Source organism: Jaculus jaculus, chromosome 3 (genome assembly GCF_020740685.1).
Source record: "Jaculus jaculus isolate mJacJac1 chromosome 3, mJacJac1.mat.Y.cur, whole genome shotgun sequence".
NCBI classification, from domain to species: domain Eukaryota; kingdom Metazoa; phylum Chordata; class Mammalia; order Rodentia; family Dipodidae; genus Jaculus; species Jaculus jaculus.
Window position 1 is genome coordinate 2,481,264 of NC_059104.1, and position 63,262 is coordinate 2,544,525.

Here is a 63,262-nt window from a genome sequence, read left to right on the forward strand (position 1 = left end):
AAAGTACTGCTCCCATAGTCTGTGGCCTCATAGGAAGGGAGAGCGTCCATCCCAGGAGGACAGCAAGAAGACAGCCATCACGGGCCAGGAAGAACTCTTCCCAGGAGCCAAACTGACCTTGGACTTGCCACCTCCTGGGGTGTGAGGGACTTGCTGAAGACTGCGCAAGTCTAGGTGTGTGGAGTTTCCTTGTAGACCGAGATGTGGAGGGAGGACGAGTAGAGGCGAGTACTCCTGACCAGCTGATCAGGGCTAGCCAGACACCTGCTGCTGGTCAAAGGGGCCCCAGAGATGGAACAGGGACCAGAGCATCCACAATGCTGAAAGGACTCGGGGAGATGCATGGGGAGCCTGGGAGTGGTGGGCGAAACACGTGGACCTCAGCTTATGGGAGCTCGAGAGGAGGAGCCTTGCTGAAGGAGGTGTGTCACTGGGCCAGACCTTGAGGTTGATTAACTCCCAAGATTGCCAGTGCTAGTTCATCTAAGTCTTGCTGATTTTTGCCAGCTGCTATGGCAAGACATGATGTTCAGCCTCTGCTCTACCATCCTTTCCTTTCCCTTCCCTGAAACTTCCCCTTGCGACTAAAAGCCAAAATAAACCCTTTCCTCCCATCAGCTGATTTTGGATGAGCATTTCATCCCAGCAAGGCAAAGGTTAATGACACCACCAGGGAAAGGCATGTGTTCAGGAGGCGGTGATGCACTGGGTTGTGTAAAGTCAGTGGCTCCAACAAAAGGAAGAGCACAGGGCCAGGCTAGGGAACAGGGCCCCTTGGAAGGCGGGGACACAGGGCTGCCAGGGAAAATGGCTAGGAAATGGCCTGGATCCATATACAGGGGCTGCTTCTCAAGATGTGGCCTGAGGCCCTGACTCCACAGCCCCTTGCAGGACACACAGAAGAGTCTCTGGGTCTGTCCCATAGCGGGACTGAGATCTTGTTTAGGGACCTCGGATGGTCTGTGAATGTCATTCTTCAAATTCATAAGACAAAAACCTGGAGGCCACTAACTCAGTGGAAGCTTTGTGTGATCATGAATGTCTGACCTTAGCTCCTGAGTTATTGCCCACCCAAGAGCTAAGAAAGGTTCGAGCACTCTCAAGGACACCCCAAATGCCCTTTTCAAACCTGCCATCACACCTGCCCCCTGTAGCTTAGGAAGACCTGGGACCAGACTGGCTGACATCAGTTGGTTTGCTGTTCATTGTGCAGCTCTTCTTATGCCACTGTGTGGTTCAAAACCGGCGCACACCACACGCTGCACGTGCACTCTTCTGTGCTAGCCTGTCCCATGCGCTTTTTCCTCCTTCACTGACAGGACTTGGAGGCTCAGCCCATCTTGGGGCAGATGAAGTCGGCTCTCAAAGATATGCATCTAGATGAGCACCTCAGGTACAGTAATGCCAGCCTCTGTCCCCACCTGGATAGCTCACTCCACAGCCCTCCTGCTGGGGGTCAGGGGCCGGGGCTGCCAGGTACACCTTGCTTCGTGGTGAAGAACGCGAGTTCTTCCTCACCTCTGGGCAGGGGCTGTGGGCCCACATGCAAGGCCTGTTCCAGCACTGACTCTCAGAGCCGCCTCGCAATATGAACCACGCTCAGGTGGCAGCCTCAAGTTCCACGCCTCTGACCACCGCACTGCTCTCTGCTACAGTTTTAGTGATTTCCACGACTCCGCCCCTTCCGGTTGGGTAAGGTCCTGGAAGGACTCAGAGTTCTGCTTGGTGCCCACAATGTTACCACAGAGCACAAGTGGACGTGGGAGCGGGCGGGGCGGGCGAGGGCACGGCCGCAGGGTGGGCAGCAGCAGGTGTTGGGGCACGCTCTTTGAACCTGCAAGCACGCCCACTGCTTCAGGTTGTGTGTGGACCTCCCACACGAGACCAGCCCTCTGGGCTACTTCTGCTCCTCTCACAGCTGCAGGTGGGCACCTGTGCTTGGCTCAGGCACACCTCACTGACATACACTCCGGTGGGTCCAATTCTGCTCTCTAGGATAAGGAAGGACACCTATCACACAGGAAACTCCAAGGACTTTGAGCGCTCTGAGCCTGTGTGAGGATGTACCTGGCCCCTATGACACTTGATGTTCAGAATCTTTTTGTCCCCAAATTTCCACCAACTGACAAGGATAAGTTATAACATCCCTTTCTATTACCGAGGGGAAAATAAGGCCAGAAAGGGTATCTAGAGGTGATTTTTAAAAACACATAGGAAGAGCCAGGTATGGTGGTACACGCCTTTAATCCCAGCACTTAGGAGGCAGAGGTAGGAGGATCAACATGAGTTTGAAGCCACCCTGAGACTACATAGAGAATTCCAGGTCAGCCTGAGCCATAAAGTGAGACCCTACCTCGAAAAACCAAACAAAAAAACCACATGGGAAGGCTGGGGAGAACTCACTAGTAAGCCACTTGTGGCACAAGCATGGGGAGCTGAGTTCAGGTCCCCAGAGTCCATGTGCTTTCAATCCCGACCAGAGGGGTCCGTGAAGTTCTGCTTACAGCTCCGCAAGGCACCTCTTAGTTTAAAATTCCAGTCCTTCCTATTTCTCCTGCAAATCAGTTCCTAAACACCAAAAAACACATAGTCAGGCTTATCTTCTAAACACATAGTCAGGCTTATCTTCCAAGCACACAGTCAGGCTTATCTCGCAAATTGCCAGCAGCTAGAGATTGAATATGAAGCTTATCACCAGCACATGAGGCCAGGGGGAACGCTTCACATTCAAGCTACTATAAACCACGTGAAGCCAGATGCCACGGTACTTGTCTATAGTCCTAGCAAGACCACAGCGAGGTGGGAGGTGGAGACAGGAGAATCCCTAGAAGCCTGTGGGCCACCAAGCCTGGTGTACAAAGCAGTGAACAAGAGACCCTGCCTTGGGCTGGAGAGATGGCTTAGTGATTAAGGCGCTTGCCTGTGAAGCCCAAGGACCCAGGATCGATTCCCCAGATCTCACATAAGCCAGATGCACATGGCGGTGTATGCATCTGGAGCTTGTTTGCAGTAGCTGGAGGCCCTGGTTCCCCCTCTAAATAAATAAATAAACAAAATGTTTTATAAAAAAAAAAAAAAGAGGCCCTGCCTTAAACAAGGTGGAAGGCAAGCCCTGACACCAAAGGGTGTTTTCTGACCCCCCCCATGGACTCAGTGGAATAGCATGTCTCCCCCAGGCCCCTCCGCACACAAGAAAGCAGATGAGGGAAGAATTTGGAAAGAGACCGGAAGGAAATAAAGACCGAGGGGCAGGAGCTGCTGGCATGTGGAGAAGGGGAATGAAGGATTCAAGCAAAGCGGGAAGAAGAGGGCACCGAGTGCAACACTTTAATACACGCAGGGCGCAGGCAGTGCAGCCCCCCCCCCCCCAGCATCAGGAGGATCCACGCCCACAGAGGTCTGGTTTACCTTCTGGAAGTGAAAATCTCACCCCAGAGCCAGGCTCACAGTTGGCCCACCACAAGGAAATCGCAGGTCGATGTTAGTGAGCACAGAAATAGCCGTGACAATGTGCTGGTGCCAAGTTCATTGCCAGTGCACACATGTAATACCAAGCCACATAAACACACACACACACACACTGTTTACAAAGAAAGTACCGGAACTGCTTCTGTGCATCCAGGTCAAAGCCAGGGAGCAAATACTGCTGGCAGCATATTAATGGGAAGGTCTGCATGGAGAGTTAAATTACAGAAGGCAAAGTCTCTTCACAATGCAGAGAAAGAGTGGCTGTCACGGGACAGAATATTCTAAAGACAAAAGAGGAATGAATGGGCAGGGGAGGAGAAGGTCTGCTCAATGGAGGTCAAGGTAAGTGATTGTCGTGCTGGTGAGCATGGTGGGAAAGGGCTGTGTGAAGATGGCATATGGACGGGTACCCTCCCTTCTGCAGAGACCTCAGTGCGGGGCCAGGGAGGGGCCTGCAGGGCCCTCCTGCCCTGGGGCTCAGATCCTACCCAGAAAAAAGTTGTCGCTGCAGCCAGGTGCCCAGCACACGCTGGAGGAAATGACAAGGCTGACTCACTCTGCTCAGGAGTCGGTGAACTGAGCATGGCGGTGTGGGGCAAGGGGTGGTGTGGGGAGAGAGGGGAGCTGAGGGCATATCTACAGTCCCCAGGGACCCCAACAGGGCCTCCTGGCTCACCCTAAGGTCAGTCACCACAGCTAGGATCATGGACAGCAAGACACAGAATTAACAGCCACCTAGTCTTGGTACTGGTTAACCAGAAGCAAGATATTGTGCCACACTGGGTCCCAAGAGCTTTGTCCCATGAGATTGTCCCCTACAGCCACCGACACTGTGGCCCCAGGTGGTGTGGAAACAGAGGAAGAAAACAATGTGGTCTGGGAAAGTGTCTGCTAACTAACCTGGGCAGGAATGTTGAGATTTTTTAAAAAATATTTTGATTTACTTATTTGAGAGAGCAAGACAGTCACAGACAGAGAGAGAGTGGGCACACTGGGTCTCCAGCCACTACAAATGAACTAACTACAGACACATGCACCACTTTGTGCATCTGGCTTGTATATGGGTGCTGGGGAATCGAACCCAGGCCATCAGGCTTTGCAAGCAAGTGCCTTTAACCATTGCGCCATCTGCTCAGCCCACACTGGGATACTCTAACATCCTGGTTCTGCTGGCTGACCTCCACTGTGCTGGGCTGGGATGAGTCATGAAGACTTCGACACAGCTCACTGGCCACCACAGGCAGCCATTCCCAAGACCAAGAGGCTCGGGTGGCAGGCTCGGATGCCACTCAGGTGCTGGGAGTCAGCGGCGTGCACACGCTCGGCACTCTGGGCCCCTTCACTTAGGCAGGCGTGGCCAGGCCGGCGGCAGTCAGTGGTTGGTGCTCAGCAGTCAGGAGACTTATTCTAAGGGGAGTTTGGCTGGTGACAGAGAAAGCAGGGCCCAGCTGGCTCAGCCTCGGCCGCAGGCAAGTCCCACATTCCGTGGTGAGCAGCAGGCAAGACGAAGGTCTGCACTAGACTGGGCCACCTTCGATTCTGCCAGTTCCAGCCACAGTGGTCCATGAGGCCAGAGGGGCGAGCCAGCCTTGGGTGGGTGTGCACCACCTGGTCACAGGATCTGAGGCCACACCGCAGCTCCCCCGGAAACACGGATGCCAGGGTAAGGCCTCTCCCTCAGTGGGACCAGGTAAAAGGCAGGGGTGGGCCTCCATTTGGAGGGCTTCCAGATTCTCAACTTAAAACATCAGTCGGAGCTGGGATTTGAGGCTCTTTCTTCACACTGTTGCCTGGAGACCAAGAATTAAACCTTAGGCCAGTGGAGCACATTCTTAGCACACAAGTTGCTTTTCATTCCTGTTTCTCAAAGACCTCAAAAGGCCGAATGCCGAGACTGCCGTCCCTCCAGTCCCTCACTGGCCACTGAGCACAGCTTATGTTCGTGGACAATCCAGCCAGGAGGTGTTTCTGCTTCATGCCGTCCTGTTTGACGGGCATCTGGCTGACGGTGTCTTGCTTTGTTTTGTTTTGTCTTCCTAGAATGAAAGGACTGAGCATGTCAAGATCAGAAAAGGCTGGGGGGCAGCAGATGGAGGAGGGAGGCAAAGGGTGTTTGGGACTTCACTTTCCTGTGTCCAGAGCAAGGGGACCCTTGGGACAAAGGTGTTGTCTTCAAGGCCTCAGGAAAGCCCAAGCTCTTAACTGTGGGCCAAGCTATTTTATGCCTCAGATAAAACCATAGTTTTCCATTCATTTCCATTGCACTGCATTTGAAGAAACTGGACGTTATGCGCACTTGGCCTAAGAGCCTCTCCATTTCGCTGAGAGAGAGAAAAGAGGGCTGTTGGCGTGTCAGGAAGGCGTCCACTCTGGGTATGTTAATGACCCCAAACTAACCACCAAATTGCTCTCTAAATACTTATGTTTACACTTCTGATTATAGAAGTTTCTCTGTTCAGATGGGAGTGACCACTGGGGAGACTCAAAATTCACCCAAGTGCTGAGAAGAAGTGACAGTTGAGTGTTCCTTACTAAATGAGGCATCTCTATCACACCCTCCAATGGCTCAGGAACTATAACAGAAGAGGTAGTGGGAAGAATGTAAGAGTCAAGGGATGGAGAAGAGCCCTTTGAAACACTGTCTCCCAGACACAAAGTGGCTATTATCTGCACGAGACCTACTAATCCTGAGCCCATCCAGTAGGTTGTTGAAAATGATGGAGTGGGGCAAAAAAAAAAAGACAGCAATATAGGAGAAATATAGTAAGAAAGAGGAGGGGGCTCAGTGGAGAGGATTATGACGGGGGACATAAGAGGGTGGTGGGAAGGGAGAAAAAATGAAAAATGACCCCCAACTAAAGATGTGGCCCTCCATATTCCACAGTATAATGTTATAAGGTAGAGAAACACCAAGTGTTTCAAGAAATGCACCTGTGGGCCCTGGGCAAGGGTAACAAGCTGCCTTCCTCTGTCCCAGAGGCCACTATGCTCTTGGGCCAGGGCCTCAGCAGGCCACTGAGGGAAACTGTCCCTCCTCCCCCGACAATGCCCACTCTCCCATCCAGTTTTGTTCAATGAGGTGATGACCAGAAAAATGCTGTCTGGGCTGGCCGTATAGGCAGGGGGTCTCACACAGCCCAGGATTCCCACGTCTCATTGAGCATCTGCCCCTGGACCTGCACCCAGCACCAGCAAGTTCACGGTACCGAGTTACTCAGCACCACACTTCACAAACTCAGCCTTGCAGAGCCGAGTCACCTGTGATGCCCAGTTCCTGACTGAGAGGAGGGACAGCCAGGGCCTCTCCAGGGCTTTCTCGCTGTGGCTTTCTCCTAAGATGCCCTGGACATGTTGTTGAATGTGGAAGCTCGGTCAATCCTTCTGTTTCTCAAGAGTGTATAAAGGCCCCAGAGTCCAAAGACTCACAGAGACACCACTCAGCACCCTTCCCTTCTATGTGGTTACGCTGAGACTCGGAAGGTAGAAATGATACTGAAGTCCGGTTTCTCAGAGCTTGGGATCATCTGTGGGGGCTGTCCCGCCACACCAGCCCCTCCGCACTCCTACAGTGGGGGGCCAGCAGAGTTCCCAGTCTAGCCTTTGAGGCTTTTTATCCACCTGGGCCCACATGCTCACAGAGAGCAGAGCAACGTGGGCATGAAGAGTATCGGCCAGACCTACGTGCTGCGGGAGGGAGAGGCTGGAGCTAAGATGATACGAGGCACTGCCTTTTAAAATGTGTTTTTAGGAGGTGGAGAGCTGGCTTAGTGGTTAATGCACTTGCCTGTGAAGCCAAAGGACCCAGGTTCAGTTCTCCAGGTCCCACGTAAGCCAGATACATATGGTGGCGCATGCGTCTGGACGTCGTTTGTAGTGGCTAGAGGCCCCAGTGTGCCCATTCTTTCCCCCGCTCTCTGTCTCTCATAAGTAACTAAAACTAAAATCTTTGAAATTTTGTTTTTAGTTCAATGGACACGAAGTGACTTGTGTACACGTAGGATGTGTCCATAGCATGCATGATCGAATCAGGGTCACTGACATGTCTATCCCCTCAGGCCTCTGTTCTCCATGTTGAACACCCAGCCTCCTCTCTGCTACCTACTTTACAAGTACTGTTGCGGGCTGGAGAGATGGCTTAGCGGTTAAGCGCTTGCCTATGAAGCCTAAGGACCCCGGTTTGAGGCTCAGTTCCCCAGGTCCCACGTTAGCCAGATGCACAAGGGGGCGCACGCATCTGGAGTTCGCTTGCAGTGGCCGGAAGCCCTGGCGCACCCATTCTCTCTCTCTCTCCCTCTATCTGTCTTTCGCTCTGTGTCTGTCACTCTCAAATAAATAAATAAATAATGGATAAAAAATATTAAAAAAAAAAAAAACTACTGTTGCTTGTGACCCTGGTCACCTCTGAGCTGTGTGGAACGTGCGCACTTCCTCCTGCTCTACCTGACCCCACACCAACTTGTCCCTCCCTCCCTCCCCTGCACTGCTCAGGCTCGGTCACCTCTCTTCTGATCTGTCTCAGTTTCCACATCCACATGAGAAGATGCAAAACTCACCTCTCTGTGCCTGAATCTCCAGTTCCATCCAGGTGAGTGTAAATGTCAAAATTTCATTCTTCAGGCGCTGGTCCTGGTTCCTGCGCTGGACTGTGTGCGGGCGGGCGGGCGCAGAACAGGAGCGGCTTCAGGACAGACACGACCCAGCACACTCCAGCCCGGCCCAGCTGAAACCACAGAGGAACAGGGGATTGAGCAAGAGTGCCACTTTCTCAGTGAATCTGATCTCAGCGCAAGGGTGATGAAGGAAGATACTCAGGACACTCAACACCTACCAAAGCAGAGATCCAGAGGCTCCTAAGAGCCCATCACTGAATAGACTTAAAATGCACTCAAGCCGGGTGTGGTGGCGCACGCCTTTAATCCCAGCACTCAGGAGGCAGAGGTAGAAGGATTGCCATGAGTTCAAGGCCACCCTGAGATGACAGAGTTAATTCCAGGTCAGCCTGGACCAGAGTGAGACATTACCTCGAAAAAACCAAAAAAAAAAAAGCACTCAACATCTCAACATGGCTCAGGGAATTTTGTGGAAGAGGGGACAGAAAGATTGCTGGAGCCACAAGTTGGGACATTATGCACAGAGACACTGCCTCTCCCCCATAACTGACTGCTGCCCCCAGGATGCATGACCCACAATCCCTATGGGGTTGACCTGCATCCCCAACAAGGAGGGGCTCTTTGGAAAAGGGGCAGGGAGGAGGGAAAGGATGGTACCAACATGTGTTGTTTACGTACTAAGTATGGCCATATCTAACAAAAATAATTTTTTTAAATTTCATTCTTTCATGGCTGGATGATGCCCCACTGTGCATATATAAACCACGTGTGCTTTATTCATTCGTAGGTGGACATCCAGGTGGAGCCCATACCTGGCTACGGACAGTCCTGCTGTAAGCACGCAAGAGCCACACCTCTTTGACGAACTGATCTCACTTCCTCTGGATCCACACCGGGGAGTGGAGCAGCGCAGTGTAGCTGGATCATGGGATACTTCTGGGCCTGGGGGTTTCGTTATTGTTGTTGTTGTTTTCTTTTGTTTTTCAAGGTAGGGTCTCATTCTCACCCAGGCTGACCAGGAACTCCCAGCAATCCTCCTACCTCTGCCTCCCCAGTGCTGGGATTAAAGGTGTGAGCTTGGGTCTAGGTTTTTGAGGAAGCTCCGTATTGTTTGCTGTAATGGCTTTACTGATTCACATCCCACCCGCCAACAGTGTGTGAATTCCCCTTTCCACCCATCATTGCCAGCTTTTTTTTTTTTTTTTTTTGGTCTTTTGAATAACAGCCATGTTACCTACAGTGAGATGACATATCATGGTTTAATTCGCACCCCCAATTATTAGTAACATGGGGACTTTCTTCATGTGCTTTTGGCCATTATGTATTTTCTTTGATAAGCTCTCTAGTCAGGCCATCCACCCATTTTTTAACTATTTTTATTTAGTTATCTATTTATTTGAGATAGAGAACAAGAGCCAGGAAGAGAGAGAGAGAGAGAATGGGCACATGAGGGTCTTAAGCCATTGCAAACAAACTCCAAACACATGTGCCACCTTCTGTATCTGGCTTACACGGGTCCTGAGGAATCAAACCTGGGTCCTTTGACTTTGAAGGCAAGCACTTTAACCACTAAGCCATCTCTCTAGCCCCCATTTTTTTTTAAATGCTGATTATTTGGTCTTTTGCTGTTGACTTGTCTCTGCTGCTTTAGTATTCTAGAAGTCAGGCCCTTGTCATGTGAACAGTGTTCAGGACTTGCTCTCCTCTCCAGGGACTACTGCCCTGGCTGGCCAGGGGCTTTCTAGTTTATAATCCTTTATGTCAGTCCTGTTTTGGTTCCCAGTACTCTATTTTCCCTGACCAAACGTCTCTTTATTTTCTTCTAGTAGTTTCCTGGTTGGTTGTCTTACATTTAAGTCTTTGCTCCGTTTTGAGTTGATTGCTTTTTTCTCTTTAATATGGTGACAGATAAAGGCCCAGTTTGTTCTGTACTCACGTGACAAGTTTCCCAGCCATTGACAAGAAGGACTCGCCCTTTCCAACCCATGCTTTTGCCTCCGTGTTGGGAATCCAGCTGTCCATAGCACGTGGATTTGTGCCCTGGGCTCTACGCCTCCACTGGCTCGGCTCCTTTCTTACGCAGCACCATGCTTTCCCTCGCCTGTGAAGCAGAGCACCACAGTGGCCTGCTCATGAGTGTTCCAGCTGTTCAGGGTCTTCTGGGGGTCCACACACGTTTCTACTCACACGGTGGACGTTATTGGCATCTTGGTAGACATCGTATCTGACGATTGCTTTCAGTATTGATATTTCACATTAACTTTTTCAACCCATGAACATAGACTGTCTTTCCATTTTGAGTGCATGTTTATATTCTTGGATTTCTTCCACTGGTGTTTTTGTGGTAGAGATTGTTCACATCTTTGCTTAATGTTACTAAGAATTTCTTTTATGTACCTATTGTGAATGACAGTCCCTTTCTCATTTCTTTCTCAGCAATCTATCATCGGTATGTTAAAAAGCTACTAGATTTATGGGCTGGAAGGATGGCTTAGCAGTTAAGGTGTTTACTATAAAGCCAAAGGACCCCGGTTCGATTACCCAAGATCTACATAAGCCAGATGCACATGCGTCTGGAGTTCATTTGCAGTGGCAAATAAATAATTTAAAAAATTTTTTTAGAAGCCGGGCATGGTGGCACATGCCTTTAATCCCAGCACTTGGGAAGCAGAGGTAGGAGGGGATCACCATGAGTTCAAGGCCACCCTGAGATTACATAGTGAATTCCAGGTCAGCCTTGGCTAGAGTGAGACCCTACCTCAAAAAACAAACAAATATATATACACACACATTTTATATATATATACACACACACACATTTTAAAGCTACTAGATTTAGCCAAGTGTTATAGCACATACCTTTATTCCCAGCACTTGGGAGGCAGAGGTAGGAGGATTGCCAAGGCCACCCTGAGACTATGTAGTGAATTCCAGGTCAGTCTGGGTTAGAGTGAGACCCTATCTCATAAACAAAAAAAGCTACTAGATTTTTTTTAATTTTTTTTTGTTCATTTTTTATTTATTTATTTGAGAGCGACAGACATAGGAGAAAGACAGATAGAGGGAGAGAGAGAGAATGGGCGTGCCAGGGCTTCCAGCCTCTGCAAACGAACTCCAGATGCATGCACCCCCTTGTGCATCTGGCTAACGTGGGACCTGGGGAACAGAGCCTTGAGCCGGGGTCCTTAGGCTTCACAGGCAAGCGCTTAACCGCTAAGCCATCTCTCCAGCCCAGCTACTAGATTTATACATTGCTTTTCTATCCTGAAACCTTACTGAGTTAGTTGATCACATCTAACAGTGTGAGGGGGAGTCTACATTTTCTATTTATAAAGCGTGCATTCTGCAAACAGGTCACTAGGCCTCGTCCTGACCCAAGTATATCTTCCTTCTTCCTCCTTTCCTCTCCTCCTCCTCCTTTCTGTCTCTCTCTCTTCCTCCCCCCGCCCCTGTGTTCCCCTTCTCTTCTCCTCCTATCTCAATGCACAATAACTCCCAAACTGATGCTGGGTAGGAGTGATGGAAGAGGCAATCCGTCCATTTCTCAGAGAAGCCAGTTGCAGCTTTTCTCCACTCAGAGCGAGGAAGGCTGTGGATTTGCTGTTGCGTGGCCATTAGTGTGTCGAGGGACTTTCCTCCTTCACCTAATTTTTAAAGTTGCTGGTCATAAAGTGATGCCTGATTTTACTGGCTGTTTTGCTACATCTATGAGCTGGTTATATGGTTTCCTTCTTCAGTCTACTGATATGTTGCACTGCATTTATTGATTTGTATATGGTGAGCCATCCTTGCATCACTGGGACAAAACCTATTTGATGCTGGTATGTGATTTTTTTTTTTTTTTGTCCTGTTAGGTTTAATTTGCTGGTGAGTTTTTGGTTTTGTTTTTGTTTTTTGAGATTTATAAGTTCTGTACATCAGGGATGTGAATATTTATATTTTTATCTCTCTCTCTCTCATTGCTCTCTCTCTCTCTCTCTGTGTGTGTGTGTGTGTGTGTGTGTGTGTGTGTGTGTGTTGAGTCCTTCTCTGGTTTATGTATCAGGCTAATGCCTCCCCTTTAACAGTTTAAAAAGATTTGAGAATAATAACATTGGTTCTTCTTAAAACCTTGGTAAAATACAATAGTGAAATTGTCCAGTCCTTTTTCACTGGAAGACTTGTTACTGCTGAATCAATTTCATTGCTTATTATTGATTTGCTAGCATTTTCTATGTTCTCAGAGTTCCCTGTTTCCCCATTTCTTGGCACATAGCGTTCCTAACAGACTCATATGATTCTTCATACTTCTCAGTATCAATTGTAATGTCTGCTGCTGTTCTGTGTACATACATGTATGTGGTACATGTTCACACATGTGTGCATGTGTATGAGTGTATGTGTGAGCACATGCACGTAGAAGCCAAAAGTTGATGGCAGGTGTCTTTCTTTTATTTTTCTTTTCACAAGTTTTGTTAACATTTTCCATGATGATAAAAAATATCCCATGCTAACACCCTCCCAGGTGTCTCTTAATCACGTTCCACCTTATCTTTGATGCAGGGTCTCTCGCGGAGCCTGGAGCTCACCGGTTCCTCGACACAAGCTAGCCGCGTGATCCTCCCATCTTCACTTCAATATTTATTTGAAAAAGAGAAGGACAAATGAGAATGGGCGCACCAGGGCTTCCTGCCACTACAGACGAACTCCAGATGCATGCACCCACTTTGTGCATCTGGCTTTCTGTGAGCACTAGGGACTCACACCCAGGCCACCAGGCCTTGCAAACAAGCACCTGTAGCTACTAAGCCATCTCTCCAGCCAGCACTCCTATCCATCTATTCCACTGAAAGGGATGCCCACTCTGGGCAAGGGTTTCCCCTTCAGCTAATCCTTCCGGAAATGCCTTTATAGATCCAACTAACGGGATCCACTGAGGTTGACAACAGAGATTAGCCGAGGTTAATCATAGATTGGAGGGCACGCCTCTCCCACCCCCACACAGACAGCCTGAGCAGCCCATGGAGGCTGGCCTCTCCGTTTCTCCCCCAAACCTGCCTTCCCTGTGTCAGCATACTGTGCTCGTCTTCCTGCGCTGACCTCCTCCATCCTCCCCCTCTCAGATCGGGGTGGCACCCTGGTCTGGCATGGTCCAGGACCTCTGCTTGACGTAGAAGGGGTTCGCTGCAGTTCCATGCCCTTGGCACAGGGGCCGTGAACTCAGAAGCAGGGACCAGTAGTCTCAATCTGAATGGCGTCACCATCGGGGAACTTTTGGAACCGTACCTGGCTGTTCTTACCAGGAGAGGGTTGGTGGCGCCATGGGCCCCATGCTTGTCACCAAGATGGTGCTTGTGAGGAGAAGGGACGCCTCACACCCTGCTCCTCACCTCCACACCTCTCGCCCAGCTTCTAGCCAGCAGTCGAGGCGGCCCTGCCCGGGCCTCCTGTCGTCTTTGCGTTCTCTGGGACCCAGCGTCGTGTCGTGCTCGGTCTCTCCCAAGGGGCTGCTGCTGACAGCTTCTGTCCACTCAGATTCTGGATACCCCACTTCCAACTTTGATCCTCCGTGGAGGTGAACTGGCTCTGTCCTTGTTTCCTGACGTCCTGAGTGATGTGTCTGTGGAAGAGGCATCCTGCCAAGACCGTTTTCCCATGGCTGAGCAGGGTGGAGCCTGTTTACTAAGCAGTTTGCCACTTGGGAGCAAAAAGGAGCCATGGGGGCAGACAGCATCGTTTCTCTGTAGTGGGTACGGGCCCTTTGTTTGTGACAGATGGCTGTGACCTGCGGGTCACTGTTTTCTCATCCCTGAGGGACGCTCAGCCTGACCCTAGCCCCTCTCCTCACCAATCTTCTCCCAGTTCAACGCTGGCCGGCCTTGGGAAGACGTGATGATGCTGAGGTGGGTGTGGCCTGAACACATGTCCCCACAGTGTGGTACATTCAGAGGCACAAGTGTCCACCTCTCCTTCACAGAAAGAGCTGTCCCAGGCACTGGCAAACTCTGAAACCATCAGACTCTTCCAATTTGTCCTTGGAGCAACTCCCACCAAGGCTCCTGTCAGACATCTAAGATGTAGACCCCAGTGCTGGAATTTTCTGCCCTCTGAGGTCAGTGAGGAACCACCCCAAACACCTGGCTTTGCCATATGGCATTGGCCACATCCACTAATGGTTGCCCTAACCTCATCTCCTCTCTCAAACGTTGATCCATTTTTGCAGGCTGTATCTCATAATTAAAAAAAGAAAGAAAGAGGGCTGCAGAGATGGCTTAGTGGTTAAGGCATTTGCCTAAGAGGCCAAAGGGCCCAGGTTTGATTCCCCAGGACCCACGTAAGCCATATGCACAAGGGGGTACATGTTTCTGGAGTTCATTTGCAGTGGCTGGAGGCCCTGGTGTGCCCATTCTCTCTCTGTCTGTCTCTCTTCTAGCTTTCTCTCAGCTTGAAAATAAATAAATAAATTTTTTTAAGAAAGAAAGAAAGAGAGAGGGAGAGAAAGGTAGGAAGGAAGGAAGGAAGGAAGGAAGGAAGGAAGGAAGGAAGGAAGGAAGGAAGGAAGAAAGAAAGAAAGAAAGAAAGAAAGAAAGAAAGAAAGAAAGAAAGAAAAGGCAGGGCCCTTAAGTGATTCAATAACAGCTTTTCATGATTTTAAGGTGCAGATGCAGTGAATGTAAAGCAAGCAACTGACAATAACAGAAACAGCCAGGGGAGCCGGCTGCACTGCCAGCCGCCGCCGTGGAGCGCACCCAGGGCCACTCAGCAACAGGCCGGGCGCCCAGAGCTGATCCTCGGCACAGGCGGGAGCCGCAGCCGCAGCCACAGCCTTGCCCTCCACAGGGAGTCATCGAGCCCGGGGCCTCATAAACCTTCTCCCTCACAAGCCATTGTTGCCCAAGAAATGCTTATGCAATCCCAGGTATATAGGTATATAAGATCCATGTACAAATCAAACATTTACCGATAATAAATCACAAAGAGGTTTATTTTAAAACAGCCGTATGGTACACATATAATTTTACCATTTGTTAAAGACAAAAACAAACTTGCATGCTAGTGAGAGGGACGTACTTCTCTGTCTCGCACAGTGCAATGCAAAGATGCATTCACCTGATTCTGACATGCTGAGGAATGGTTGTAGTAAAATATTAAAAGAAGACTTTGCCCAGGTGTGGTGGCACATGCCTTTAATCTCAGCACTCAGGAGGCTGAGGTAGGATGATCACTGTGAGTTCAAGGCCAGCCTGAGACTGTATAGTGAATTCCAGGTCTTTCTGGGCTAAAGCGAGACCCTATCTTGAAAAACCAAAGAAAAAAATGAAAACAAAAGACGAAGACTGTACATACAGCAAAAACAATGGTAGTTCATGACAAGGTCTTAAATCTGAGCCAGTGTGTTTCAGGAAACCGTTCTGTGGGCAGCATGTCGTGTGCCGGCACGTGTGACGTGAAGCGCATGCGTGCTCAGGACCAAGGCTGTGGTGAAGTCACGTGACGCAACCCAGGCAAGTGCTGCCCGAAGCGCTTTGGATTCATTATATGTTCAGTTTTGAGATCATTTCTGTGGGTTGTACATTCAGAAACCTTTCACCGTGGTCAATTTTTTCACAGCCTCACACTCAACTGTGGGGTTGTAACCCACAGTGTAAGAAGCTTTGATATAGGCCACAAGAGCACTGGTTTCAGTGAGGGGCAGGTGTTCAGGGTGGTGATTCTGGAAGCACGTGGAAGCACCACAACAGCCCATGAGCAAAGCAGTGGGAGGGTCTGCTCAGAGCACACTGCCAGTGGCTGCATCTGAGCCATTGTTCTTGGTCCCCTAAGTCCTGCCTCAATCTACAGATGCCCTGTGTGATGGTTTCCAACAGATGTGCCCCAAAGACTCATGTGTTTGAATTCCTTGTCCCCAGTTTATGGCAAGTTGGAAGGTGGAGCCTTGCTGGAGGAGATGTGTTGTTGGGCGTAGGCTTAGGGGTGTTATCACCGGCTCCCCCTTGCCCAAGTTTGGCATACTCCACGTGGTTGTTCTCCACCTGCTGTGGCAGAGGCGATGCCTAGCCTCTGCTCTTGCCATGTCTTTTCCTGCCATCGTGAAGCTTCCCCTCAAGACTATAAGCCAAAATAAAAGCTTTCCTGCCATCAGCTACTCTAGGTCGGGTGCCCAGTCCCAACAATGACAAGGTACCTACAATGCCCTGTGTGTGGAACTCAGACAAGTGCCCCGTTGTTGACTGCATGAAACGCCAGCTACACAGAACCAGCAGGAGGTCGATTGATTAGAACTCAGATGATCATGAGGAGTTGGAATAAATACAGTTGACTGAAGGGACACCAAAATCTGCAGAGGTTTGAGTCCCTAATATAACCAGAATATATTCATGTTACATTCCCCTTCCCTCTAGGAAGCTTATGACACCTAAAGCAATATAAATCGTTACCTGCTGTATTGTTCAGGGGAAATAACAAGAAAAACTCTGTTGTGTTGAGACAGACATAGTGCGTTGATATTTTCAGTCCCTGTCTGGTTGAATTTGTGGCTGCAGAAGCCACTGTCTTATGTTTTAGTGTACCTGGCCTCAGTCCAGAGTAAGAAACATTTAGTGGCAATGCAGAAGCAATGAGAAGATACAAATACAGAAGAGAAATCAGGGCTGGAAGGATGGCTTAGCAGTTAAAGCATTTGCCTGCAAAGCCAAAGGACCTTGGTTCAATTCCCCAGTGCTCACGTAAGCCAAATGCACAAGGTGGTGCATGCATCTGGAGTTCATTTGCAGTGGCTGGAAGCCTTGGCACACCCATTCTCTTTCTCTCTCTCTCTCTGCCTCCTTCCCTCTCTCAAATAAATAAATAAATAAATAAATAAATAAATAAATAAATAAATAAAAAAGAAGAGAAATCACTAAAGATCAGCAATGTTATATTTTGGTGTATTTTCTTAAATTCCTTTATGGCCTAGTCCCCCAGACAAGTGGCTTTGTTCACCATGAGAGTTAGTGGTGGTCAACCATGGTCTGAAATAACCTATAGTACATCACCAAAAGTGTTCTGTTTTGTTAATATACTTGTCAATCTCTTATATTGCCTAATTTATAAATTGGACTCTATCATTGACATAGTATTTATATAGATTGTGTAGAAAAAAGTACATTATAGACAGATGTGGTTTGAATGTGAAATGTCCCCTATAGGCTTATGTATTTGAACACTTTGTCCCCAGCTGATGGCATTGTTTGGGAAGGTTGTGGAAACTTTAGGAGGTGGAGCCCTGCTTGAGGAGGTAGATCACTAGGGGTGGGCCTTGAGGTTTTATACCCCAGCCCTACTTCCTGTTTGCTTTCTCTACTTCCTCCTTGCTAATGTACAGTGGCACGTCCCAGCTGTCTGTTCCTTCTGTGCTTTCCCTGCTAGGACAGACTTCCCCTTGAAACTGTAAGCCAAAAACAAGCTGCTTCTGCTTGGGTATTTGCTCATAGTAACAAGAAAGTAACTGCAGCACTCGGGAGGCAGAGGTCGGAGGATCACCGTGAGTTCAAGGCCACCCTGAGACTACAGAGTGAATTCCAGGTCAGCCTGGGATAAAGTAAAACCCTACCTTGAAAAAAAAATATATAAGTCCTAGGGTTGGAAGGATGGCTTAGTGGTTAAGGCGTTTGTCTGGAAAGCCAAAGGACCTCGGTTCCCCAGAACACATGTTAACCAGATGCACAAGGGGGCGCACGCGTCTGGAGTTTGTTTGCAGTGGCTAGAGGCTCTGGCGTGCCCATTCTCTCTCTCTCTCTCTCTCTCTCTCTCTCTCTCTCTCTCTCTCTCTCTCTCTCTCTCTCTCCCTTTCTCTGTCAAATAAATAAATAAAAAAGAAAGTAACTGATGCAACCGGGTTTGTAGCCCACAGGACTACCCAGATCTCCTCCCCCAGGGGTCTGTCCCCATGGATAAAGGCAGAAGAACTGACCACAAACACATACAGTGGAAGCTGTTTTATGTGTCCGCTTGGCCAGACCTGGGTGCCCAGACATTTGTATGAACTCCAGTCTGGATGGTGCTGTGAGCCATTGTGAAATGAGACCAACATCAGAGCCATGAGCCTCTAGTGCCACAGATGAGATCTGTAAGATGGCTGAGCTGTGTCCCAGCCATTCAGTCAGTCAGACTGACCCCTCTGAGAGGGTCAGAAAGAGGGGATTTGCCTCCAGACCACACATGGACTCAAGACCCCTCTATCCATTGCTTCCTGTCGCTCAGAGTTGAGACTTGCCAGTCTCCAGTCAGGTGAGCTCCTTCCTTGAGGTGAATCTCTCCATAATGCCCACATATGTACACGTGCGTGAACACACACACACACATGCACATTCACATTCTGTTCACACTGGGGCCTGAGGAGCTTCACTGAAGGAAGTAACATGGAGGCAGCCAGCCCCCATCACCCAGCACCCTCCTCACCGTCCCCCTTGCACTAGCCACCCAACGTCCAGTTCTGTGGATGGCCTGAGTCACCTCACTGAGGAGGAGCTGACTTTTCTGATCGAGCTGCTTCCGTTATCACCTGTGTTTCCAAGGATATCCCTTCTTAAGGGAAAGCAGACCACGGTCCCAGGCCCGGTGGCCCTCCTACCGATGGCGGGCACAGCAAGCACCATGCAGTACTTCCAGGAGCCCAGCCAGGGTCTGCATGCTGTGAGGGGTCCGGGGAGAGCAGGGTGCTGTCTTAGACTGAGAGCCCTTCTCCAGGAGCCCTGAGCCTTCCATAGGCAGATGCACACCCAAAGAGCGGGTGTGCACCCCAACTCTGCCTGCACCCGGCTGCCCCCTCATTGATAACGTAATTATCAGGAAAGGCATATTGCTGCACACAGCACTTCCAACCATTTATCACAATGTTGATCTTTATTTTAAATATAAATCAGGCAATCATTTATGTCTTTTATGTTCTTTGTATTTATTCAAGAATATTTAACTGTAGACAAAAGGTGACTTATTCATTATTCATCCTGAACAAGGCGAGTGTGGCAATTTGAAAAGGCTGACATTTGAGCTTTTTGCCAACACTAGCAAAATTATATCCTTCCCATTGTAAATCAATGAAGTAGAATCATCGTGCACAAAGGAATTAAATTGCCTTGTCACTTTAATAAGGCCACCTTATATACAACCGTCAACCAACGCCATTGTGCCGGGAAGCAGAGGACCCACAGGCATGGCCATCTCAGAGCTCAGCTGGCTTCCTGATTCAATGAGCACCCTCCGGCTCCCCAGTGCCACCCTCTTCTTCCTAAGAGACAGTGCCAGAATGTCACCGCCGAGCTCGCTATCAGTGGCAGGCACATGTGGCGGTGACTTGGCCTCCACAACACGCCTGGCTGGGCCCCTTCCCCAGCCTGCTCCTCTGAGCACCACAGCACCTCCCTCAATGCTGCTTCATGCACACCAGACCACGCACACAAGTGCCCCCCCCACCGACAATTGAGTCCATGGATTCAATCTCACTCCCATTGAGAAAAGCCCAGCCTAGGCAGGAGTATTTCTATAGCAAGGAATGAGGGCTTAAGAATTCAAACACAGGCTGGAGAGATTTCTTAGCAGTTAAAGCACTTGCCTGCAAAGCCTAAGGACCCATGTTTGACTGTCCAGATGCCACATAAGCCAGACACACAAAGGTGAGGCAAGCGCACAAGGTCACACATGTGCACAAGAGGGTCCACGCATCTGGAATAGTGGCTGGAGGCCTTGGCTTGCCAATTCTCTCTATCTCTCTCTTTCAAAAATTAAAAAATAAATGAAGAAGCAAATAAAAGAATTCAAACACCTCAGGTATACAGGCTAAAGGAACAAAACAAGGATGGGAAAGAGGCCCAAATGTGCCACTGTGGTCCCAAGACAGTGACACAGAAAGCAGCTGTCCTTAGCACCAATGGGTGGGAAGGCCCGAGCTCCTGCTCCCTCCAAACCGAGTAATCATGATAGTGGGAGGGGGTGGGAGCCACCAGAAAGGGAGCAGTGCATCTTGGGACATGCTCACAAATGACATGTTCCATAACGGAAGGGGTGATATGAACTTTGGTGGTCACAGAACAAACGACAGTCATAAGTCAAGAAGGCACTCTGGTGGGCACATCCACTGGGCTGGTTACAGCCCAAGGGCTGGCAGATGACATTCATGGTTTTGGGTCGGTGGTCTCTCAGCACATGTCAGAGGTTCTGCCTGACAGTCACACAGTGTCAGGTCAGCACAGAGATGGGCAGTAAGTGCCTATGAAGGGGACAAGAGAGAATCTGGCTCTGAGTTTGCAACGTCCCATGGAGCGGGCACCTACCGTGTGCACAGGGTTTGGACACAGCCAGAAGCATGTTGGCTGCCCCCCATGCCCGCAGCCATAGCAGAAAGCTCTGTGGCTCACTTCACAGGACCTTCGGGACCTCAGTCACTGGACAGTAAAGGCAGGCGGCAGAAGTAAAGGGAGCAGCTGCCATTGGTGGCTGGGGATCCCCACAGTGCGCCCCTCCTGCCTGCTCACTACACTCGGAGAAACAAGGATGCAGCGGTACTCCCCTGCCTGGAGGAACCAGTGAGGCCCTAGAGACTTCAGATCTCCTTGCGGAAGGAGCATGAGTTGAATAAAAGTTTATCAAAAGAATGTCAACCAACCTCAGTAGATTCAAGAAGATCCCCACATCCTCCCTAGCACCCTAAAGCTGGAACAAAGTGATCCATGTGTCTGTGATACCAAAACACCTACTGGTGCATGCAAGAGAGACCCTGTCTCAAAGAAGGCAGAAGGAGGGCCTGAAGAGATGGCTAAGTTGTTAAAGGCTTTTATTTGCAAAGGCTGAAGGCTTGGGTTCAATTCCCCAGTACCCGTGTAAAGCCAGAAGTAAAAAGTGGCACATGTGTCTGGAGTTCATTTGCAGTACCAAGAAGCCCTGATGCCTCCGTTTTCTCTCCCTCTCCCAAAATAAATAAATGAAATATCTTTTTAAAGAAGGTGGGAGAAGATGGATACTATGAAGTTGTCCTCTGACATCCATACACACACCACAGCAGCACATGCCCACACACACATGAAGAAAGAAAGAAAGAAAGAGAGAGAGAGAGAAGGAAGGAAGAAAGAGGGGAGGGAGGGAGGAAGGAAGAAAGGAAAGAAAGAAAGAAAAAGAAATAGTATATATATATTATATATGATATATATTATTATATACATATACACACACACACACACACACACACACACACACACACACACACACACCAGGGGATACTTTATAGCTTTAGATTATTACATGAATAGAACAAGAGAATAAAAATGAATGGATTACATTTTTTTCAGCTCAAAACAACTAGAAAATAACTATCAGGTAAATCAGAAAAAAAGAGAAATAAGGATAAAAGCAGAAACTACTATGACACAAAATGGAAAAGGAGTCAAATGATTACATAAAACAGACCCTGTTTCTCCCAAAGCAGTGAGTGGATGACCTGCCTGTAACTTGCTCAGTCAAGAAAATAAAAGAAAGAAGAAATAGCAAAGAGGGCACATCTGTGGAAAACAGAAACATAAAACCTCACAAGACGGGCTGGGAGACTCACTGGCAGAGCACCTGCCTAGCTCTGCACAAGGCCCTGGGTTCAATCACCACAAAATAATAAACAAATAAATAAGCAAGTAAAACTGTACACCTCTATGCAACCACAAGCTCAATAAAGTGAATAATTCCCTAAGAAAATATAATTTGCTAAGATTGACCCAAATAAAGGTAGAAAGCATAATCAGACCTACTTCCATAGATAAATATGTCTCACAGAAAAAGACAAGACCTACTAGATGTCTTTTCAGGGACACACACTGGAAGCACCGTGGCGATAAAGGTGACATTTCACATCTTGGAAAAAATGATTTTTTTAAATAAAAAATATAATGAGGGCTGGAGAGATGGCTTAGCAGTTAAGCGCTTGGCCTGTGAAGCCTAAGGACCCCGGTTCGAGGCTCGGTTCCCCAGGTCCCACGTTAGCCAGATGCACAAGGGGGCGCACGCGTCTGGAGTTCGTTTGCAGTGGCTGGAAGCCCTGGCGCGCCCATTCTCTCTCTCTTTCTCTCTGCCTCTTTCTGTCTGTCTCTCTCTAATAAATAAATAAATAAATTTAATTATAATGATAACTAGATATCCGCTTAGAAAGAGGCAGACATGGATCTACACCTCACACCAGGATAAATATCAGATGGTTAATGATTTGAATGTAGAAAGTTCTATGGCAAACTCCCAGAACCTGGATATGAATGATATGGAGGAAGTGCTGTATAATTGATAACTGTCATCTGATTGTAAAAGACAATGCCGCCTCTCACTCACCAGCTTAGCAAGAATTCAAAACCCAAGCACACACCTTGTTAGTAAGATTCTGTCATGTGGTATTGGTGGGAGTCAAAAATGATTCAGTATCTTGCAGAAGAAATTTGATGGTAGCCAAGAAAACTATGTATTTACCCTCAGTTATGGTTTGGATATGGAACAGCCTCCACAGGCTCCTGTGGGGACTGCTTGTTTTTCAGCTAGTAGTGCTGTTTGGGAGGCTGCATGTGCAGTCTTTAGGAGTGGGGTCTGACTGGCAGAAGTTGATCTCCAGGGGTGCACCTTTGAAGGGTGGTCTGGTTCCTGGTTCTGTTCTCTGCTTCCTGGCCAGCACCATTGGCTCCCATCAGCACACACTACCACCAGACATGCTCCCCCAGGCAGGCACTCCCACAGGCACATGATCTCCCACAGGCACACACTTCCACGAACACATGCTCCCACCAGAAAAGGTCTCCCCCCTCCCCCAGCATGCCTTCCCTGCTGTGATGAACTGAAAACTCTTAAAAGCTGTGAACCAAACTAAACCTTTCCTCCCTTATGTGATTTCTGTCAGGTATTTTGGGCATAGTGACTGAAAGGTTAATGACTTTCCCTGAAAACCAGAGGGAGCTAAAGAGCTAATGACTGTTACTAAGACTAGAAGGCCCTGAAGCAACATCAGAGGCATTCAGTCCCAGACAGGCCTGACAACACCCCTGACTGGTAAACTTCCCTTAACTCAGAAGGCATTGAAGCTACAGAAACCATCTGGGGCATTCTCCCTGGACAATCTTGCTGGAAAAGCTTATTCTGAACAAGGACATAAATAACTCCAGTTCCTTATCTACTTTCCTTGGACCTGTACCTGGTCCAGTCTGTTTTTCTTAGGACCCTCCTTAAGAGCTTGAACCCCAGACTAGCTCAGTGCTTTAGCCTCCATCCTGCAGGAAGGCTGCAGCCCCTCACTGTGCTTCCATAAACAGTCTCTCTCTGTTGAGATGAAGTCTGCTGTTTTCCTTTGCTTTTTCTCTTTAGCTTTCTTTTGTTGTTGTTGTTTTTGTTTGTTTTGTTTTTCAAGGTAGGGTCTCACTCTAGCTCAGGCTGACCTGGAACTCAGTATGAAGTCTCAGGGTGGCCTTGAACTCACGGAGATCCACCCACCTCTGCCTCCCGAGCATTGGGATTAAAGGTGTGCACCACCGCACCTGGCTTCTTTAGCTTCCTTTACATTTGGTGCCGTGACTCAGATCAGAGTTCTCCAGGGCTTTCCAGCTATGAGTCCTTTCCTCTTTTCCTCTCCTCCTTGCTACCTCCCTGCCAATGTTTCACTCCATCGGGAGAACAAAAACTGGCTGTGCTCACTGCTCTGAACTACCTGAGACCTCCTGTCTTTCCAGCTTGATACCTGGGGCTTCTTCCTTTCTTCTCCTTTTCATCCTTACCCACCAGACATTTGAACTCCAAGTGAGAGGCCATCACCATATGATGACCTCCATCTACATCCTCATCAAATTATAGCCCTCAGGGCAAGGTAATCACTCTCAATCTGTGGCAGAGGCACCTCTTCAGAGACCTTAGAAGCTCCAGGAGTTTCTCACTTTTCAGTCCATGAATGATTGGAGGCTCTGGGAGCCCCCCATGTATCGCTCCACTAGATGCCCCAAGCATTATGAGTGCAAGGACACTCCCTCCTAATCCTTGGGTTTTGTTTGCCCTCCCTGAGGCTGGTAGACTTCCCTGATAACGGGATCAGCCACTGAATTTTTCCTTGTCCTCCAAAATGGACTGTAAATTATCTATTCCAAAAGGCATTCCATTGGTGTTTTCCTTTGTTTTTCTTTTTCAGGTTCCTTACAGTGACACATAAGTAACTGTACCCCCTTGTGACACAAGAATTCTGTTTCTAAGAGCTAGCCCTGAAAAATACATGTCCACAAATGTATATACAAGGTTTCCACTATGGCATCACTTGTGATGGCAAGCAGTCATAACTGCCCAACAATCTGCCTCAGACAATTAGCTATATAAGTAACAAGATACCCATATAATGGAGATATATGTGGCTATATAAAATGATACAGAGTGACAATGTTTGTTTATAAATGTAGGGTTAAACAAGAAATATATACATATAGTATATTATCTAAAATTATAATTACATGTAAATACATACTGAGAGAGCGAGAACAAGTCAGAAACAAAAGTTATTATCCTAAGGTCTAGGTAGAAAATGGATGGCATTATGAATTCTCTGGCTAGACTGGCTTTCCTATAATTTGGTTTTGAGCATTTGATATGCAGTGGCATAAGGTCCTGGTGCACTCATATTTATTCTCATTCTCTCTCTCTCAAATAAGTAAATAGAAATCTTTGGGGGGCTGGATAGATTGCTTAGAGGTTAGAGGTACTTGCTTGTAAGGCCTGGTGGCCTAGTTCAATTCCCAGCACCCACATGAGCCATAAAATAGCTTGTGTCTGGTGTCCATGTGTAGTCCTGGAGAGCCTGTACAATATACAGGCACATATTCACACATACACACACAGGTCAGTATTCTCTAAAAATGAAATCATAGTGTGCACGTTGTTGTAAGGAAAACAAGTAAAACATATTAATTCTATAATCCAAGACTCTCCCTATAAGGAAGTAGGGGAGCCCCACGCAGTGAAGAGCTGTCAGTGTGAGCAAGGACACAGAAATCCCACGTGTGTTGGTAAATAGACCAGCAGCAACACCCCAGCAGACCCTGGCAGGGCCTGGATCTTTGAATAAGCACACTCCACACTAAGAAGCTGTCCCTTGGAAAACTACTTCCATCCAGGTCTCAGATGGGACGGGTACAGGGAGCCTAGGCCAGGTTTACACAGGAAAGTGCAGCTGTGCTGGGCCTGGGATGGTCAGAGCAGACGCTGATTAGAGATGCAAACACTGGAGACACTTCCCTGAGAACAATGCGGGGAGTGGAGCGGAACACTGGATTCGTGAAACCACTGACTCCATGATGAATTGTTTGTTTGTTTTTTTAATATTTTTTGTCATTTTTATTTCTTTATTTGAGAGTGACAGAGAGAGAGGGAGAAAAAGAGACAGATAGAGAGGTAATGGGTGCGCCAGGGCTTCAGCCACTGCAAACGAACTCCAGATGCGTGCGCCCCCTTGTGTATGTGGCTAACGTGGGTCCTGGGGAATCGAGCCTCGAACCGGGGTCCTTTAGGCTTCACAGGCAAGCGCTTAACCGCTAAGCCATCTCTCCAGCCCTTGTTTTGTTTTTAAAGAGGTGAAAGAGGAAGTTTTTTTTTTTCTTCTGTTTTTATTCTTTTCTTTTCTCTCCCCCCACCCCTTCTCTCACTCCTTGGGATGACCCAGGTTTTGCTGTGCAGCCCAATCTGGCCTCAAACTCATCACCCTCCTGTCCTAGCTTCCCAAGTGCTAAGACTGTGGGCTTGTGCCACCAGCCCAATGGCAAAGTTATTCCTTAAAGAAAAAGCCAGCTAGCAAAAGTAAATGTAGGACAACCACACTCCAGCAGTGATAGAGACAGCCAGAAAGCACTGGTCAGGGTGCTCACACAGCACCCCCCGGGACCCCACAAAACCCTCACTGCTCCACAAGGAAGAGGGTATTTCTGCCAAGTGGACTCTGATACCCATCCTACCCACATGATCACTTTTAACAAGGGCCACCTGTCCCTAACCCAGTGAAACATAATACACAGTCTCACCTGTGAAGCGCCCTAAGACCTTCACTCCAAATCTACAGAGGGGAAGTGAGGAGGGCCAGGCCCACCTGACTCCACGCTGCTGACGTCTTAGAAAAGGTAGCATGCAATCTCTACATTGAAGGGATTAAGAGACAGGTATATCATAAGTATGTTCTAACATAAATGTGCCATAATGTGTGGCCTGCGGTGGCTTCCAGATGGAATAAAATGAGTAGAAGACATCAGGGGACAGTTGGTGAAATGGGATACCAAGTATGGGTGATAGGTTGAGGATGGCATGTTTTTAGGAGATGCATGCTCAGATGTGTGTGATTGATTAAAAACCCATGCGTAAGAGAGAGAAGAAGAGGGAGGAAGTTGGGAAGAGACTGAGAGACAAATATACACAAAGAGGTAGAGATAGAGAGACTCAGAGAGAGAGTGGCATAAAGCTCACTGCTACAACAGTGGCAAGGTGCTGATGAAGTGACTGTGGGACTCAAGGCATAGAGAAGAGTCACCACATGACACAGTCAAAAACGAAGCACAAACCTAGCAACACAGACCATAGGAGCCTGAGGCAAATCCCACCGCACCTCTCACCGGCTGTGTTGTGGGGTGTCCAATGACCTCTCACTGGCCGTGTTGTGGGGTGTCCACTTGACCACTCACTGACTGTATTGTGGGGTGTCCACTTGACCTCTCACTGGCTGTGTTGTGGGGTGTCTACTTGACCTCTCACTGGCTGTGTTGTGGGGTGTCCACTTGACCACTCACTGGCTGTGTTGTGGGGTGTCTACTTGACCTCTCACTGGCTGTGTTGTGGGGTGTCCACTTGACCTCTCACAGGTTGTGTTGTGGGGTGTCCACTTGACCACTCACTGACTATGTTGTGGGGTGTCCACTTGACCTCTCACTGGCTGTGTTGTGGGGTGTCCACTTGACCTCTCACTGGCTGTGTTGTGGGGTGTCTACTTGACCACTCACTGACTATGTTGTGAGGTGTCCACTTGACCTCTCACTGGCTGTGTTGTGGGGTGTCCACTTGACCTCTCACAGGTTGTGTTGTGGGGTGTCCACTTGACCTCTCACTGGCTGTGTTGTTGTGGGGTATCCACTAGACCTCTCACAGGTTGTTTTGTGGGGTGTCCACTTGACCTCTCACTGGCTGTGTTGTGGGGTGTCTACTTGACCTCTCACTGGCTGTGTTGTGGGGTGTCCACTTGACCTCTCACTGGCTGTGTTGTGGGGTGTCCACTTGACTTCTCTGGGCCCTGATTTCCTTCTGGGCTTCACAATTGCCTCACTGACCTGAAATTATTAAGAGTTAGACCTGGGCTGGAGAGATAGCTTAGTGGTTGAAGTGCTTGCTTGCAAAGCAAAACGACCCAGGTTCAATTCCCCAGTAGTCACGTATAACCAGATGCACAAAGTGCCACATGCATCTGGAGTTTATTTACAGTAGCTAGAGGCCCTGGCATGCCCATTCTCTCCCTCTCTCTCTCCTTTCTCATAGATAATAAATAAATTTTTAAAAAGAGACCTACAAAGCGCTCAGTGTAGTAGACATGCTCCTGTGGATCCAACTACCAGAGAGACTGAGGCAGGAACTCTAGACCAGCCTAAGAAACACAAGGAGACTTCATCTCAAATACATAAATGATATAAATGATAAATAGATGGAAAGAGAGTGTGTGGTAGTTTGAATGGATGCCCCCCAATCAACACAGGAGTTTATTAAAGTTTGTCATTTAGCTCTTCAGCCACCTGGCTGGAGGAGGTGTCACTGTTTGGATCCTAGGGTCCAGCCTAAAGTGTGGGGTGGATTTGGAATTCCAATCTACAGATATGCCAAGTGCCTAAGCTTTGCCTGGGGTTCCTGGAGTACTCTTGCCTGCCTTTTGGTAGTGGCCTTTTCATCTTGGTATGGAAGAAGCAAGCCAGCTTCTTCTGCCACTATGGAACTTCCCCTGGATCTGTAAACCCCAAATAAACCCCTTCTTCCTCCTATAACTGTGTCCGGTCTGGAGGTTCATCCCAGCAACTGAAGTTGACTACTACAGTGAGACAGAGAGAGATGATAGATAGATAGATAGATAGATAGATAGATAGATAGATAGATAGATAGATAGATACATGCATGCACACACATGTCTGCACAATATACATAGAATCCTATAAAGTACTTTGACACAAAGAGCAAGCTGAAGAGTCCCAAGGGGCCATTTGGGGAGAGTTCAGCAATAAAGAGGAACATCACAAAGTGTCAACGCCATGAGGTGGCACTTCTGGAAGCAGATGGGGGACAGGGTGGCACCAGTCACAGTCACGGTGAACTGCATGGGACTGTGCGCTTCACACTGTGCTGGGGTCAAAGAGGACCGAGGGGAGGGATGTGAGGCAAGGCATCTCAGGATGAGGAGCTTTCTGGAGCCAACTGGACAGAGACAGCTGTGAGACCCCAGGACCCCGCATCCTGTCTCCACCTGCTCCCCAGGAGAGAAAGGGGCAAAGAGTCAAGCAACTAAGGGGAAACAAAGCCCCACCACCAAGGAGGGGGTCACATGAGACCCTGAGGGTCACAGGAGAGCAACAACAAACCCATTCCGTTGTCAGACCTCGTGAGGGCCAGAGCAGGCCAGGCACCCACTGTTGGCCACTCGGTCCTCTTGATGCATGTGAAGGCCTTGTGTGAGCAGGGTTCCTGCAGCCTCCCTGTCCACCGGGGTCAGCCTCTGGGCCCAGTGAGAGTGGAGCGCCTTTCGTCCTAACCTACTCAGGGGACAGGACAAGAGCCAACAAAACCAGGAGCCAAAAACAGCTCTCACTGCTTCTCACAACAGCCAGAGGAGCCCTTTCCTGTCAATCACAAGTGCACACACAGGTTGCAACACTTGCCGTCTTTCTGTTTTCAATACATCACCCTGTTTTGAGAGTTTCTTGAAATGGCATGACTAAAAACACAGAATAGCGGGGTGACAGAGGCTCACCGCCACCCACACCACTGGCTTCCACTGGGAGATGGTGATACCAGGTGACCTTTTCTGAAGGGTATTTTAAGGAGACAAAGCAATTCTCTGTAAGGTGGTTACCATAGTGATGGGCCTTTAAGAAGACCAGGAGGAAGCATGTACATCTGCCACCAACGAGCAGAGCAGTGAGCAGTTTGATGAAGCAACATTTGGGGGTTGATTTGAAGAACTGTGTGTGTGTGTGTGTGTGTGTGTGTGTGTGTGTGTGTGTGTGTGTATGCATGTATATACATTACACATACATATATACACACACACACATTACACATACATACATATATATATACACACACATACATGTATATATATATATACATACATACACATACATACATTACACATATATACATATATATATATATATACACACACACATACATATGGAGAACTGAAGAACTGCCTATCAGGACTGTGGCACAGGACAGGGGCCTCCTGTCACAGCAGCAGGGTGACACCAAGGCAGGCTGGCAGGACGGTCTGGGTTCCCAGGATGCTGGACACAAATGTCCTCTGTGGTGGGAAATGATAGTGCTCTCCCCAGAGAGCTTCCTACATATTCCCACTCATTACAGCCAGGCTCCAACTTAACAATAAAGGGGCATGGGAGCTGGGGAGATGGCAAAGTGGTTAAGGTGTTTGCTCGCAAAGTCTGTCAGTCCCAGGTTCGATTCCCCAGTACCCACATAGACTCAGATACACAAAATGATGCATGCATCTGGAGTTTGTAGCCAAAAGGCCCTGGTGTTCCCATTCTCTCTCTCTCTCTCTCTGCTCACAAATAAATTTTTAAATATATTTAAAGTGTTCACCAGTAACTGGAGCAGAGCCAACTCCAGAGGAGATGCCCACAGAGAAAACCAGGGAGGTCTCAGACAAGGACAGCCATGAGCCCAAACTGCTCAGGAACTGGCTTGCAGAGCTGAGAGACTGGAGCAGCAGAAAAACCAACTGGGAATCAGAAGGAATTCCTACCTAGGCAATGTAGCACAGGTACTGACCACTGCATTCGGACACTAAGGAGCAGGGACAAGGAATAAGGTCCTTGTCAGAGAACCGCTTTTCTCCCTGAGACACCCTGAAGAGGTCGCACGCTGACATCTTCTGAAGGCAAGCTGTGAGTGGTGTTCTGTGACATCACCATGGGCTCTTCTTCGAGTGTCTTTTTAGTCATTTCAGGAAACTCTCAAAACAGTGCGAAATATCAAGAGAAGAAAGACTCAGAGTGCTATACCACATGTGTGTTTGTACATTGAAAACATGCATGCGTCTTCTGTGCAAGGCTTGCGGATGTCACCTCAGTGTGCCCCACACCTGACACAGCCATGGTGTGACCTTCATTCCTCAGGTGGGTGGCCAAGATCTACAGAAGTCCTCCAGCCCCACCCAGGAGCTGCTCTGTCACCCTCGGCAGTGACAGCTCCAGGCAGTTGGGAGAAGTCAAGGAGCATCCCTGACTGGAGAAGACAGAGGACATGACTCCCTAAGGCAAGGTTTCCCTCTGACCTTGTGCTTTGTGGGAAGCTGGAGGTCAGGGTGAGCTTGGCCAAGTCTGCAAGACTGCCCTGGTGCTGCAGCTGGCTGTGGCTCTGTTAGCCCGCTGGGAACACCACAGGGGTGTTTGGGGGAGCATGTTATTTAGTTCTCAGGAGAGACTGGGCACTCTTACCTGAGTCTTATTGTGGCTCCTAGCTTCAGAAGGCTTCAGTCCACACTAGCAAGGAAGGTGCCTCAGGGCAGCTCAGTTCATGGCAGTGGCAGTGGGTGGGAGTGGCTGTTTGCATCACAGTGGACCAGGAAGCAGCAAGTGTGGCAGGAACCAGGGTCTACAGATAACCTCCTCCAGGCCTCACCTCCTCAGGGTTTCCTCAGCCTCACTAAATAATGCCACCAGCCGGGGAACAGGTATTACAAATACAATCCTATGTTCAGAATGAAACCATAACATTTCACCTCTGTCCCCAAAGGCTCATGGCCATCTCACAATGCAAAACGCATTTTGTTCAACTTCAAGAATCCCAACAGTCTCCACATTGCTGAAGAGTCCAAAGTTCAAACTCTCTTCCAAAAGTTACATCAGTCTCTTAGCTGTGAGCCTCTGTGAAATCCGAATGAAAGTTACACACTGGTAATATGCAATGGCACAGGGGAAACATTCCCGTTCCAAAAGGAAGGGTAAGCAAAGAGAGGCTGGACCAAAGCAAGACTGGTATTCAACAAGGCAGACGTTAAGTCCCTCAGCTCTGTGTTCAGAGTTAGTCATGTAGTGGTGTGGTGTGAGCTCCAGCAGCTTGGGGCAGCTCCACTCCTAGGGCCTTGCTGTTTTCAAGACAAATGTCCTCTGTCTTGTGCTGGCCCCACTCTGGGCCATGAGCTATTCTCAGACGACATCCTACATTACTGGCATCTGCGACATTCTGGAACCTTGGGCCCTTGTGGTTTAGACTCTACCCACATAGCTGCTACACATAGGATCATGTCAGGGGTTCCTCATAGGGAATCCAGCCCGTGAGATCTTTATTTATTCCATTACCTGGATGCCTAGGCTTTCCCCTGAAGTCTTTGCAGAAGCCTGCATGACCCTCTAACTTTTACTTTCTGCAAGCTGGCAAAATCGGCACCATGTGGGAACCCCCAAGCTTCCTTGCAGCTTGGGCAATAGCTGGGACCCCTTGGACCATACCTGCAGTGGCCTCTAAGTGCCTGGGTGGCTGAGCCCAGAAAAATACTTCCCTGTATGGACTTGTATAAGCACGGTGCCCTGGAGTCATCCTTGTTTTAAAGGAAAGTCTTTCAAATGGGTTTGGAGTTTTACACCCTGGACCCTGTAGTAAGTAATTACTACCCAAGCTGCATGTTTTCCTCATTGTTATGCTCCACTTTCTGTTCCCAAGTCTCACTGCAAACCTCACTAAAAGCAGCTGCCAATAATCATTTCATAAGCTGAATGCTATCCTTTCTTAATGTTTCTTCAGCCAGATCAATTAATCTGTTACTTTGGAACTCAGTCTCACAAAACTCCAGAAAGTAAACAAAAGATATAAATTCTTTGCCAGAATATAACACAAACAGCCCCTCATGCCTTCCCTGATATGAGCAGTTTCAGAATTGTTCATTAAGCTCTGCTTACAGCAGACTTCCCTATGGAGCACATGGTAAGGGAGGGCAGGGTATTGCTAAATCCCTAGGAATTCTCTAGTCCACATCCCCAAACTCTTCCAAATTCCCCCCTCAAATCAGCTCCAAAAGCTTAACCACTTTGTCAGAGTTATCACAATAACAAACCCACCTAGCTGCTGCCCATTTGCTATATTAGTTCCTTTGTAACACTGTGACCACAATACCTGACAGAAACAATCTGAAACGTAAAGATTTGTTTTGGCTCACTGTTTCAGAGGGTTTGGGTCCATCATGGCAGAAAGGGCATAGTGGAACTGCTCCGTTTGTGCCCGTGGAAGTAGGTAGCACATCATGGTGGAATAGGAAGCGAGAGTTCAACAAGGACAAGGGGCTGGATATAACCTTCAAAGCTATGCTCCTCCTAGAGCTCTCACAGGAACCCCTGCCCTCACACGGCACCACCAGCTGGGGAGCAAGTGTGGACAACATACACCTGTGGGGCACATTTCAGATTCAGGCTATAACAGACCTACTGTGTGACAGGGAGCCAATTTCTTTATTTTGTATATGCATGGTCAGTAGCCCCAGTGCTCTTTGATAAAAATAAATAAATAGACTATTTTCCCCATATTTGTATTTCTACTACTGAGTTTCAGAAAGAAGGGTGCATGGGCTGGAGAGATGGCTTAGAGGTTAAGCGCTTGCCTGTGAAGCCTAAGGACCCCGGTTCGAGGCTCGATTCCCCAGGACCCACATTAGCCAGATGCACAAGGGGGTACATGCATCTGGAGTTCGTTTGCAGTGGCTGGAGGCCCTGGTGCACCCATTCTTTCTCTCTCTCTCTCTCTCTGTCTCTTTCTCTGTCTGTCGCTATCAAATAAATAAATAAATATAAACAAAAAAATTATTAAAAAAAAAAAAGAAAGAAGGGTACATGCATCAGACTTTTCTGATCACAGTAACAAAATACCTGACAGGAACAACTTAAGGCAGCCATCAAACTACCTTTCCTTTATAGCAGATGGAGGCCCTGGCGTGCCAGCTCACTCTCTCTTGCTCACTTTCACTCTTGTTCTCACTCTCTCACATAAAAAAAAGCCAATCTATTGAGCTTGCCTTTAAAAAAAAAAGAATGAGGTTTTTTTAAAAAATGTGAGCTTCCAAAGAGATGAAAAAGTAAAAAGAGTAATAAAAAGTGTCCCTTCCCTGGCTGGTGGCCCAGCGGGAAGACCCAGGCATGCAGCTCAAGGGCCAGACAGGACAAGAAACCTCTCTGTGAGCCCAAGTGAGATATAGAGTGCACGTTTCGAGAGGGGTGGCACACACGTGCCAGATATCCTAATCGGCCTGGGCTCAGAGGAGGAGTCCACCCACACCTGGGCAGGGTGTGCCCTCAAGAGAGATCTGGTTAGGTGAGACTGGCAAATATTGAACCCCACACCTGAAGCAGGCAGGGTGAGCTGGGATAGGCCTGGCAAGGAGGGTCTGGTCAGTGGTAGGCCAGTTCCTGTCTGACTGCTTAAAACAAACTGTCTAGCCTGACCCCTCACACCTAACACTCAGAAACTGCCCAGGTGGTATCCCCTGTCTGGAGTGCCCCTCTCCTCTCAGCACAAAAAAAGCCTGAGCTATGTCCTCCGCTCCCCAGAGCATCCTGGCTCTATCATAGCTACTGCCTTCTCCACTCTGCCTTCCCGCCATCCACAAGGAAGGGTACGGCTCTCCACACCCATCACTCCTCTGCCCTTATTATACAAACCTCCTCACACAGCATACAAAGTCCTTCACCTCCGTCTTTGCTAAAACTTTTGTCCATATGGTCCACTTGATGGGCTGATTGTTGTAGTTTAGATCTGAAATGTCTCCCACAGGCTCATGTTTAGACACTTGGTTCCAAACTGGTGACACTGTTTTAGGAGGATGCGGAAGCTTTGGGATGAGAGAGAGACCTGGCTGGCAGAGGAGGGTTCCTGGGAGCAAGCCTTTGAGAGATATGGCCAGGCCCTACTTCTAGACAAAGTACTCTGCTTGCTGGTCTTCTTCTGAAGTGTGACCAGCCACTTCAAGCTCTTGGCACTGAGTCTCCTCACCATCATGGATGTAATCACTTGAATTGTAGCCAAAGTAAACCTTTCCTCCCTTAAGTTACTTCTGACAGGGTTCTACTCACGGCAACAAGAAAAGTTAAACAGGGCTGGAGAGATGGCTTGGTGTTTAAGCACTTGCCTGTGAAGCCTCAGGACCCCAATTCAAGGCTCGATTCCCCAGGCCCACTTAAGCCAGATGCATAAGGTGGTGCATGGACCTGGACTTCATTTGCAGTGGCTAGAGGCCCTGGTGTGCCTATTCTCTCGCTCTACCTTTTTCTCTCTCTGTCTGTTGCTCTCAAATAAGTAAAAACAAACAAAAACTTTTAAAAAAAACAGAGTCAATACACTTTATTTTTTAAATATATTTTATTTATTTATTTATTTGAGAGAGAAAGAAACACACAGAGAGAGAGAGAGAGAGAGGGAGGGAGGGAGGGAGAGGGAGAAAATAGGCACACCAGGGCCTCCAGCCACTGCAAATGAACTCCTGACACATGCGCTCCCTTGTGCATCTGGCTTATGTGGGTCTTGGAGAATCGAACCAGGATCCTTTGGCTTTACAGGCAAATGCCTTAATCACTAAGCCATCTCTCCAGCCCCACTTTATTTTTTTAATGAAAGTTTTTTGAGGCTCTCATGCTATAAAATTCTTAAGCCAATTGCTTTACAGGCAACTTATCCTGAATTTTCTGAGAATAATTTTGGAGCAGTGATGAATGCCATCTGAGTGGGGCTGAGAATGAGTGTAATGAAACTGGCAGATGAGGCAGGGGCGTTTCAGAGTTCACAACCCAAGAAGGGAAAAGGACAGGGACAGGAGAGCACCCCACAGAGTCTGTTATTTTAATCACAAATTTGGTGACAATAGACTCAAGATAGAGACAAAAATGTTCATTGTCCCAGAGGCAATGTGGAAGGGAATAAAAAGAACTTGGAGAAAAGATTCTTCCCTCCTTGGGAAGGAAGATTCAGCCTGAGCCAATGAGCACATGGAAGAGAAAAGGCCACGGGACAAAAGAATTCTTGCAAAAAGGAGCCTCTGATCTTTGATAGGAGAGTCCCAAATTTTTCTATTTTTACCAGCCTCATCAATATGAAAAGATAGCTCACATGTAATTGGTACAGTAGTCATAAATGCAAAGCTTTTGTGTAAAATTGGATCATACTGAAAAAAAAAAAAAAACCACAAAGAAGATGCAGTCTAATTAAAGACCTGAACTATTGAAGGAGCCCAGTATCTTCTCAAAGATCTCATTGTTGATTTAAAGAAAAGAGGATCGTGTGGGGTGGGTGAAAAAAGGGAGCCTGGCCACAGTGCATAAGAGGCATGTGCTAGGCCAGGCGTGGTGGCGCAAGCCGTTAATCCCAGCACTCAGGAGGCAGACATAGGAGGATTGCTGCGAGTTCAAGGCCACCCTGAGACTACATAGTGACCTGGTCAGCCTGAGCTAGAGTGAGACCCTATCTCACAAAACCAAAAAAATAAAGAGGCATGTGCTAACTGCCTCACATTTGGGTCACTTCCTGAACCCTCAGGGCAGACCAACATTGTTACGGCACTTCAATGCTCCCCAGATCACATGGGAACTGGCACTTTCCTTTTGCTGTGAAGACCAACCTGACACACACGCACACACACACACTCAAGATCGTGAAACGCCTAGGTTAAACCTTCTGGCTTTTAGCCTTTTGTTTGAAAGGATCACAGTCTGCAGGAAGTTTCAGATGAAGGACAGAAGGACCAGTTTCCTTCCCTTCACAGGACAGCAGGACAGAGCCAGCGAACAGGCGCATGGGTGTCATCCTGTCCCCTTCTCCACGTGACCGCCACTGTCCTCACCCACCACAGGACCATCTTCATGTGACTCCCTTGGTGGTCAACACTGCCCTGCCTTACCACGTCAACATGGGAACATAATTCCTGCCTCAGAGGCCCAGGGGAGAGCAGCATGGGGGAGCCAAGTGCTGGTGGATCACAGAGTCTGTTGGGCACCATTACAGGGGGGACTTGAACTTGGAGCTCTATAGAAATGACTAGTTGTTTGTGAAGTCCTCAGAAACAGATGTATGCCACTCAGGGGCTGCTTAGCATGGATGGAGGTGCTCTAAGTCTCAGGTGAGGGGGAGACTCTCAGACCACTGTGATGGAGGCCAGACCCTGTTACACATGCCCCAGATGGGCAGAGCCTCGTAGACCAGTGGCCCCAGAAACCTGAGGGCAAGAGAATTCCTCAAACCTCTTCATGCTTCTCAGAAGCATCTGCCACCAAGGATCAGTGAATGTGTACCAAGGAAAGGAGCAGGGACAGGAGAGCTGGCTCGGAAGCCTCACATCCTCAGAAGAACTAAGATCCCTGTGGCTTGCCAGGCGAAGCCACCACAGCAGAAAGGAGCCACTGAGAGCCCCAGAGCAGCCTTTCCCAGCCTCGATGTGGAAGAGAAGAGGAGCCTGGGAAGATCTAGCAGCCAGCACCCCACAAAGAAACTGAACAAAATACAGGCATGATGAGTTCCATGGTCTCTAGTACGACTCATCTCCTGGCAGGTCACAGGCCAAGAAGGTCACAGAAGATAACCTTAGATAATTGTTGTCCATGTGATGGAGAAGTGATGGCCTTGCACCTACTCGTGATGAGGCCTTTTTAAAAGCGTTTTCCATTCACACGTGTTAATGGCAGCTATTCTCAGGGTCTGTGTGAGGCTTCCATACATGCACACAGTGTGTGCCCCTTCAATTCAATCAACCCTTTCTCCGCCCTGCTATGTGGCATTTTCACTGGAAAGAATTAACTAGTAGACACTCAGTGACAGCTTTAAAACTACATAAAACATAGACTGGAAAGAACGGTTTTAAACGCCCATGGTATTGGGCTGGGGAGATGGCTCTGTGCTTAATGGCATTGGCTTCCAAACCCAGACAGCCCAGGTTCAATTTCCCTTCATCTTTGCAAAATGGTTTACAATGTGGCATCTGTGACCCCAACACACCTGCAGCAATGGGAGGTGGAGCTGGAAGCATCCGAAGCTCCGAGGCCAGCTAGGCTGATGTACATTTCTGGTCTGGCAAATCATTTGCAGCAGCAAGAGGCCCTGTCTCAAAGAATGTTGGACACAAAGAACTCAAAAAAAACTAAATAAGAAATCAAACAATCCAATTTTAAAAATGGGCTATGGAACTAAATAGAGAGTTCTCAAAAGAAGAAAATACAGATGGCATATAAACATCTAAAAAAGTGTTCTACATCCTTAGCCATTAGGGAAATGCAAATTAAAACTACTTTGAGATTCCATCCCCCTCCTATCAGAATGGCTACCATCAAGAAAATAAATGACAATAAATTCTGGTGAAGATTCAGAAAAAGAGAAACACTTCTACACTCTTGGTGGGGATATAATCTGGTACAGCCATTGTGGAAATCAGTGTGGAGGTTCCTGAGACAGCTAAAAATAGATCTACCACACGACCCAGCTATAGCACTCCTAGGCATAGATCCTAAGGACTCGTCTCACTACACTAGAGACACTTGTACATCCATGTTTATTGTCACTCTATTCACAATAGCTAGGAAATGAAACCTGCCTAGATGTCCCTCAACTGATGAGTGGATAATGAAGATGTGGTACATTTAAGTGATAAAGAAAATTTAAATTATGAAATTTGCAGGGAAATGGATGGATCTAGGAAGGATTATACTTAGTGATGTAATTCAGACCTAGAAAACCAATTGTCACATGTTTTTCTCTCATACAGATCCTAGCTACAAATGTTTGGACTTGTATTTAAGTTGGAATAAAACTCAGTAGCAGAGGTCAGTAAGCTAGAAAGGGGATGGAAAGGGAGGGAAGGGGGACTTAAGAGGATTGTATTGTATATATGTAAGTAGAAGAACAGATTAGTGAGGGTGAAAAGACCTAAGTGAGATCAGGGGACGAGATTAGGTAAAGGAAGGGTGGGGGGGGGTAATCAAAAACCCTGAGATGAATCAAAAGGCACCATACTACTGAGAAGAAATGATAAAGGAGTGCTCAGCACTGAGACATCTCTATCACACCTTCCAAGGCTCAGGGTCCATTATGGAAGAGGTGGCAGAAAGAATGTAAGAGCCAAAGGAAGGGTAGGACTCCTTACAACGTGCTCCTCCAGACACAAAATGGCCTGGATATCCATGACTTCACAGTGCCTGACACTACCTACACAAGATCATCATAACAGGAGGAAAAGAATATGACATCAAAATAAGAGACTGACTGAGAGGGGGAGGGGATATGATGGAGAGTGGAGTTGCAAAGAAGAAGGGAAGAGGGAATTACTATAGTTTATTGTCTATAATTATAGAAGTTGTCAATAAAAAGAGAAAGCCAGGGCTGAAGGGATGGCTTAGCTGTTAAGGCACTTGCCTGTGAAGCCTAAGGGCTCAGGTTCATTTACTCACTACCCACATAATCCAGATGCACAAGGTGGTACATGCATCTGAAATTCTAGAGTCTAGAGGCCCTAGTACTTCCATTCTCTCTGTTTTTCTGTTTCTCTCTTTCCTATCTCTCCCCGCTTTCTCTCTCAAATAAATAAAGAAAATATTGTTTAAAAGCCAAATTAAGCTCCAAATAAGAAAAAATCAAAGAGCATAGTGGTTAATGGGGGTGAAAAGGTCTAAGTGAGGTTGGGGAAGAGATTGAGTAAGGAAAGGTGGAGGGAGGGCTAATCAAAATCTAAAAGGCTATAAATAAGTCATATGGAAACCTACATTTTTTGGACAATAGAACACACAGGAGCCATAGATTATTACTAGAAAATTTTCAGTGCCAGGGATTGGACACCTTTCCGTGAGTTGTTGGCCAGGGAGGCCCCTGATATCTCAAAACATTATAGGCCATTGCCAAGGCCCTTGGTTTCCCACCAGGAATGGATGGTAAGACCCTATTGATGAAGACTCCACATACTTGGGCTGCAAGGTCACTAAGAAATCCTGATGGGGCTGAGCTGAAAACCTCCTCCATGTAGACCAGCTGACAGAAAGCTGGAAAAAGCCATGATGCACACAGTTCAATGGGAGAGAGAGAAATCACCAGTGAAGATGCCCAACAGTAGACACTGCAAGCCTTATATTTTGCCAGCCAGGCCAAATGAGCCAACAGGTGCACTAGTGGCATATCTGTTATGGGGAAATTTAATAGCCCTCTAATTTGACTGGAGGCCTGCTCCATGGGAGGTAATACATCCCTGATACTGAAAACCTACAACAGGGGTAGTCATGAGCCCTAGAGGTGTAACTTCTGCTGATGTCTGGCTAAATGTATATACTATGCTTATCAAACTGCCCAGTAAGCACTTCTCTTAATGTTCATACCCATATATTAATGCTACTCTCACTTTTGGCTAGAGAACCTTCTCTTTTCAGATGTCAGTGACCTTGGGATGACTCAGGAGGCATCATGATGCTGAGAAGTGACAGAGGAGTGCTCAGCACTGAAATATCTCAATCACACCTTCCAAGACTCAGGGTCCATTGCAAAGGAGGTGGCAGAAAGAATATAAGAGCCAAAGGAAGGGTAGGACTACTTACAATGTGCTCCTGCAGACACAAAATGGCCTGGATATCCATGACCTCAGTACCTGACACTACCTGCACAAGACCATCATAATAGGGAGAAAAGATCATGACATCAAATTAAAAGAGAGACTGAGTTGGGGGGGAGGGGATATGATGGAGAGTAGAGTTTCAATGGGGAAAGTGGGGGAAAGGAGGGAATTACTATGGGATATTGTTTATAATTATGGAAGTTGTCAATTAAAAAATTATTTTAAAAAAAGAGCATAGTGGAACTCAATATAGTAGATAAAATAAAAACAATAGAAAAAAATGAGACTGGAATCTGATCCTTGGTGAAGATCAATAAATTCAACAAATCTCTGTCCCTGCTGATCAGAGACTGAGAAAGTAACACGGTCAGGCAATGACTCCAGTAGAGACTCCACCCACTGAGATCATAAAGGAAACTGAGGAATCATTTGATGTCATGCATTCACTCTTTAAAAGTTGCCAAGATCAGGCCAGAGGGATGACTTAGCGGTTTAAGGCACTTGCCTGCAAAGCCAAAGGACCCAGATTCAATTCCCCAGGACCCATTGAAGCCAGATGCACAGGTGGTACATGCATCTGGAGTTTGTTTGCAGTGGCTGGAGACCCTGGTGTGCCCATTCTTTCTTGCCCTCTCTCTCTTTCTCTGTGTCTCTCTATCTTTCTCTTAAATAAATAAATATTAGAATGAATTGTCAATTTTTCAAAAAAGTTCCCAAGACCACTCACAAAGAAGTTGAGAGCCTAAAGACCATGTATCTGGTTTTAGAAATTAACATTTGTAGTTTAAAGTCTTTCTACAAGCAAGTCTTTAAACTCACATAGCTTCTTTGGTGAACTTTACTAGATATTGAGGAGGAAATTATACTGAGAGCCAAACTACGTCAGAAGACTGAAGGCGAGAAAATGCTGTGTGACGCCAGTGTCACTCCGACGTGAAAATCAGATGGAGGCTTCACGGGAAGCGACAGCTACAGGCCTTTGTCCTGCAGGAAGGAATGCCAGTCTGCAGGTGGCAGAAGGCCAGAGAAGCAGAAATCCTCTGTGAGCCTCTTATAACAGCTCTAGTCTTCATTCGAGCAGAATCCTCAGGCCCAAAACATTTCCCATTAGGCCCTACCTCCACACTGCCGAAATGGGGATCAGGTTTCCAAAACATGAGTTTCTTGAGGACACTCAAATCACATAATTCCAACAACTCTTTTATTTTATTTTATTTGAGAGAGGGAGAGAGAGAAAATGGGTGTGTGAGGGCCTTCAGCCACTGTAAACAAACTCTAGATGCACTCCCCACCTTGTACATCTGGCTTACATGAGTCCTGGGGGATTGAACCTGGATCCTTTGACTTCACAGGCAAATGCCTTAACTGCTAAGCCATCACTCCAGCCGGATTCCAACAATTATTAAAAAGAATGGTGCATTATTATCCAGTGAGACTTACTCCCAGGAATGCAAGGTCAACTTAACATTTAGAAATCAAAGTAACTCACCCTGCTAGTGAACTGAGAAGTGGAAAACCATCTAGTCACCTTAGATGAAGTAGAGAAGCATTGATAAATGTCCAATATTTATGTATTAAAGCAAAATATGAAAAAGAAGGCTCCTGGCCCTTATAAGAAGCAGCCAGTGGAACCCTGAACCAAACCCCGGCATTCCCTTATGTATCCTGATTCACTCAGAGGGGAACGAGTTCTGCTGCCACAGCTGTCAGCCACACCAGCTGTCACAGGTTTTTAAAATTTATTTTCATATTTTTGTTTATTTGCAAGGCAAGAGAAAGAGAGAGAATGGGTGCATCAGGGCGTCTAGCTACTGCAAATGAATTCCAGAAGCATGTACCACTTTGTGCATCTGGCTTTATGTGGGTACTAGGGAATCAAGTCCCGGTCATTAGACATTACAGGCAAGCTCCTTGACCACTGAGCCATTTCTTCAGCCCCGGAGCAGGTTTTGAAAGAGACAGAGCCTGTCTGCACTCTAGGTAGGCGTAGCCTGGGGATTAGAGTGCCAGAGATTCAACAGTCACTAAAAGTCCCCAAGACAGGGCTAGAAGGATAGCTTAGCGGTTAAGGCATTTGCCTGCAAAGCCAAAGGATCCAGGTTCGATTCCCCAGGACCCACATTAGCCAGCTGCACAAGGTGGCGCATGCATCTGGAGTTCGTTTGCAGAGGCTGAAGGCCCTAGTGTACCCATTCTCTCTCTCTCTCTCTCTCTCTCTCTCTCTCTCTCTCTCTCTCTCTCTCTCTCTCACTCACTTTCTCTCTCTCTCTTTCTCTGTCAAATAAATAAATAAAGTTGAAAAAAATGTTTAAAATAATTTTTTTAAGTCCCCCAAACAGAGACACTTGAGTTCTTGTCTCCCTTCGCATGGAACACTGGACAAAACCAAGGGCAGGGCACACACTGGAGGGCGCGCAGGCAAGGGTCCTCAGTCCTAGAAGAAAGCTCCCCATAAGTGGGGAGGGAACCTGAGAAGTCAGCAGCGGGCTCTTAGGACTGCATGGGCTTTGGCAGGCTTGCAGTGAGTCTGAGTGTGACTCACGTAGAATTGGACATGTCCAGGGAATGAAGCACACCCAGAAGCCTCTGACGGATAAAGAGGCAAGGAGAGGTCGTCGGGCTCACAGCGAGCCTGCCAAAACTGTAAGGAAGCCAGGGAGTGACCAGTCCCTAAACCTCTAAGGAAGTTGTGGGTATAAGAAGTGAGGAGAAATTTCAAATGGGAAAGTGTGGGGGTGGGGAGGGAGGGAATTACCATGGGATATATTTTATAATCATGGAAAATGTTAATAAAAATTAAAAAAAAAAGAAGTGAGGAGAAAAATGGGCAAAGTGGCAGGTGGTCGGCTGGTGTCCTAATGAGTCCAGCATGAGCTGTCTAAGCACATTTGTGCTGGTTTGATTCAGGTGTGTCCCATAAAATCAGGTGCTGTGAATGTTAGGTTCCCAGCTGATGGAGATTTTTCAATTAATACCTCCTAGAGGCAGTGTATTGTTGGGGGCGGACTTATGGGTGTTATGGCCAGTGCCCCTTGCCAGTGTTTGGCACACTCTCCTATTCCTGTTGTCTACCTCATGTGGGCCAGGAGTTGATGTCCAGCCTCTGCTCATGCCATCGTTTTCCCCTGCCATCGTGGAGCTTCCCCTAGAGCCTGTAAGCCAAAATAAATCTTTTTCCCACAAGCTGCTCTTTGGTTGGACGATTTCTACTGTAAATGTGAACCTGGCTGCAACATCAGTGTTCTCTCCTGGACGGCTTGGGGCCCTCGCTACATTGTCCCCAGTGCAGACCACCTGGCCCCTGGTCTCTATCATTAGTGGGAACAGAAAATGGGAGCCAGGCTGTCAGTTTCCTAAAAAGTGACTTACATGCTTACCACATAGCCCAGCCATTCCACTCCTCTTTTCCCAAAGGAACTGAAGGTGCATGGGGCTGAGGAGACTTAAAGGTGTTTGCTTGCAAAGACTGCTGGCCCACTCTGCCAACGGCTCACAGTCATCAACTTGCCAGAAGTCTGTCCTTGGGGACAGGATCCACCTTGGCCTAAGGGGCCTGTGTGAAGCCATGTTCTCTCTGCTCAGGTGTCCCACAGGCCATGGCCGGAAGCATGGGGGAGCCAATGACCAAAGCTAAGTTAGGGTCCCCCCCTCCCTGACTTGGCTGTGCCGTCTTCTCCTGAACAGCATAGTCCACTTCTCCAAACCTGCCCCTTGCCTGCCTCTGCACCACATGGGCTCTTCCTCAGCCTTTCCTTGCAGGATTCCCTGCAGGTCGGGCCCCTCTCAGGACCTCTCCACCTTGGTGGGAACAGCCCTTGGAGACCTCTGCCCTCAGAAGGCAGCTACAACTTCAGGCCGCATGAGCCAGCAGCTGCACCGTCAAGGCAGCCATGCTGAGCAGGGCCTGGGCAAGAAACTGGGTTGAAAAAAAAAAAAAAACCAGAATAAAAGCAGCAGCAGCAGCAGCAGCAGATGGGTCGGGTGAGCAGCCTCCATTCCCACAGCAGGTCTGCTTGTTGCTCCACGGCTGCTCCAGAAACAACTCCTGAGGAACTGGGTGGCATACATTGATTTTAGAACATAAAAAAAATATTTCCTAGCGTGAAGGTACCCGTCAAAGATACACAAGGGGTGGGCATCCAAGGGTCAGGTGTCCAGGAGTCCATATCCTGGCTACCCACAGAGGTCATTCTCATGCAGGGCCTCAGAAAGCTGGCACCACCACTTGGGGCACCAGAAGCAGGTCCAGCTCCTCCTCCAGTGCTGTCTGATCCTTACAAAAGTCATGCTGGGGTGTCATAGGTTCCCTGAGTCCTTGCGGTCATCCCACCCTCTCTTCTGCAAAGGGGACTCGATGGCCCTCCTGTGCCAGGGCAGTGCCCGATGGTCTTAGAGCTGGTGACAGGCAGAGCCATGGAAAGTAGTTTTGGCTGGAGTAATGGCTCAGCAGTTAAAGGCACTAGCTTTAAAAGCCTGATGCAGGTCTGGAGAGATGGCTCAGCGGTTAAGCCACTTACCTGCAAAGCCTAACGGCCCTTGTTCAATTCCCCAGAACCCATGTAAAGCCACATGCATCTGGAGTTTGTTTGCAGTGGCTGGAGGCCTGGGTGTGCCTATTCATCTCTCTATCTTTCTCTGCTTGTAAATAAATACAAATGTTTAAAAAGCCTGGCAGCCTGGATTTGATTCCACAGTGCCCATGTGAAGGCACATGCACAAAGTGGTGCATGCATCTGGAGTTCATTTATAATACCAAGAGGCCCTGGTGTGCCTGTCCCCTCTCTTTCCCCCTGCTTGCAAATTAATAAGTAAATCTTCTTAAGAAGGAAAAGTAAAAGATTGTTTAAAAATGGAAACAAGCCAATTCATTAAAAAAGAAAAAAAAAACAAAGAATTGGAAATAAACCAACTCATTTCAAAGAGAGAGAGAGAGCAAACTCTGTTTCCTCTATACACCCGAAGGCATTCTCTCTCCTGCGCTGCACAGACATGGAAAAGGCAGCAGAAACCGGCGGCAATGTTAAAATACCTTTACTTTCTCTCATGAGCAATCACTGTCACGCGTGTCACAGGTGGTCACTGAGGCATCTCAGTGGACATCTGGATGCACTTTCTCCTCACACATGTAAGTCCTCCTCCTCTTCCTCCTCAGTCTCTTGTTCATCTGAGGTCATTGCACCTAGATTAAAGAAAAGAAAGGCTAAGCCGGGCGTGGTGGCTCACGCCTTTAATCCCAGCACTCGGGAGGCAGAGGTAGGAGGATCGCTGTGAGTTCAAGGCCACCCTGAGACTACATAGTGAATTCCAGGAACAGCCTGAGCCAGAGTAAGACCCTGCCTCGAAAAACCAAAAAAAAAAAAAAAAAGAAGAAAAGAAAGGCTGATGTTCCGGGAGGGATATTCGGCACCCCAGGAGAGGTTATGAGGGACTTGGAGTGGCCAGTGGAAGCTATGTGGCATGCATTTACTGAGAGGCCAGTCTGGCAGGTGTGTTTCTCAACGTGCCATGGGAATCTCAGAAAGAGGGTTGCCAACACCCCTCATCTTGCCACAGTAGGTGCCAAGGACGAGGTGAGCTTGTGTCCTGTGCATCCTGTGCATGGTCTCAGGGTTACAGATCCTCTGGGCAGGGCAGGCAGCACAAGTCTCTTCCTTCCCTGACCTCCCCTGTGGTGGCTTGATTCAGGTATCCCCCAAAAACTTAGGTATTCTGAATACTAGTCTCCCCAGCTGATGGCAATTGGAAATTAAAGCCTCCAGGAAGCTGTGTATTGTTGGGGGCGGGCTTATGGGTGTTACAGCCAGTTGCCCCATGTCAGTGTTTGGCACAATCTCCTTTTGCTATTGGCCACCTGATGTTGGCCAGGAGTGATGTCCACCCTCTGCTCATGTCGTCATTTTCCCTGCCATCATGGAGCTTCCCCTTAAGTCTGCAAGCCAAAATAAACCTTTTTTTTTTTTTCTTTCTCCTGCAAGCTGTTCTTGGTCGGGTGATTTCTGCCAGCAATGTGAAACTGACTGCAATACCCCCTCTTCCCTGATGGCTTTAGGAAAGCCAAACCCATGGGACTGAAGGACAGAGAAGACAGGCCGTCTCCCATCCACACATCTCTCAACAGGAAGCTCATGCTTGGAGTGTCTCTTTCCCCAGCCTGGCCACTTAGTAGCCTCGGAGGAGCAATGAGAGGCCCACGGCAGCCTGGGAGGAGTCATCCACAAGCCGGCGACCTTGGTCTCTTCAGTCACTACCACACTGCTGCGGCCCGGAGGAAGGACTTGGATCCAATGGTGAGCGTTTCTGGACAGTCCTTCAGGCCACCTCTGACACACATGCCCACGATGCTGAGGGCCTAGCCAGAGCCCGAGGGAGAAAAGGAGAGCCTCATATAGACCTTATAGAATTGTCATTCTGCCTAGCAAAAGGGCACCATGGAGTCTAAGCACCCTTGTGAGGAGGACCCAGCAGGACAGAGGAGGCACGGCCCCGGCTCAGCCTACCTGAGTCTTGCCTATAGGTGCTCTTCTTGGAGACACTCTGGGTCTTTGATGACCCCTGTCCTTGTGCAGGACCCATCTCGCTGGCCTTGGTCTCCATGGGAATCTCCTTCTCTCTTCTGCTCTCGTGCACGATCCTGGGAGAGACAGTGTTGAGCACAGCAGAGCAGCGGCAGGCAGAAGCTCTCAGCTCTGTGGCCTCACATTTGTCTCTTATGGACGTTGGGCATGCCGCCCTGGGGCTCCCTACGACAAACCCTGGGAGGCACGTGGACCCTGTGCCTCAAGTCAAGCCGGTTTGCCAGGTCAGAAGAGCTTGACTAGTTATGCGATAAGGCACGGGAAACCTCTGGGGGGCTATGTGCCCATCACAGGGAGGGCTGTGGCAGCAGACACAGGTCCCCGAGGGAGGATGCTGAATGCCAGCCCTGCCCTGTAGATAGCCCCCAGCTGCGTGGCCCGAGGCCATGCTTCCGACTGGGAAATGGCGGAAGGGGACTTCTCTCTGAGACGCCTGTACACTGCTCTCCCATCGTCCGTGGACTTGTTCAGCAATCAGGGTTTGGAGCATGACGAGGGGCTTTAGAAACAGCAGGGGACTAAGTTGCCTCACAGGAGCCGTGGGACCTTCCGGACACTAGCCGTGATCACCCTAGCCGGGGACAATCTTCCACTGCTGTGAGCTACGTGTCCTCGGACACCCACAGAATGGACCCGTGTCGAGAGCGGCAGTGGGCAGGTGGGAGAGGAGCACCCCTCCTGTCGGGCCCGGCACGCCGCACGTTCGTTCGCGAGGAGGGGCCCCGAGGACCCACCTGTAGATCATGGTGACGACAAAGACCCCCGCGAAGATCACCATCAGCGCACAGAACACCTGCACGTAGACTGCGAGAGGCCGGGGCTTACAATCGGGAAAGAAAAGGGAGCCCACCCCCCCCAAAGTGGGACACAGGCCCCATGTGGCCCTGCTGCCCCTTGTCACCCCCTCTCCCCACCGCTTCAGGACGCGGCAGGTCAGGGACTCTTCCCCCTGACGCATCACCTGAGCATTGTGGCCACAGAGTCCTTCAGTCAGCCAGAGCGCCTGGCTCCCATGCCGCACCCCCCTTCGGGGTGTGAGGCTCCCAGCCTCTGCAGGCCACAGCATCCCAGTATTGTCACTGCGGTCATTATTATTCTCTTTTTCTCTGGTTCAAGGGAAAGAAACCGGCTTATTCCCCAGTGCCCAACTCGAGGATGAGGACTTGTTTCAAGCCCTACCCTGGCCTCTCTCTATGCCACTTTGGGCTGACTCTGGTCAGCCAGAAAGAACTCTGCTCGATGTGACTTCCTGGTGTGGGGTTTGTGTGTGCCACAGGAGCCTTAGAGCAAGCGGGGGTTTGTTGTGCCCGGTTCTGGGGCCAGAAGGCTAAAGGTCAGGTTCAGCAGGGCCCCGTCCTCCACAAAGCCTCCAGGAGGTCCCACCGCGGCTTCTGGTTTCTGATGGTCTGGGGGTTGCTGGGATCTTTGGTGTCCTCAGTTTGTCATGGCACACACCAATCTTCACCTTCGTCGTCACATCACTGCCTCCCCCTTCCAGGTTCCTCTGTCTCTTCTGTCAGTCTTGCCGGATCAGGGTCCCCCCTCTCCAGTGTCAGCTCTTCTTAACTCATCACACCTGTAAAGACCCTCTCCCCAAATCAGGCCACTTTCACCGGCTCCAGGGTCTCAGCCTTTGCTTGGGGCTGACGGACACAGTTCAATTCACAGTGCAGTCACAGAGCAGACCACCTTCCAGGCAGCAGAAACCAACAGGCCCACACTCCTGCTATGCAGGTCTCCGGGAGGGGAGGAAGCTTCAAGGATCTCTTATTCGAGAACTGGAGTCAAAAAACTGAAAGAGGGTTGAAACCACCAGCTCACGATAGCACCCAGGTTCCTTGATGTGACCTCAGTAAGCAATGGCAAAGAATGCAGTGGACACTCAGTCACTGAGCATTCATTCATCTGGGTGGTGTTCCAGGGAGGGAACAGACATGTTGGTGTGTGGCTATCAGATAAGACTTGTCACTTAGCAATGGACTGGCTGGGAAACTGCTGACTGAGGATTCTGTTCCCAACACTTTTTTAAAAAAAATTATTTTGTTTTCTAACTTGAAAGAGAGAATGGGCATGCCATGTCCTCCAACCACTGCAAACAAATTCCAAACATATGTGCCACCTTGTGTAGCTGGCTTATGTGGGTCCTGGGAAATCGAACCTGGGTCCTTAGGCTTCACAGTCAAGCACCTTAACCACTAAGCCATCTCTCCAGGCCCTACCGCTTTTTAAATTTTTTTAAATTTTATTTTAGAGAGAGACAGAGGGGGAGAGAGAGAATTGGCACACCGGGGCCTCAGCTACTAAAATCAAACTCCAGGTGCTTGCACCACCTAGAGGGCATGTGCGGCCTTGCACTTGCCTCACCTTTGTGCATCTGGCTTACGTGGGATCTGGAGAGTAGAACATGGGTCCTTAGGCTTTGCAGGCAAGTGCCTTAACTGCTAGGCCATCTGTCCAGCCCTACTTTCTTTTTGTAACTACAGAGTCTCACTCTAGCCCAGGCTGACCTGGAATTCACCTTATAGCCCAGGCTGAACTCAAAGTCACAGTGACCCACTACTTCAGCTGCTTCTCACGTGCGGATATTACAGATGTGGACCACCACAGCACAACACTTCTAGTTTTTATGCGATGATATTTTTTCCTGAGAACTTAGGACAGGAAGGACACAATGGGCTCACCTTGGTGACCGTCCACAATAGGTCCCAGGTGCCCTCTGCCTGCAGCTCTTTAATTGCTGCCACACTGAGTGGGGCTGAGCTCTGACCTTCGAGGCATGGCCTTTGAAGGCTGGGTTGAAAACACTCTGCAGCTTCCACCTTGCTCATTCGGGCAGCCCTCACATCTGGGAAACATAGCTCCCAGTGGCTGTCCAGAATCCACCCACAGCTCTTAGCCAGTCTTCCTGGAAGCAATGTTTGGAGCTTTCGATGACAAAACCATGGGTGACATGTTGGCCGCATCTCAGAGACACATAAGCCCTGCGCCAGTGAGCCTCTAAGTTGTTGCTTTGAGCCACTGGGCTATGGGCAACTTGCTACACTATCAAGGAGACACGGTACAAGGTGTGACATGGCGCTCTCTATACCACAGTCAGTGTATCTCCCAAGCAAGTGGAAATGAACAGATGATGAGTTACGAGCCTTTAAGATGGAAACCCATAGATTCTTCCATTCTAGAATCTTAGTTCATGACACAAACTCAGAATTGTACGTGAGTGTGGCACATTGGCCTCGCGTTTCATGTTTTCAGCTACCTTCTTTCCTGGTAGTGTTTCTTGTCCCTGTCATTGTGCTAACAAAAGCAAGGACAAGGCCGCTGGGTCCCTCTGCACCATGACTGGCTCGCAACTATATTAGCCATAAGTGGTTCCTGAGAAACTGTGGATCATGTCTGATCTTCCAGAACAGCAACAATTGAACAAAGGATTATTTTCTTAATGGAGTATTTAGGTAACTTCTCCCCACATACAGTTAAACAAAACTTTAGAAATAATCTCAGCAAGTCCCATGAAGAAACAAGTCAAATGCTTAGAAGAAATGACATGTTAAATAACGTACCCTAAATCAAGACTGAAGAATGAAGGCAAGTCTTTCTCTTTTAATTCCCAGTTCTTTCTGAAAAATGTAATGCTAATTCCCCAAGTTCATGTTCTTAATAATACAGATTATGCCATAACACAATGTGCACTTCAAACCAGCCAATTTAAGAAGTTGGTGAAAGGTTTTCATAACATGGAATTATGTGCACAAAGAACTCATAATACCCTGTCACCGAATACTACAACTTACACAGCACAAAGGCTCATTTGCTGCCTTGAATGAGAAAGATGTCAAAGAGATGAAAAATAATTTGAGGGCACAGTGAGAATCCAAATGCGGGGCTCACTGCCCAGAATCTTCCTACAGATAGCCCCACCTCTCAACTTGAAAGATACCAGAAGTTAAGGAAAAGCAGAGCCCCCATGCCCCTTTACTAAAATCGTGAGGATGGAGAGAGGGCTCATACCTGCGGCTGCATGAGAATGATATGGCCAGGAAGCAGCAGCTCCTGAGAGCCCATGTCACTCTCTGGGCACCTGAAGGGCACCCTCACCCGAGGCACTGGCTACAGAGACCCTGGCCCATGCTCGGTGAGTGACAGGCAAAAGGTGACTGTTCTAATTTGGGAAACATGTGGCATAGGTTCTCACTACGTCCATAACATCACCAGCACCTGCATAAACCTCTGATGAAGACGGGGCAGCTTGGATACAGCCCGAGGGGGCCTGTCTTGAGGCATCAGCGCCCTACTTCACATGGGGATCTCCCTGTTACTGAGGTAAACAGAGACTGGGGTATTAGACAGACTCTGGGGCTTGGACTAGGAAATGAGTGACCATTCCCCAGATCCCTCACCTACTTGGAAATGACCTGAAAGATCAACATAAATCCCTTTTGGAAGCTCTTGTCTCCAACTTTTAAAAATTTTTTTTTTTGTTATTTTTATTTATTTATTTGAGAGTGACAGACAGAGAGAGAGAGAAAGAGAGAATGGGTGTGCCAGGGCCTCCAGACACTGCAAATGAGCTCCAGACGCATGCGGCCCCTTGTGCATCTGGCTAACGTGGGTCCTGGGGAATCAAGCCTCGAACCAGGGTCCTTAGGTTTCACAGGCAAGCGCTTAACCACTAAGCCATCTCTCCAGCCCTCATGTCTCCAACTTTTGAAGAGCCCCACACACAAAGCTTTCTAGAAAAACTAGCAAGTGGTCGGGTAAAAATTTGTTTTCTGAAATTCTGAAAGAAAATGTTCAGAGAAAAGCTGGCAGAAGTTTGCTCAGGAAAAATAGCTGGCTCTCAACAAGGGCACCAAGCTTTTTTGATTAGCCCTGGTCCACCTCTTCTGCCCACCTTTCAGTCCCAGGTACCCTTGAAAACCCACAGCCAGACAGCCACTGGTGAGGGGGGAGGACGGGCAGGAGAGGCGAGGACCCCTGCCAACTCCCTCTGCCAGAGAAGTGCCATTTCCTATCGGTTAGCGCTGCCTTGGAAGACCCCACTTGACGGCCTGTGTCTATGTGACTGACTTGTGGCTCATTTAGTGAGAACAGACTTTTTGCTGGCATGATGACTGGTTGAGGTGGAGTGCACAGGTGGGAAACAACGGGCAAAACAAAAAGGCAAACAGAAAACCTGGTGGTGAGAGGTCCGTTGGAAGACATGTGACCCTGGGACTCTAGAAGGCCACAGACAGGAAAGACCTCATAAAGCCCTGGGTTGTCACCTCTGGCTGACCTTGAGGATCTACGTAAGCAGAAAGTGAAGGTCGAGGCAGAGTTGGGAACTGCCCCACAAGAGGAGAGTGAGCCCAGCCTGCAGACGGAGAGCTGCCCATGGAAACCTCTGTCCAATCGTTAATTGACCACTAGCTTAACACAACAGAGTAGCCATGCCCCACCAAGAATATGATTTCTTCAGAAAAATCATCCAATTACAAAAAGCAGTAACACTAAATCCGGAGTCAGTGGGAGAACATGACTTTCAGACTGACTATATTATGTGTCATTTTCAATATCAAAAACATGTCGCTGTGCATGCCTTTAGTCCCTGCACTTGGGAGACAAAAGTAGGAGGATCACTGCCCCCCAGCCTGGGATTACAGAGTGAGTCCCAGGTCAGCCTGGGCTAGAGTAAGACTCTACCTTGAAAAAATAAACAAAAAAAATGTGACTCGTGCAAAGAAATAAGCAAGTATGGCTACATATGTGAAAAGTATCGTCAAGGAAGAACAAAAGCAAGAGATCAGCAATGAAGAAGATCAAGTGTCCAGGACCAAGGAGCTGTTCTGGAGGTGGAAGTCCAGTAGTGGAACTCAAACACGCCGTGGGAGCTCAGGAGAAATCCAAGTGGGAAACAAGGCATAGTTCAAAGGATCGATTTTGATCAACAGAAAAAAATCTACAATAAATAAATAACAATGGTTTCTCAGGAACCTGAAGGACACCGTGAAATGTACCAAACACACGTAATGAGAGTCTCAGAGATGAAGAGGAAAAAGGGTATGTGAAGAACCAACGGTCCCCAAATTAGTTTGACAGGAATCCGCACATCCAAGCAGCTCAGCAGACTGAGTAAGAGAGCCGCAGAGCTGCTGGACCTGGGCATCGGGTGCACACGGAGCCGTCCACCCGGACGTCTGATGCAACGTCCAGTGACAAAGAAAACACCTTGGAAACAGAAAGAGAATTTACGCACGTGGACAAAAGAGCCTCGAAGTGGACAGGTTCCCATAGAAACCAAGAGGCTGAAGGCGATGAGAAAATGCTGACGGGCTACACCGTGTCAGCCAACCGTCCCTGCGAAGTGAGGACAGACTCCATGGAGGAGCACTGAGACATGAGCCGAGATCTGAAGCAAGACAGCGAGGTCTGTTCTCACCAGGCCTATCTGCACGGCTCCTGCTAGTAAAAGCAGGTGGGAAAACTAAAGGCCAACTGGAAAGGAAGACGTGACGCCAGCTCTGGGAGCAGGAGCGGCTTTGCAAAGGAACTCAGACAAGCCACGAAAGGATTCGACCAGCTTTTTAGACACAAGATCAGCCACAGAAATGGCAGTGTTTCTATATGCCCCAAAGCAACCCCACTTCTAATGATGTTTAAAAAGACAAAACAGGGCTGGAGGGATGGCTTAGCAGTTAAGGCGCTTGTCTGCAAAGCCAAAGGACCCGGGCTCGATTCCCCAGGACCCATGTAAGTCAGATGCACAAGGGGGCACACGCATCTGGAGTTCATTTGCAGTAGCTGGAGGCCCTGGTGCACCCATTCTCTCTCCCTCTCTCTCCCTCCCTCTCTCTCTCTCTCTCCTTCTCTCTCTCTCTCTCTCTCTCTCTCTCTCTCTCTCTGTCAAATAAATAAGTAAAAATATTTTTTTTAAAGAAGGATAAAACAAGCTTGGCATGGTGGTGCATGCCTTTATAATCCCAGCACTTAGGAGGATGAAGTAGGAGGATTGCCATGAGTTTGAGGCCACCCTGAGACTACGTAGTAAATTCCAGGTCAGCCTAGGCTAGAGCCTAGACTTCCTTAAAAAACCAAAAACTAACAAACAAACAAAAGCCAAACAGGAATGAAGTTTAAAAAGAAACTCAATCAGTATAATTAAAGCTCAAAATTATATTAATGTTAAGGAGAGAAACAGACAGAAAAACGCTTCTCATTCATGAGACACATCAAGACTGTCCCAGTGGGAACACTCCCCACATTACTGACAGGCCCAGGACAGTCCCTGTCCACATACAAAATGGCACTGTTTGTTTGTTTGTTTGTTTTGCTTTTGTTTTTGGTCTTTCAAGGTAGGGTCTCCCTTGAGTCCAGGCTGACCTGGAATTCACTCTGTAGTCTCAGGCTGACCTCAAACTCATGGCAATCCTCCTACCTCTGCCTCTCAAGTGCTGCTGGGATTAAAGACCTGTGCTACCATACCTGTACCAAATGGTATTTTTTCAGAAATCAACAAACCAACCCTAAAATTAATAGGGGAACTCAGGTAACTTATCATAGCCAAAATAACCTTGGAAAAGGAAAACAAACACTTCTAATTTGAAAATTTTACTACAAAACTCCAGTCATCACAACTGTGTGCCACTAAGGGTCAAAGGTATAGATTGGGGCTCCAAAATTAGCCCCATTCCATAAGTAATAGATTGTCAGCCACGTCAATGGAGAACACAGAGTCAACTCTTTTCTACTGAATGAAGAAAACACAGTTTTTTCACCAAATGGTACATAGGGACCTGAAGGAGACCCCGCCAGCAGAACGTCCTCTCAGCTACTGATGGTGTCCACCACGGCCATGTTGGCCTCCTCCTGAGTTGCTAGGTTTCCTCTTTGGCAAGTGTCTGGTGGGTGTCCACTGTCGCTGCTCTGAGCAAGCCATAGCCACCCAACCTTCTCTACGGGGCATGCAGTGGTGTGGGCAGCCTGGCAGGGTCCATTGGTCACAGTGCTTCTGACTTCTCAAGCTGTGAGCCCAGGAAAGGAGGGGACACAGAGCGCATCTCTGAGGAACGCGGTGTAGCTGGGCTTGCAGGAGGAGGAAGTGGGGAGGAGGGGCTCTCCAGGACACACAGCACTGTCTTCATCTACGGCTCCCTGTGGGGTGGACAGACATGGCCAGGACACCAAGAGTCCCCAGCAGTTGCCGCAGCGCTGCCTGTCCAGGTTTTCTGTGCTCTGGACACACACCCTCTGCTTTGCAGCAAAGTAAGTGCAGCTGGTGCCACACAGCTGGTGAAGATGTGTACCCCCACTTCTAAGAGCCATCGACAGGCACAAGGATGCACAGACCTTCTTCACGTGGAATTTCATGAGGGTTGGAAACCTTAATTTAGAACACTTCTGACGTTCAGAGGCCAAAGCCCGGGCACTTGGAATACATCCCGGAAGTAGACCGAGCGCCATCCTTCACAACTGCACACCTGGTTCTCAGTTCTTCATGCCCACACCCCTGCGCCCACCTTGTGTATCTGTAAGTAGCTCTTCCAAACTCAGGCAGGTGGGTGGGCAGGAGAATGGACAGCCACCCCTGTGGCACCATGGGCACCCCTTGCCTGTCTCTGTTTCTGGTCTGAAGTGGCTTCCAGAACAAACCTCAGTCGATTGAGTCTCTCAGCTGTCTTTGGCCAAACCCCACCATGCTGGTTCAGTCAGACTGTCACCTGGCTGCATGGGCAACAGCGCCCCACCTTCACCAGTTGTCAGAGGCAGCCTTCTGACCCCCCTCCCCCGCACTTCTGCTGCAATGGAACTCCCCCGACGGGGGAAGGGGAACGGGCTCTCCTCCCGCAGAGCACCCAGCAAGGAGGATGTGAGCAGTAACCCAGTGTTCCCAGCAAGCCAGGGTGAGGGGGTGACGAGGAACCGTGGCCAGGACCATGCGGAGTGGTACTCCTGGTACTCACCGGGAACAGCTTTCTCGTAGCAGACACCCTTATAGAAGCAGCACCCGAGCTCCTTGCAGCGCTCCCCGGTGACGTTGTGGTCACAGATGTCGTACAGAGGGATGTCACACACTGCAAGGCAGACACACACCTGAGACTGCAGAAAACAGGAGGGATCAGGGAGGGCGAGCGATGGCATCACACAGAGCAAGGCACACACATACACAGCACTGGACTTCAGGAAATAGGTGGGCACCGGGGAGGGCGAGCATCATGGGAATCTCGCTTTGAAACTAAGATCTGAAACAAATTAAGTTTCTCTTTTTAAAAAAATATTTCATTTTATTTATTTGACAGAGAACAGGAGAGAGATACAGAATGGGCATTCCAGGGCCTCCAGCCACTGCAAATTAACTCCAGATGCATGTGCCCCCTTGTGCATCTGGGTGCTGGGGAATCGAACCTGGGTCCTATGGCTTTGCAGGCAAACATCTTAGCCACTAAGCCATCCCTCCAGCCCACAAATTAAACTTCTGAACAAAGTAACATCAAGTTCCAAGCACCACGCAGGGCTTTCCAACCCGTCAGGAAGATTACACATCTCTGTGGAGCCACAACTGAAGCCTGAAATGCTACTAGCAAGGCCAGAGTGTGCAAGCCATCACATGAAGAAGACGGGCGGTAAGTTTAAATTTGAGCATGAACTGAGGGTAATTTCTGAATGATGAACCCAAAGTACCAAAAGCTGAATGAGGACTGGAGAAATGGCTTAGCAGTTAAGGCACTTGCCTGCAAAGCCAAAGGACCCAGTTTCTATTTCCCAGGACCCACATAAGCCAGATGCACAATGGGGCGCATGCGTCTAGAGTTCATTTGCAGCAGCTCAGGGCCGTGATGCGTCCATTCTGTCTCTCACTCCCTCTCTCTCAAATAAATAAAATAAATGTATTTTTTAAGCTGAATGAAAGTTCTAACATTGCCCCTGACACCAAAATAATAAAAATAAAAAGGAAAGACAGTGAACATGCAGTAGAGTGTGAGGGATTAAAGAATAAAAACTGTAGAGGTGGGCTGGAGAGATGGCTTAGCGTTTAAGGCGCTTGCCTGCGAAGCCTATGGACTCAGGTTCAGCTCTTCAGATCCCACATAAGCCGCATGCAAAGGTGAGGCAAGCACAAGTTCACACATGCCCACTAGGTGGCGCAAGCATCTGGAGTTCAATTGTAGTGGTTGAGGCCCTGGTGTGCCCATATTCATTTTCTCTCTCTCTTCTCTCTTGTCTCTCACCGTCTCTTATAAAAATTGCAGAGGCAATCCCAGGCAGATGGGGATGTTGGCTAATGGGGGCATGTCTTAGTGGCAGCTAGTGACTGGGACTCGATGGTAAACACCCCACACGGGGACTCGACACGGGCTGAGGGCAGAGGGGTGTCATCCATCCCAAGGCTGGAGGGGACAAAGCTAGGCTCCTTCTGAGAGTCATGCTACCGCATGACCAAGCCCAGTGTCCTAAGCAGGTCTGCACCCAGCCACAGGCTCCTGACCTTCCTGCCTGCAAACTGTCACTAGGGCGGGGGCTGGGTAACCGCCCGCCTACCTGAGCTCTAACTCCATTTGTCTTCCTCCAGACCTTTCAGACTTGAAAGAGTTCTAGCTCTGGTAAATGCTGTTGAGGATGTTAGCTTAGTGCTGAGATTTCTTTAAGTCTTTATTATAAGTTCTCTATAATGTTTTCTGCTGTCAGTGAGACCACCCAGAGCAGGTCATCCAGGCCTTGGAAAGGCAGTGGTACAAGTCTAGCCATCAGACCCTTTTCCTTATGCCTGGCAACCTGCAGCCTGGAGCTGTCTGGCAAGTAACCGTTCACTGGCAGCTAGCAGCCCAGTGCTTCAAACACCTGATGGTCCCTCCAACTGAATGACCTCTGCTGAAGCCACAGCTCCCACCTCAGGAGGCCTTGCTGCAGTCCTGATGGCCTCAGACAACCTGCACCTGCCTTGAAGAGCAGTACCCCACGCAAGATGAGACCCGGGGAGGGCTGGATGACCCCACGCAGCTGTGCTCACTCAAGATGAGCAATACTTCCTAAGCTGTGTGGCAAGAAGCCAGTGATTGGTGGAATGGAAACTGTACTGTGATTGGTGCAGATACAACCCTTCATTTGCATGCTCCCCCCCCCCCACACACACACCTCCTGCTCTATCACCATTATATTCAGCTTACTTCTTGAGTCAGCTGATTCATTCTGGGCTGGCCTCTGGAGTTATAGTAAAAGGCCCATTAAAAGGCTTCTCATAGCCGGGCGTGGTGGCGTACACCTTTAATCCTGGCACTCTGGAGGCAGGGGTAGGAGGATCTTCGTGAGTTCGAGGCCACCCTGAGACAATATAGTGAATCCCAGGACAGCCTGAGCTAGAATGAGAACTTTCCTCTGCCTTCTCAAGCCTGAAGCTGTAAGTCCCTAGTTCTCAGGGACTGGAGCAATAACACTTGGCGTCTACAGACGAGCCCACAGTCTTCAGAACTCAAAGACCCAGGGATGCCAACATTAGAAGACCGTCCCCTTGGCCACTCGTGATGTCCCCAGCCGGCTCTCTGGTAGCACTGCTTAGTTCAAGTTGCTCTTCAGGAATACTTGGTGAGGAGAGGCCTGGGTCTCCGCGTGACGCTGAGATATGGAAAGGGGTACTCAAGGGCTTCTGTCCAAGCCTCGCCCCCTTTGGAAGAAGAATGGCTTGATAAAGAATGAGCAGTGGGGACGGAGCAGACCTCCTCCCACAGGGAACGCAGGCATCTATAACTTCTGAAGTTCACAGCCCCTGAAAGCCTTCAGCAGAAAGACGCATCAAAACCCAGCTACGGCCAAGGCTTCCTCAGAGCGTCGGGGTCCCAGGGCTCTACGGCAGCAGTGCCACAGACACCAAGACAATCACAGGTGTCACTAGCAGGGAGGGGGTGGGAAGGGAAACTCACAGCTCAGAGCACAACTGTGAAACTGTGATGCTAGCACAGCCCCTCGCTGTACTGGAAGGAAACATCTGAACCTCGCATCTTTCCCCATCCGTGGCCACTGCACAAGAGCCAGCTCTAATAGCAAAGTAGCGCCAGACACACTGCCAGGAGCTCGCTGGAAAGCTGTGCCCGGCAGATCTGAGCCACCCGCAGGCCGTCCTCCCCATCTCCGCGCCTTGGCCACGCTTGCTCTGGGGCTGCGCTGCCTGCGTCATCACACGTCTGTCACCTACCCATACGTTGAAAACGATGCCAGGTCTCTAAAGCAGGAGAGCCCTTCAGGCTGTCACTGAGAGTTGTCAACTCCGGCATCAAGTTGTGCTGGGACAACCAGAGCTCAGGAGATCCCTGACGGAGGGACACATGCTCATCCCACCAGGAAGCCTGATGCCAAGGCTCAGGGTCCATGACAGCCTTCAGATGTGAACCCGTCAAGAGCCCACACAGTGAAGAGTGTGGCTCTGCTGAGGGCCTCCGGGGTGAGGCACCTGGAAGCTGGTTGTTCTAGAGTCTGCCTTCACCCTCCTGAGCTGCCAAGGAGGAACTCAAATGGCACGGATGGCACTTTGCCACTGGCAGAAACAATTTCGTTGTCATGGCAACACCAAGGGCATTGACATTAATTCAGGCCAGCAGACCAACGGCTGGGCTCCACAGGTTACATGTAACAGATGGGCAACAGTTAAGCCCACTCTAGCCCTGTGCATGGAGGCACTGGAGGCAGCCTCCGCCCGGCCCGGCCCGGCCCAGCCCAGAGAGCCTTCTCTGCCCTCACTCTTCCTCATGTTGGACACAGAGCATGTGAGGTAGGACAGGACCCTGCCACCAAGCACGTGGAGAACTCTGAGTGAGGTGAGGGGATGGAGGGTCACACAGTGCCCCAGCATGGCTGAGAAAGTGGCTCTGGTCTGCCTTCTACCTAAGAATGAGCAACTCTTTGTGCCTGGGGATGGGACGGCTCACACCAACAGGTGGGAACACCCCACAGCTATGCAGAGGTGGGAAGGCTGTAGAGCCCTAACAGGTAAAGGGAGCACAGAGCTGGCTGAGCTACGGACACCGGCTTGGAGGCCCTTTGTATCCACGGAACAGTGTGAGGAGGATGGCCGAGTGCCTCTCAGGCTGATTCCCTGAGGACAGGGCAGGCGCCCAGGCAGTGGTGAGGGTCTGAACCAACAGGGAAGAGCCATTGTGTGCTAGCTGGGCTCTTACCTGCCTGTGACTCTGTCACTGTCACTGTCCTCATGCACTCCACCTGCCTGCCAGGGTCTTCGTCAACGCTAACCAAAGTGGCGTGGCCTCCAGCCACTGCAAAAGAACTCCAGATGCGTGTGCCCCTTTGTGCATCTGGCTAACATGGGTCCTGGGGAATTGAACCTGGGTCCTTTGGCTTTGCAGGCAAACACCTTAACCGCTAAGCCATCCCTCCAATCCCTGCAATGACATTTTAAAATATGAATACTTAATGCCAGGCAAGGTGGAGCATGCCTTTAATCCCAGAACTTGAGAAGCAGGGGTAGGAGAATTGCTGTTAGTTCAAGGCCACCCTGAGACCTAGTGAATTCTTGGTCAACCTGAGCTAGAGTGAGACCCTACCTCGAAAAGCAAAACAAAAAAGAGTGAAGACTTCACAGTGGGTCACAGATTATTTTCAAAACACGTATTCAGCTTCTCCCATGTTACCTGTGAACTTCTTCAGGAGGTGAGGTGAGGACCTCTTGATTTCTGGGGCGTATCTCATAGCAGCAGACGGGCTGCAAGGGAGAAACAGGCCTGGTAGATACCTCAGCAGAGACAGGCCCTAGGGTGCCCACGCCTGGCAGACAGGACATCTCAGTGCAGGTGGTCCACTGGCCACCTCTTAGGACATTGCCTGGTATCAGGGAATAAATAGGTCAAGCCTTGAGACCTCTTCCCGACCCCAAACAGAGATGGCATGGTCACCGACCTGTCCACTATGAGGCTGAGACCCCTCGACTCTGTCCCTGCCAGTGATTCTCTCCAGGGAATGCTTCAGTGAAACCAGGAACCAGCCGCTGCTTTCTCCTGTGTGCTGACGCAGCCAATGGGGTGTGCATAGACCAACCCATGTACTGTGACATCACACAGAACTCTGGGGTCTTGCAGATGTCACACGGCACTTTATTCCAAGAGTGGGGAAGGGTGCCTGCAGCAAGGTGGTGCCCTGAAGCCTGGCCCTGAGTGGCTCCTTCCCTGTCGGCGCTCACCTGCGACCTGACTTGGACCATGGATCAGACCCCTGAACCCTGCCGCGTCCTTCCTTCAAAGCACGACTCGCTTTCCTGGAATGCCCGTTTTTGCTGGGCACTGTTGGGGTGCAACCTCCCCACTACCCTGCGCTGGACCCTTTATCAGGGTGGGGTGAGTCCTTCCCTGCTAGGGGACCCTTGCCATCTACCCACAGAGGTTCCGGTTTGCCACTGGCCAAATGCTTCTTTGGAAACAGCTGCATCTTTTGTCTCCAGCTTGGAAATGCTGTATTTCCAGTGTTTTCCATATGTTTCTGGAATCCAAATAACAGAGCGGAGAGGGTGGGGAGTAAGCTTCTGCATACAGCCCCTAGCCTTGGACAGCAGCAGTTCACTCGACAAGGTTCCCTTTTTGGAACACACTGCTGCAAATATGGCCCTGGCTCTTTCTTTCTTTCTTTCTTTCTTTCTTTCTTTCTTTCTTTCTTTCTTTCTTTCTTTCTTTCTTTCTTTCTTTGATCTCTCTTAGATGCAATCTTTGATTAACTTGGTTTGATTTATAAACAAAGTGTTTGGTATTTAACAACCCAGAGGATGAGCATAGGGCTAAGTTTTCTGAATATGGCAGCTTTACAAAATTAAAAGCAAGCGGATGCGTGGTATGAAGGAAACTAATTACTTGGGCAGCTCCCACTCCTTGAGGCTGAGTGATGCTGAAGGTCAAGTGTCACTCATGCAAGAGGTGAGGCCATAGCTACAGATGACTGGGCTTCTGTGTGAGAATGAAAATACTTAGTAGCAGAGGCCAGTAAGTTGAAAAGGAGACATAAAGGGTGGAGAAAGGAAGGGAGGAGGATACTTAATAGGTTGATATTGTATATATGTAATTACAATGATTGTAATGGGGAGGTACTATGATGGAGAATGGAATTTCAAATGGGAAAGTGTGGGGGTGGGGAGGGAGGGAATTACCATGGGATATATTTTATAATCATGGAAAATGTTAATAAAAATTAAAAAAAAAAAAAGAGGTGAGGCCAGGGGCACGAGAATTGGCTATCCTGATAGGAGCGAAATCAAGGAAATCAGGGATGGCTGTCAGGACTCTGACCTTCTGGAGGAAGGAGACTGGATGCTGGTCAGCAACTCTTCACAAAAATTGCAGGCCTCCAGCCATGACCTCAGTTGTTTAAGCATTTGGATTCATACGTAGCACCCTCCTGGTGTCTCAGCATTACTAGTGTGGTCTCAGCCACACACAGACTCCTGAATCCTGAGAGCTGCCAGGGAGCAGCCTGCCCACCCTCGGTCCTCTGAGAACATCTGTGAGCTTTAGGGTAGGGATCTGGAGGGCCTCAGGCTGGGGAGACCACACCGGGATCAGATCCCAGAACAAGGCTGGTCCATCTGCTACAGGAAGATGATCACTGCAAGTAGATGACAAACCTGTGACAACTTCCTGGAGATGGGAACACACCCCAGTGGATGGGCGGGTTGCGGACCTCTTCCCCATGGCATGCGTGTCGCAGACTCTCCACTTGTCAAGGGGTCTGCGGCACCAGCTTCATGAACTGAGGATGGAGAAGTCTCAGATGGCCTCTGTGCCACCACTTCTTGAGAAACTAGAGAAGTGCACCTGCCAGGCATAGCAGCTCACACCTGTAATCCCAGGAGGGGGAGGCAGGAGGACTATAAATGAGGTTGAGGCCAGCCTGGACTACATAGTGAGTCCTGGGCCAGGCTGGGCCAGACGCCACCACCACCACCACCAACCCTCCACAAAATAACAAAACCTGGACATGGTAGTGCACACTCACAACTCCAGCACTTGGGAGGCTAAGGCAGAATTGGTTCCAGGCCAGCCTAGACCTCATAACCAAGACTTTGTTCCAAAACGCCAAGCAAAGGGCTGAAGAGATGGCTCAGCAGTTAAGCACTCACCTGCAAAGCCTAACGACCTGGTTTGATTTCCTGGTACCCACATAAAGCCACATGAACCAAGTGGTATATGCACCTGGAGTTCACGTGCAGTGGCTAGCCATCCTGTCAACCCATTCTCAATCTCTCTGCAAAAAAAAGAAAAAAGAAAAAAGAAACCAAAGGAAAACAACTCCCCACTGACACATACACTATCAATAAATAGATTAGAAACACAGCCCACATCCATCCAACCCCTCCCCAGAGCCTCCAGGAGTCACACTGGAATACCCACCAGCACTTCCACAACAGCAGCCCGTCCCAGATGCCAGCCACAGCCACCTCACTCACACAGTCAGACAGGGTGCCCTCATTCATGGGAAACCGCACAAATGCCGTGTGTTGGCCTCTGCTCAGAAGTGAATATGGAAGACCCATGGCCGCCCCCGGCTGTGGAGTGGGGAGGGTGGGGCGAGGCCAGGGGCTTTTCGCTGGATTCCTACACACGGCTTGCATTTCCTCCACTTACATCTCGATGGCATAAGGCTCTGGGGCTGGGAGATTGATTGCACAGTGGCTAACGTGCTTGCTGTGTGAGTTATGAGGACTTGAGCTCAAATCCCAAACACCCATGTGAAAGCTGGACGTGGAAGCATGCCTGGGGCCGGACGGGGGACGGCCAGGGTTTCCTGGTTAGCCAGTCTAGGGTCAGCAAGAAACCATGGCGGTT

At 48.9% G+C, this 63,262-nt stretch overlaps 1 protein-coding gene and 1 long non-coding RNA gene across 2 annotated transcripts; one reads left to right on the top strand and one right to left on the bottom strand.

Moving 5' to 3' along the window:
* The first annotated feature begins 7,997 nt into the window (after positions 1 to 7,997).
* On the top strand, positions 7,998 to 12,753 carry LOC123459225. The gene is made up of 3 exons (XR_006636111.1): positions 7,998 to 8,053; positions 8,866 to 8,911; positions 12,621 to 12,753. It is a non-coding gene; the product is annotated as an uncharacterized LOC123459225 (long non-coding RNA).
* A 32,264-nt stretch (positions 12,754 to 45,017) lies between these two features.
* Positions 45,018 to 60,146, bottom strand: Tex29 (testis expressed 29). Its single transcript, XM_045145259.1, has 5 exons — positions 60,089 to 60,146; positions 55,415 to 55,525; positions 47,210 to 47,279; positions 46,398 to 46,531; positions 45,018 to 45,079 (listed from the first exon to the last, which is right to left on the bottom strand). Exons 1-5 carry the CDS (start codon positions 60,144 to 60,146, stop codon positions 45,018 to 45,020), a joined length of 435 nt encoding a protein of 144 aa, XP_045001194.1.
* Positions 60,147 to 63,262: the final 3,116 nt, after the last annotated feature.

Coding starts and splice junctions, on each gene's coding strand:
- Tex29 (XM_045145259.1), bottom strand. CDS start 60,146: ATGAGATACGCCCCAGAAATCAAGAGGTCCTCACCTCACCTCCTGAAG. Junction 47,280..55,414: donor CTACGAGAAAGCTGTTCCCG/GTGAGTACCAGG, acceptor GGCCTCTCGCAG/TCTACGTGCAGGTGTTCTGT. Junction 45,080..46,397: donor CACCTATAGGCAAGACTCAG/GTAGGCTGAGCC, acceptor TCTTTAATCTAG/GTGCAATGACCTCAGATGAA.